At 44.3% G+C, this 54,958-nt stretch overlaps 1 long non-coding RNA gene across 1 annotated transcript; it reads right to left on the bottom strand.

Annotated features, from left to right (window-relative positions):
• Window positions 1-21,272: 21,272 nt before the first annotated feature.
• On the bottom strand, window positions 21,273-39,442 carry LOC140690579 (uncharacterized). Its single transcript, XR_012065888.1, has 2 exons — window positions 39,273-39,442; window positions 21,273-21,547 (listed from the first exon to the last, which is right to left on the bottom strand). It is a non-coding gene; the product is annotated as an uncharacterized lncRNA (long non-coding RNA).
• Between the last annotated feature and the right edge of the window lie 15,516 nt (window positions 39,443-54,958).

The raw sequence follows: 54,958 nt of genomic DNA, 5'->3' as shown, positions 1-54,958 counted from the left end.
GTTTTGATTTCTAGCGGGGTCGCTGTATGTGCCATCTTGTGATGTAAAATTTTATTCAACGAAATAATACCGTGTTAACATCCTCAGCGTTGCTCTGGAGAGCCCTGGTGCTGCTTCAGTCTTTGTGAGCCCTGCACAGAATTATGTACGTTGGGTATGCCATGGAGTTAGCCATCTCCTTACCAATGGATGCTCATTGTCACCAGTTCTTTGTTCTTGAAAATCAGGCCACACTGGGCTTGTGTGAACATGTAAGATAAATTCCTTGCAATTAAATGGTTACTAAGTTCTTTTCTCTAGGTCTTACCTGGCAAAGTCCCTTTATAAAGACTTTGGCTTCCTCACCTTCTTTCTGTCTGTCGCGTTCTCCCCTGGCACTTTATGCCACGATGCTTCCATTTTCTCTCGCTGCCCGGAGCGCCTCAGCTGTAGAAGTGAGGGTGAGACTCGGATCTGGCGTAACACGGAGGAGATGGTGGAGAATGCCTGATTGGTGCTTTATGTTGAAAAAGCTTTTCTCTTTTTTTCTTTTCCTTTTTAAAGTCAGGTTTATGGTGGTGTGTTCACCTACAGTAAAGTTTACCCTTTTTTGAATTTTGGCAAATTTATACCGTCAGGTAACCACGACCACAGTCAAGTAATAGAACATTCCCGTCACCCCAAAGGTGTTCCCTCCTGCCTCTTTGCAGAAGTCCCCTGTCCCCCAGCCCCAGCCCCTTGCAATCATCTCATTTCTATCCCTGCCGTTTCACCTTTTATGTCATATAATGTCACATAAACGGGATCATACAGTATGTGTCCTTTTGTATCTGCCTTTTTAAACAGAAATGCTTTTGAGATTCATCCATGTCCCATGTTAAAGTAGTTGCTTCCTGTTTATTGCCAAGTCATTTTCCGTTTTATGGTTGTACCACAGTTTATCCACTCACCAGTTGATGGATTTGGGGATTGTATCTATTTTTGGCTATTAAAAATAAAGCTGCTATAAACATTCACACATGGATCTTTTTTATAGATGCATGTTTTCATTTGTCTTGGGTAAATACCTTGAAGTGGGACTCCTAGGACATATGGCTGGAGTATGACTAGCTTTTGAAGAAACCGCCAAGCTTTTCCATGGCAGCTGCACCATTTTGCATCCTCACCTGCAACACATTGTTTCAGTTGTTCCACATTCTCACCATCATGAGCTGTTGTCAGCCTTGTTCGCTGCAAGCATGCTAGTCAGTGTGCAGTGGTCTCCCATTGTGGTTTTGATGTTTATTTCCCTAATGACTCGTCGACGCGGAACACCTATTTTTCCCCTGTACGTATTTGCCATGCTTCTAGCCTCTTTATCGAAGTCTCTGTTCAAACCTCTTGCCCGTGTCTTCTTTTGTTGTTATTGTTGTCTTGTTACTGGGTTGAAAGGGTTCTGGGTATACTTGGATACAGTCCTTTTTTGGACATGTATCTTGCAAACATTTCTTCCCAATCTGTGGCTTGTCTTTTTTACTTTCTTAGCAGTGTCCTTTGAAAAGCCAATTTTCATTTTGATGTAATCTAGTTTGTCATTGTTTTTCTTTAATGGTTCATAGTTTTGTGTCCTAAGAAATCTTTGACTAACTTAGGGTACTAGGATTTTCTCCTAGGTTTTCTTCGAAAAGTTTTCAAGTTTCAGCTCTCAGATGTGAGATCCACTTTGGGTTCATTTTTATATAATGTGTAAGACGAGGGTGTTGTTTTTCTTAATGGAAATCATTCAGCACCATTTGTTGAAAAGATTATACATTCCTTATTGAGTTACAATGGCACCTCTGTTGAAATCAGTTGACTTCATTCGTGTAGGTCTATTTTGGGGCTTTATTCTGTTTCATTGATCTATATGTCTGTTCTTAAACCAACATCACACCATCTTGATTACGATAAGAAAGCTTTCCCCCCACTTACTGTGAATATGATAGTTTTTGTTTAAAATTCTTTTTGTGAAAGAGGAGGCCAGTAGAAGCAAAACATTGACCAACCAATTCTACGTGGAACCTACAATTATACCCAGAGCTGCATTATCATTTACGGGAAAAAGTCAGCAATGATAAGCTATCAGAAACATGGGAAGGAAGCCAGCTTTCATGAGGTACCTATACAGTCAGCCCCATCCTCTTGTAAAAGCCTTTGCTAGAGTTTGATTTTAATATTGTCACCCCGAGACACTGTAAAATTTAGTCATTAAGAAAGAATTCTCTTCTTCAACACTGTACGATATACATCAGTAAGAAAATGGGATGAGTTAAAATAAGGATCAAAATTAAGTCTGTAAAAAGCGAATGTCTGATTCATTTCTTCGAAGTCTTTTATTATAGTTTGGTTTAGTATAAAAATTGTCATTAACCTTACTTGGAAAGTAGCCTGAGCATTTGAGAATGATTTCTTAACACGGGAAAACTTCCCTGCATCAGGTCATCCCAGGTGAGCAGACTGTCGATTTATTAATACACATGTGCCAGGCATTAATTTCTAAACGTGATCACTGCCTTCAAGATGCTCAGTGTTCTCTAACGGGAGCAAAATTACCATAGAGGGTAAGATTATGAAGCCGTGCTCCGGACCTCTCAGCCCTCGAAGTGGCACCAACTTCCAGATCAGGTAAATTTGTTTTGTTTCTTTCTGGAAGAAGTGATGCTTGAACAAAGTTCATTCATCGGGGTTGCAGGGAAATGCAGATCCAAATGAACCGTTCTATTCCAAATGTCCTTTCCTTATTATGTACTGAGACCAGGCAATGTAATTACATTGGCTTCATCTCATACACATTTTTAACGCATTTTTCTTCCCCATATATTCTAAGCTATGAATACACCTGGGTAAAGCATGGATTCAAAACAAGACGAGAGATTGTGAATTGTGTGTAAGAAAATTGTAAAGAAATCCCTCTCCTTCGATGTGTGAGTATTTCTGTCTTTTCTACTGTCAGTTTCTTGGTAGTATGTCTGGAGGGTTGACTCTGGACTTGGACTCCTAGATCGAGTGAGCCGACAAGGGGATGAAATTAAATAACTGCACAGACAAAAAGACAGTGCAGTGTTTTGGTCTTAGATTTACCTGAAGATTCTTAGAGCTTTGACTTGGCCTGGACGGGCTAACTACTATGGCCTAGCAATTCTGAGTTTGTATGACGTGGCGCTGGTGTGTTCAGTTTTGTACAGTCTTTGATGCGTTTCCGTTTTTTTTATGAAATCGTGATACAGGCTACAAGTAACATAATAGCTTTAGTGAGAAGATGAGTAATTACTGCCATTCTCCAGATACATATTTTTGTCCCACATCTTTAACCAAGATCATACTTAGCCTGGCTATGACCTTAATTTTTAAGATTTATTAGAAAGCTTTCTGGAAATTTTTAGGATATTGGGAAGCAAGTATTTTCTGGAACTGCTTCTATTTTTTGATACTTTAAGCATTATATCACTTATATGAAAAGGGAAAATAAATGAGCATGCACATTAAAGAAAAAAATATATAGAAGTTTGCATTTTCTAACAGATAGGTTGGGATTTCCAAAATTTCCAACGGCCGGTTAGAGAGCAGCCTTTCTTAAATCTTCCTTTTTCTCATTTGTCCACGGCACACGCGTTGTCTGACTACACGGTTTAATTTAATTCTCTGTGATAAAAGCGGTCTGCAGGGGAGCAAACAGCTGGCTTTGGGGTTTTAGCTGTCATTCAAGAAAAATTCAAATTTCATAATTGCGTTTTAAGTTCCAGATTTCTAACTGTATTTGTGTGTGAGTTTTTAAGCTCTGAAATGTAAAGATAGATATTATATTTATTTACATCTAATAATTTCTTTATTCTCACAACTTTATTCACCCACATACAATTTGCTTTAAAAAAAAAATTCTTTCACTTTGGTAGTGTTTTGAAGCGTCAAGTGTAAGTGGTCTGTTAGTGGCATTTTAATTTTGGCCATTTAAAAAGAAGCTGCATTTCCTGTGTCTGATGTCCTGGGTGTTTTGCTGGGAAACACAAAATAATGTCCACTTTTTCTCTATTTTGACATATCAGATAGCTGCTAAGTAGCGTCAGGTGTTTGCAAAACTAGAGTCTTCCAAATGTACGGTCCAAAGAGTGAAATAACTTTTTTGGAGTATAAATTGGGTGTCAAACAGTTGAAACTTCATAGAGAAAGTGAGTAAAAAGATTTTTTTTTTTTGGTTCAAGTTAGTGTAGTTCAGATGCCAAGAGTTTGGATGTCAAGTGTGCGATTTTACGCCTCACATTCAAACGCATACAGTGGGTTCATTTTCTAATTGTTCATAACAGAGCAATAACCCAACGTGACCAGTCTTTTCTTATTTGAAGTGTACATGGGGAATGAAGATTTCAGAAGTATTCCCTACCTCAAACCTGAAAAACCTGGTGTTAGTCTTGGGTGATTTCCAGTGACCCTGTGACTCCCTTCTTCCTGCCCCCTGTGTAGCTTTGGAACTGGGCAGCCATTTTTGTTTTTGGAAGGGAAAGGAGACAGATATAATGAATGGCTTTTATTGTGCAATATTTCAAACTCTCTTGAATGCATTCGAATGGGATGGAAACTGTTCTGCCCAATGTCATAGCCAAAACAAACAAAACATATTCCCTCAACCTGGATGTGTGTTTCTCTCAAACTGGCAGTAGTTAGAGCTCAGCTCTCAAACAAGAATTTGCTTTGACAATTTTTAGCCCTTGTTTGACTGACTATTAGGATAGGTCACAGCCAAAGCAAATACTGTGGGGAAAAATTAATACGCATATTTACAGCTTGCAGGTGGCATCTATTCTTAAACGTTAGATATTTGTCTTAAATTGCTTTTGTGGTAATGCTTTTAAATGGACTACTTTTTGGCTAATATTTTTAAAATGAACTCTTCGATAATAGTAGCTGCTAATGTAAATAAATTCTACAGCAGTCCCTGAAGAGTGATAAATGCTTGAATTTAAGTATTTAAACATTTAGAAAGGCCACTAAGAATCTGAGAATTCTAGGAATATCAGACCCAGCAAATATGCAATAAAACTCCCTTGATGGTAGCCTTGTGTGGCCCCCAGAGAATCCACTCTAGTGAGTATCAATGACTCCTTTATGAGGATGCCTCCAACACTTTACTGACTCCAGCCGCCCCCACTTAGGTTGTTAAGTATTCCCACCCTTTGGTTCTGTGGGGAGAATTATTCTCCACAATCAGGATAATTCATTTTGTAATGCACCATTGTGCTTCATGACCCTGGCAAAATATATTTTTCATTAGTCACAATCATAACTTTAAATTTACGGTCACCTATGACCAACAGGCTCTTGGTTTGTGCCTTAACCAAGAAATACTGGCCACATAAATTGGGAAGCCAGGCAATCTGCCTCTCAACATGGAAGTGCAGACTTCAAGCCACCTTTTAGGTCCTCCCTTGGAAAACATAACGTTCTAAATTTCACGGGTGCTTTGTTGAACAACATCAGACATCTGGGTGAATGGAAATAAGCCATTGGATCATTTCATTGGCCGTTAACTTTTCATATAATAAACGCTACAGATAAAACACTGCCTGCATCTTGCATTTTAGTTAGAAACATTGCACACTGACGCAAAGATTTCCACTTCCCAAGCTCTGCAAAGTCCGATTGCATTCCTATCAACTGGTGAGCCTGGCATGTTCTGGACGTGTAAATCATTTTAAGGAGCGGGCACTTAGGTTTTGCACTCTGAGTGGATGGTGGGAAGTGGCAAGGCCTGCATGAGCTGGTAAGTGGGTGTTACTGAGGTCCACGGCTCTCAGGCTGTCAAGGGGCAAACGTGAGTGTAAGATTCCAATGGGGAGGGGAGGGGGGCAGAATACAAACTTCTTGGGAAAAAAGCAGGCTCTTATTTTTCAGTCTTAGATGTTGTTTTAAGCTCTTAGTATTTGAACTTAAATGTGGGAGATACATGGGTTTCTTTCATGGGGTAGGGTAGGAATAATTGGATATTCTGGTTTATCCAAATTCTGCTCTTTTTTTTTTTAACCCTGTGAGTGCTGAAGTTTTTTTTTTTACCTAAATACACTTATTTTTATATTTAAAAGTAACATACCTCCCCCAAACAAATTGGAGCCTCTTAATTTCCACTGAGGCTGCCTTTCCCCTCCAATAAAAACAGACAACCCAGCTTTCCTTTAAATAGGTAACCGAGGCCCACCGACTTATACTCATAACCCTTAATCTAGGCTTGGACTAGTTTTTTAGTTTGTTTGTTTTCACAAGCCCCTCTAGGCAAAACGTACAACACACCCTTCTAAGGTACCGTCATGTGTTCTCATATCTCTGGAAGGACTCAGCAAGACATACTATTGTTGCTATCTTGAAAATAAGATGAAAAAGAGGGAAGTGGTTTTCTCTGCTTGACAGCCAGTAGTGCTAAAGCCCGGAAGAGACCGCCCCCCCACCCCCACCCCAGTACTCGGCCTGTTGTTTATTCCACTTGCTTCAGCTGCCCCCTCCATCCTCCCGGTGCCTAAGGAGGTCAGGCCATATGGGTACTCGTTGGCTGTTCTTATAAAAATTTCGTTGGAAGGGCCCTTGAAATCAGTAGCTACACCGAGGTTTTGAAGCCATCCAGAACCCCTCACAAATAATCAAAATTTCTTAAAACTGGGTGTTCAGTGATGGGCATTGATTCATCCTTTCTCTAATTTCTTGGGGGGAAGAGGGGATTGGGGGCAGGAATGAAGCCAGAAGAAAGACTGTTTAAGCTAGAAGTCAGGACAACGTCTACACCGAGATGCCAGCCCTTTGAACAAGCAGCGTTCTCAGCTCAGGCCCAGAGGAGTGTGCCGGGTGTCCTGCAGCCGTCCTGTAAATGTCCGAGTGGACTGATTTCCTGTATTTCTTCTGCAAGAGAGGAAAACAGTTCTCGGCAAATCCCAAACACGTCGGAGGCATGTGTCCTTTGACATTTCACTGCCTTCCCTGCCCTTGCTCTGCCATCTCCACAAGCAAAGAGCTGTTACCACCAGGCCAAAGCTGTAACAATATTAAGATGTTTTCCTCAACCTTGTCCCCAGAAAGATACTCAGTTTCCAGAAGATTGTTCTCCCTGGGGCGTTACATCATGAATTGATTCAGTTCTTGGAGGAAGAAATTGGACAAAATATAATAGATTACCTCCTGGGGAAACATACTTAGGTTGTTAAGTATTCCCACCAGAAAACTAAGAAACTGCTTATATATTACTACTCTGTCCACATTTAACCTTTCACCTTATTGCAGCTGAGCAGGGTGCTTTTTTGCTGTAAAGGTTTTTGTTTTAGTGGGGGTCAGAGAGAACATTTCTCCTTTATTTTTTTAAGGAATACAAGTATTCTTTGTTTTTGCAATTACCCAGACTCCCTCAGCTTCACGAGCCGGGGTCTGCCCCCTAAACCCGGGAACAGGTTAGGATGCAGCCGCCGCAGTAAGGCTGTCCCCATTCGTTGTGCAAGTGTGGCCTCCCGGTGGGCAGTGGGAAGGGGGACAACTGGGGCAGGGGGGTAAAGGGAGCTGCTCCATCTAGTTAATTTTCTGTAAGGGTATTTTGGCCTTTGGGGCATCGTGGCCGGTAGTGAAGAAGGCCACGGTCGTGGACTATTTGGGAGACGTTGTAATAGGAACAAATCGGACTGCATCCTGGATCTGATTCTTTTACTTTAATTTGTATTCTGTTTCTTTTGCTACAAGTTAAGAATGTTGTCTATAGCCTGAAATATGCAGGATAGCACATTCTCAGGGCTCTGACCTTTAAAGGTATAACACTTTTCCATTCACACAGAGATTCAAAACTGCAGAACAGAGAGTAACATTTGTCGTGCTGGAGATTTACAGGAACATCATGACCTGAGCAACATGGACAGCTGCAAGAACAGACTCCAACACCAAGAAGTTTGCAACAACCAACCACACCCCCTCTTCTTTTAGTATAAAAGGAGCCTAGACTCTAACATAGGGAAGATGGTTCTTTGGGACACTAGTCCACCATCTTCTCAGTCTGCTGGCTTTCCAAATAAAGTCGCTATTCATTGCTCCAGCAACTCATCTCTAGATTTATTGGCCTGTTGTGTGGTGAGCAGTACAAGCTTGGACTCGGTAACAAGCATCACCAAGGTCCATCCTGAGGCTGGAGTGGCCTTTGCAAGCAATACCCACCCTGAGGAAAAGGGTCACGTTTCCTCTTTCCCAGGAACCCATTCTCTGAGCAGGAGGTCAGTGGCTGATGAAATTACTGCCATCCAGTAAAGAGTGCAGTAAGAAATGTGGGAGCTTTTTTCTCTTCCAGGCTCTCAAGTTGGAGTAGAGAAGAGCTGGGTGGAACTGGCCATATGTGTTAGCTGGCTGCAGACAGGGAGAACTTGGAATGGCGAGCAGAGTGGATGGAAGGGCTGATGAACGAGAGGGATCGGTAATAAAACAGCACGCCTTTCCTCACCAAATGCCCAGCTGCTGACTGGAAGCTGGTCGGTATCCAGAGCCTAGTTAGCAGATCAGAGGACCGTGTAGTGAGTTGGCAGTCTCTGTTGGCGGGACCACTGACAACTGGACTGGTAGAGCCAATTTCCTTTTCTGAGGCAGAAGCATTCCTACCATGTCAGCAAACCTCAGTTATTATCTTGTCTCATAAATCTCCTGAGTCCAGGCTCCCCAGGGCACTGACATCGATTCCCTTGTTCCTTAACCCAGTAAAAGCCCTCCAGTGGCCTCAGCCATGCCCCCCAGCCGTCAGCCTTAGGGGTTCAGCTCCCCCTCTGAGGTGTGCATCTGAGGAACCGGCAGCAGCCTCTGTCAGACCGTAGCGAGGTAAGAAGCGAGCTGGGGGGAGGTTGGGTGAAAGGTAGCTGGGACGTCTCTACTGGTTTTGCAATTTCTTGTGAATCTATTATTATTTTAAAATAAAAAGTTTAAAAAGTAAAGTGCTCAGAACAATAACAAGTCTCTGTGATTCTCAGCTACCCCACCTATAAAATGGAAGATGCCTACTTCATGGGACTGCCTTGAAAATCAGGTGACACAGATGTGGGCCTCTTGTTCTGCTCAGCCCAGCATCCTTCTGCACTTTCTTGTGACCGAAGCCCATTTCCTTTCTCATGTGCTGTTGCTCTGCAGTGTAGTCCCTGTAGCAGGTGTCTTCCCACGTGCCCCCACTTTATGCGATCTCGTTATCATGCCCGTTATTACAGATAAGGAAGGCTGCTGAGAAGTTAGGAGGTAATGTGACTTGCTCAAGATCATACCGCTAGTCAGTGGCAGAGCTGGAATTAGGAGTCTGCCCTACTGTCTAATGTCCATTTTCCTTTGATGAAGATACCATAACTAAAGAGGCACAGCTTTGGGGGTTGTGGAAAGAAGATAATAAGAGACATGCAGAGAAGATGAGGATTTTCTCTTTGGGAGACTTGCCACTGTTGTCAAAAATGCCCTTGATGGAGAGCTTGTGATTCCAGACACAACAGCCCCTTTGTTCCACTTGGGGCGCGTCTCCCCACTTCTAGTCTCGCTCTCGTGTCCTTAGCCCGTAGCCTCGTCCTGCACGTCTTCCAAGGAAATCAATCCCATTAGCACATAAATTTCAAGCGCTGCACAACCCACCACACTCCTCACCCCTAGTCTGGGTTTTTCTCTATCAAGTTACGGGCACATACGTGGAACCAGTGAGCGGTTGGTTGTGTCAGCCCGTACTGAATGCACCAGCTTTTGCAAACAGTTTCTATCATTCAAAACTGTTAGCTTTGCTTTAGTGTTTTCCTAGCCATGGAAGTCAAATAGATGGATAATTTCATCACCTGAAATTTACCCACCTGTGGTTTCGCAGCGAGGGGTCAGGTGTACGTCTTCGCCAAGGACTGGGAATCTTCCCTTAAACTTCTCACTAGCATCTGGCAGAAGAACAGAGTTTCCATCAGGGGTCTTGTTCATCCTAAATCCAGTTCTGGGGTTATTTCGAGCCAGGCACCTTTCCATCCTGACAGGCAGCTCAACTTCAGGAAGAAATCTATCTGAGCTGTGGTCAGCTGTCGCTGTTTCTGCCTGGAGGTCCAGGAGGTGGACTTGGCAAGGGTACTGTGCTGAGGGGTTGGAGCAGCAAAGCCAAAAGAAATGTTTATTGAGTGATAATTAATTACTGGACAGAGAGTCAAGCATAAATTTAGTTGGCATGCTAGCTTTAAGTTGAGAGGCTGATTAAAATTAAGAGGTCCCTCTAGCAACTTGTTTTAGCTCAAGTTGGTACCAAGAAATTTCAGGGTGAGAATGGGCGCCCCCTTCCAGAGGAGTTAGCCTTGAAATTTGGGGAAACCTACCCCCACTTTACCCAATAGCTTCTGCAAAGGGCATTGGACACTGATCTTTTAAAAAATGTGTATGTCATGATGACCTCATTTTGCTTGTAACATGTTCCTGTGTCATGGACATTGACACCATAAAATACCGACTATAAGCTTTGAGGATATATTATTTTGTACTTGTAGTTTGGAAGACTTTTGATATGCAATTGAATAAAGCAATCATATAAAATCAAAGAATAATGGAGATGAAAGACAAAAAAAGCCAGGGGCGATTTTGCTAAAGGTCTCACTTTGTTTGCAGATGAGGAGACTGACAACCAGGGGATTGGAGTAACTCGCCCGAGGTCACACAGCGTCTAGCGGCAAGGCTCAGACCGGGCCCTCTGGGCAGAGGGCGCTTGCCTCTTCTGCCTCCATGCCCTGCGTATGGGATGTGTGATGTTCCTTCACCTAACCAGCTTCTAACCTTGAAATGACAGCCAACCTGGCTTTCTGTCTGTTGTGTACCAACCACACTAACTAGCTCATTGCTGGACACAGAACGTGTTTAATAAATGCTTGTCGAGGGGCTGAGGGAGCTCATGCGATGCTGTAATATACCTGCATTAGTTGCTATGACCGTTGAGTCTATCGGAAAAGCAGGCCATCTGGGTGCATTCTACCCACCCCTGCCCCCGCGCCCACCCCCGCCCCACGATTACTGAGAGGGTGGGGCTGGAGAAGGCGTCTCAGGCACTCATTCCAGTATTTCTCAAAGTGTGGTCCCCTTTAAACTGGCCAGGGAGTTTATTTAAAATGCAGATGGAAACAATCCCATTTGGAGGTCAGCACATTACCGTGAGGACAGTGTCCCTTTGGACCCACTGCTTCAAGCAGCCGCTGAACCCTGGGATGCACTGAGCCCAAGTTTTTTAAACTCTCTGCTTCTTAATTCTTTTGTAAACTTTGTTTTTTTGTTTGTTTTGTTTTGGGGGGTTTGTTTGAGGGGAGGGAGGCAATTTGGCTTATTATTTATTTATTTTAATGGCGATGCTGGGGTCGAACCCAGGACCTCGTGCACGCTGAGCACGAGCTCTCCCACCGAGCTGACCCTCCCTCCTGCTTAGTTCCTTTGATGCCCGTAGCCAATGGGGCCGCTGTGAGCCCAGAGCACGGAATTTAAAGTCAGGTCTGAGTCTGAAACTCGGTGCCCCAATTACCGTGTTGTTTGTTAAACTTCTTAACCTGACTGAACCTCTCAGTTGCCGCATCTGTAAAATGTGGATAATGATAGTCTTTTTCTCTTACAGTTACTGTGAGAGGGTGTTGAATTATGTGGTGATACTGTGTGTAAAGCTCATGTTTAGTGTCTGGCACGTGATAGGGATTGAATTAGGTAACGTTCTGTTTTACTTTTTATTTTGCCGTAACTCCAGACTTACAGGAAAGTTACACAAATAGGACAAAAACACTTCATTAAGATTTCCCAAATGTTAGCATTGTACTCTAATTACTTTCTCTCAGTAGAGATACAGGTGTATCTGCGTAGATAAATTATATATGTACATGTATATATATATATATATGTATATATATATATATATTTTCTGAACCACATGAGTAAATTCGCAGATATGACGTCTTTACCCTGAAATTCTTCAGTGTGTATTTCCTAAGAACACAGGAGAACTTACTACAGTCGATCCTTCAACAACATAGGTTTGAATTACACAGTCCCACTTAGGTGTGGATTTTTTTCCCCCAATAAATACAAACTATAGCACTGGAAGATCTGCGGCTCGCGAAATCCATGGATATGGAGTGCTGACTCTGGGACTTGAGCTTCTGCGCATTTTGGTGCCGTAGAGGGTCCTGGAACCCATCCCCCAGGAGACCGAGGGAGACTGTGAGTATTAGGGTGTCTTAATGGAAATACTTGAAGTAGCTCCACGGTGTTTCTTTGACTCAAATTCAGATCGTGATCCAACCCACTTTTACTGAGCACGTATGATGTGCCAGGTAGATGCTTTGAACGCTATTCCAATAAATTCTCTCATCAGCATTGTGAAGTAGGTGTTATTGGTTAGTAAACCAGCCAGTTAGTAACTAAGAATCAAGGTGCTTAGTAAATTGTCCAAAGGACCTTAGTTAGTGGTAGAAGTGGGATTTGAACCCAGTCCTCTGGACCCGAAGCCCTGGGTTCCTTCCAGAACAACACTCTTTAACAAAAATGGTGTTCTTTGTTTTAGATTGCTGACTATTTTCTGTCATACAAATGAGAAAAAATAAACAAGAGGCAGCCGTCCTCGGGGCCCCCGGGTCAGGGCATGCTAATCTCCACTCACTGCCTCATACTTCTGAGCTGTAGGGGTTTTGTTGTCACAGCTCGAACTCTGATGCGCTTTCCGGAACTTTCTTTCAAAATGATAGTAATCCTTTCATACACTTTTATCTTCACACACCTTTAGTCAAGTATATTTCTGAAATGGAAATTTATTCCTATTTTGGGTGGTTAGGACCTTGGGAACTGGAGGTGTCATCTTTGGGTTTGCCTTTGGCTCTGGTCAGAGATTCCAGAAGCAAACGAGAGCAGTGGACTTGTTCTCTCGTTGCCCAGCCACGTGGCGCTGACTGGTCCGGCTCAGTCCTCTCACGCCTTAACGCGGACAACCGCAGTGATGGTGCGGCCCACTGGGGTGATACGTCCTTGACAGAGTTCCAGTTCTGAGGAATTCTGGCCAGAGCCTTCAGGAACCAGCATTAATTCTACTCCGAATTAAATCCGGTGCTTTAATCAGCAGTCCTGGCACTCAGTCACATTAAACATTCCGTGGGAAAAGGATCTTAATTCACAGACCATGTTTAAGATAAAGAACTCCAAGCAGCTTTGGAACCACTGGTCAGCCACTGTTTGGCCAAGTTGCAGGAGAGCATCTGGGCACATTCAGGGTCCCTGCTGACAGAGCCTGGAAATGGGGATGCAGTTTTCTCTAGAGATTGAGAACTCAGACTCCCGAGTCAGACCGACCTGGATTCCAATCCCAATTTCAAATTCATTGTCTAACACGATGGCAAAGTCTACCTTTCAAGAGTTTTTTTGTGAGACTTAATATAAATAAAACACCTCAGAAAGACCCCCACCCTTAAAAAATTCTCCAAAATGGTGGCTAATTATAACACTAAACTTGAGCCGGGCAAAATCCAATTTTTTTTTCTGTTTTCCTTTTCTTTCTCTTCTCTGCTCTTTTTTTTTTTTCTCGCTTCCTGTTGTTTCCCTGAGTCTTCCCACATCCTCTTCACGCCTCCTCCCCCTCCCCCACCCAGCTCTATTCTGGATGATCTGAAGGAGGACGTGAATTATGAGAGAACATCCGGTTCTTGGCATTCCACGTAGAAGAAATCAGTGATTTTGAGGACCCTGAAGAGAATCGCTGATTTTTGTCAAGGCTTAATAAAAAGTCAACAATCAAACAAAAGCTTTTTCCCCTCTGAATCATTACATTCTGTTGTTCCTGAACATCTGGGCAGAGGGGAGGTCTGCCTTCACTGGGGCCTCCCCAGAACGCTGCCTCTCGGGCTGTAACTGTGTCCGTGTTTATGCCTCATTTGGAACATACGCCATCATTCCAGGATTCTCTTTCTGGAGCTGCCACTAACTATGTGGGTGAATTATTTTCCAACTTTGAACTTGAGTTTTTGAAATAGAACAAGTCAGGCGAGACTTGCCGTAATTGATGAAAGTCGATGAAAATACCACTCAGGTTTAATGTTTAATCGTGTCCTCTCGTGTCGTTTCCTGGGTATCCATCTCGCCTTGACAGCAGGCTCTTCAAGCAGGGGGACAGTGTCACACTCCATAGGAAAGAGCATAAAGTTTAGAAGGAGAAGCCCTGGGCTCAAGCCCCAGCTCGGGGACCCGCCCGCTCACGCGACCTTCGGTGAGTCGCTGCATCCTGCTTCTCCTGCGTCACGGGGCCAGTGTACCTAAAACACAGGGTTACAGTTAGGACTAAAGAAGAGAATTATTAACAGAGCACTTGGTTCATTTTAAAAGGATGTTCATCGTTGTTAATTGCGCGGCCCCAAAGCTTGCCACTGTGCAACGTTAAGTAAGTTTTTGTCAAATGCCGTCTGTTTTGAGAATAAAGCCAAGGCTTTTGCTATTACCGATTTTAAAATCACTGAAGAAGGCTATTGCTGGTACACAATTAAAACGGATTTCATTCCCAAAGCAAAACTTTAAACACACCAAAAAAAAAAAAAAAAGCTTTCAAAACCAGTACAGGCTTTGAGTAAAGTTATGTAAATAACGTTGATGTTAATACTCTCCAGGTGCCTCAGGATTGATGTAGTAAGAATAAATATCAAAATTAAACCTGAAATGAAATACTAATGCTCTCAGTGGGATTCATTCTATTAGACTGTCTTTGCATAGAACACAGTTCTTCTGAAATCTGCATAGATAAATTTTAAAAGTTATATTCTAATTATAGAAATAATATTGTAGAAGGTATTAAAAGTATATGCACAAAACTAGCTGTATTAGAGTTTTCTAGAGAAACAGAATTAATAGGATATATGTGTACATGTATTATATTATATGTATATATCATACATGTATATATATTATATCTCGGTATAAAGAGATTTATTATAAGGAATTGGTTCAAGCAGATATGGAGACCAAGTCCCAAGTTCTGCAGTTGGCAAGCTGGAGACCCGGGAAAGCCGATGGCATAGTTCCAGTTAGAGTCTGTGTCTGAAGGCAGGAGAAGTCCGATGTCCCACCTTGAAGACAGAGAGGTTCCATTTCACCAGCCTTGTTATCCTGTTCACTTAACCCCTTGTTATCCTCTTCCGGTCTTCAACTGATTGGACAAGGCCCACCCACATTGGGGTGGCCACTCTCCTTTACTCAGTCTGCAAATTGAAATATCAGTCTCATCCGGAAACACCCTCATGGACACACCCAGAATAACATTTGGCCAAATACATGGCCAAGTTGACATATAAAATCAAACATCATATTAGTATCATAGACTATTTGAGAAATGCAGAAAAGAAGAGGGGAAAAAAACCTCTTCAAATTCTGCCACCCAAAGATAACCATTATTAGAGTTTTGACATTTTTTTCCAATCTTTTTTTATATGTATCACAGATCAATTTTTTAATCATCTGTTCTATTTGACTGGAGATTTCATGTTATCTCTTTTCTGATTTACTTAGGAAATTATCTAAAATTCCGTAATTGTCTTGAATATATAAAAGACATGGTTATTATAACCAAGATGAGCATGGCCTACAATCCAATTTCTCACCCCAAAGAGGGAGAAGTTAAGGGGGCAGGGGAGGAGGGTCGGGGGAGATATTAGCAGCTCCTTAAAGACACCAGAGAATTCCACCATCCCTCTCCGGGCTGATGCCCACCTCAGGGAAGCGTCCCCAGATGTCCAGCCCATTGCTTTCCCTCCAGTCCAGCACTGAAGGTGTTAACAGCCCATCTCACCCTCCCTGTGTCCGAAGCTTGAGGTGTGAGTGACTAGGGAAACCCCCAATAAATTAAGGGTGGCAGCCTCTCTGCGGAGGGAGAGGTGGCTTGTTCAGCATTTTAAGCCTTTTAGCTGGTGTCCTTTATCATTGATTGATTTATTGGCTATTTGTGCAGCGGGCAGGGGGATTTGAAATATAACATAAGCGCTTCCTGAAATGTCAGTACTCGAACGTTAGTGGTCTGAACAAGGATGTAATTCATATCTGCAGGTGCTTACTCTAGTATCAAATACTTCAATAACATCATGCCTGTGGAATCCACGGGTCCCAAGTGTCCTATTTGTATTCTGATATGCCCACGTCTTTTCCTATGTGTGTTTTCCTTTCTTAAGGAGCTCTCATTTCCTTCAATAGGATATGTTTTATTTCATCCCCTTCCCTGCATTTACTCATATTAATGTCACCGCATTTACTGGTGATAGCCGAGCCTGGAAAGAGCCCTCATGGCCACGTAAATACTAGCCTGAAATGCAGCGCCTGGCATGCATTATTAGGAAAGAATGGAGTGGAGTCAAGTGGAAGTAACAGTTTCTTTTGGAGTGCTAACCAAACGTTGCCCAGTGAGAGGATGCCGGGGGGGATGCGTCAAGAGAACACGGTGGTCTCTCAGTAGAGCTGGCAGGGTGGGGAGCCAGGAAGGAAAATTGAGGGTTTTGGAGTCTTCGTTTCCAGCTAGGAAGTTCTTGGTTGATGGATGGAGGCAAAGCACAGTCCAAATATCCCTTCAGGTTTGGCGTTTCTTTTATTCCTCTGCCGTCGTGCCATAACTGAATGTTTCCGATTGGCCAAAGCAGAAGACTTCTAAATGCTTAGATGCCCAGGTCTGAGGACTGAACTATGGTGACAAAATACTGTGTATTTTGGGCAAGATTCCGTCTTCCTCGCTTCCTTCTCACTCGCTTTCTGATTCTTCATTTATGTATCTGGGAGATTGGTCCGTGCCGGCAAGCAGTCTTGCTTAGCAGAGGGGAAACATGCTCTGGACCTCCGGTGGGTTTGTTTTGTTTTGTCAGCTCTCTAGCCTCGACTTTTCCATCTGTGCAATGGAGCTAGCAATTTGCCTACTCTATCTTACAGGAAAGCATAGAGAGAAAACATATTTTGGGGAATGTTGCAGGATATAGTATATTATAAGCATGTGAAAAGGAACAGAGGGTTGTGTTTGGAGTGACTGGTTCGGAGCACCAAATGAATTTTCCTGCAGAAGACACTTTGCAGTGTGGGTGCAGGTAATTACTGTAGTCCTCTGTGTTAAGATGGTGATAGCTGGACAGATGTTTTCATTCTAATGGTGTAGGTTCACTCTTCCCTCTACCTGCTAAACTCCTACTTTATCTGCTAGTATAAAAGTATGGTAGGGGTGGCCCTTGTCTCACTGTTAGGAACAGAGGAAGGTCTTGAAGATACAGGGAGACAGACAAGTGTAGCCATTCACAGGCCAGGCTGTTGTAGGTCAAACATAATACATACATTAACTATAATACATGTATATCCTGTTATACTGTGTGTGTGTGCGTGTGCATGTGTGTGTGTGTGTGTATCCTATAATAAGATACAGGCTGCGATCCCTGGGGTTTGCTGTGGGTGGTCAGCTTCCCATCTTAGGCTGCTGGTTTAGAAATATTTCCTTCTTGCATGAACTGCCGGCGTGTCAGTTGGGAAAGAATAAGTACAGATACTATGAAATTGAGCCCTGGGATCTTGGAAACTTAGGGAAAAAATATATTTAAAAGATGAAGTCTTTAAAAAAAAAAAAAAGATACACCTTTTATTTACTAACCAGAAACAGACTCATGGTCATAGAAAACCAAAACCATGGTTACCAGCGGGGAAAGGTGGGAGGAGGGACAGATTAGGAGTTTGGGATTAACAGATACACATGACTATATATAAAATAGATAAACAACAAGGACCTACTGTATAGCACAGGGAACTATATTCAATTTCCTTTAATGAGCCATAATGGAGAAGAAATTAAAAAAAATGTATGTATATATATAACTGAATCACTTTGCTGTATACTTGAAACTAACATTGTCAATTGACTACATTTCAATAAAAAATAAAAATTAAAAAAAAGAAAAAAATACATTGCAAAAGAAAAGAAAAAGGTGGGGTCTTGAAGAACTTTAGGACAAATAATCCTTGGTTGCAGGAAGACCAACTCATGGAACTTTGGTTTTGCAAACTTAAAAGATCCTTTCTTTCTCAGAAAGGATGGTTTCAAATAAATGAGAGTCTCTAAGAAGACTAAGCTGCCCTGCAGAGTAATGTAAAAGGTTGTCTCTGTAGGCAAAGTTGTACCTCCACAGATTACTTTCCTTTTCAGGAAAAATGTCCTCCTCTATGTGGATTTTGATAGCCCTCAGCCAGAAGTGATTGACGGTTCCTTTTTTTAAAAAAGACAACCCAATTTTTGTTTTATTATTTATTATTTGTGGGAGTGGTGGGTAATTAGGTTTCTTTATTTTTTTAATGGAGATACTGGGGATTGAAGCCAGGACCTCATGCATGCTAGGTAAGCACTCTGCTACTGAGCTATACTCTCCCGCTGATTGTTGGTTCTTGTTAAAGCCATTCCTCCATCAGGAGGTCAGGGCCAAGCCCCAGGTAATGCTGATGGAGGGACCCTGAGATGAAACCAGACTGCGTGCTTAAAACTCAGCCCTGCACAATGTGCTGACAGTGGATTACGGGGCTCTGGTGGATGGAAGAGGTTTAGTAAGCTACCTTGACACCAGGGGTCTGAGTTTTCTCTGAGAATGAAAATTCGTGTCGCCAGTCACACAGCAAGGGGACAGATCCAGGGATGGAAAAGGAAGATGGGAGTGGCATTGGGGTGCAAAGGAGACGGGGTGTCGAACTGGTGAGTTTTTATGGACAGGAAGGATGCTAGAGGCTCTTCTAGCTCCAGCACTGGGACAGGACTCAAACGGACTTCGGACCTTGAGGCTTCTGGCTCCAAGGCAAGAGCTGGGAGGTGGGGGAGAGCAAAGACCTCATTAGATTAGGGGGCAATGGAGTCATTGAAAGAGAAAGACTGTTCAGGGGAGATGCTTTCTGTTGACGCAGCTGGTCATTGGGTGTGTTCTGAGAGTGTGTAAGTCTTGCATATCTTCTGTTAGATTTATCCCTAATTATCACTTATCTGTTGTTGCTATTATAAATGGTCTTGCTTTTATTTAATTTTTTGATTGTTCCATGTACACCATAGACACACAATTGATTTTTGTATATGAATTTTTTTTATCCTGAAACCTTCCCAGAATCACTTATTAGTTCCAGTGGATTTCTTGCATTTGCTCTAATAACTGTCTCACTTTGGTCCTTTGGAGGTATCTCCTACGTCTGTTTAGCTTGTTTTCTTTCCTCTAGCATTTTGAATATATGGAAGAATACAGTTACTAAAAAAAAAACTTTTGATTTCTTTTTCTATTATTGTGATCATTTGTGCCATTTCTGGGTCAGTTTCAATTGATTTTTTTTGCCTTCCCATCACGGGCTGTACATTTTGTCTTCTTTGCATGCCTGGCAATTTTTGTTGGCTGCCGGATATTGTGAATTTTACACGATTTGGTGCTGGATATTTTTGTGTCCTAACAGATAGCCTTGAGCTTTGTTCTGGTGTTGCAGCAAAGTGTGTTACAGCTCAGTGTTACATCTCAGTTGTGACAGCAACCTGGATCCGGGCGAGAGAACAAGCAGCGCTCGGAGGGCTGGAGAACTCAGCTTTACGACGCCAGCGGGCCCAGAGGAGTTAACACTCCAAGCTCCGGACCCCGTCTGTAGGTTTACACAGGCTTTTATAGGCTGCCAGTCTACACTTTGCAACATCATATGCAAATAAGGTGTAACAAAAGTTGAGTAATTAGGAATGAGCTTTGTAGAAATGGACCAATCAGGAGTGACAGAAATGGACCAATCAGGAGTGAGCCCCATGCAAATGAAGCACTGCAAATGGACCAGTCAGGAGTGAGCTCAGGGAACCAATAGAATCTTAGGGGCAAGTTTCACTTTCCTACAAGCAAACCTTTTTAGAGGCAAAAAGTGAGATACAGCTGCTGGGCCAGGGAACCGGTTGGTGCTGGCAGGAGAGTAGTGGCCCTGCCTGGGGGTCCTGTGGTCTTTTTCATGGGGTTTCCCACCTCACTGGGATGCAGTTTAACTTGCTTTAAAGTGTTCAGGCCTTTTGGATCTTGCCTTAAATCCTTTTGAGATGAGACCAGAGCAGTGTTTATTCGAAGATGCTTCTTTCTTCAGTAGTGAGGTTCCCTGATGCCCCGTGAACTGTGAGATTGTCCATCTGGCTGTTTGGATCAGGCACCGTTCCCACCCTGTGTGTGCTCTGGGCATTGGTCCCGCTTCTCCTTTTGAGTGGTTCTTTTCCTGGCTTCAGGCAGTTTACTCACACACGTACTGAGTAATATGTCACGGAGCACTCAGTGGAGACCCTCTGCAGCGCTCCCGAGCCCTCTGGCTGTGCAGCCCTCTTTCTCTGCTCTCCTGTACTCTGGCCTGTGACCTAGCTGCCTCAGCCGCCCCAGACTCCCAGCAGCGTGTCCTTAATGCTGGGAGACTGCAGGGCCCTGCCTGGAATTCCCCCTCCCCATGCTGCAGACAGAGAGCTTTCTCCGCACAAAAAGCATGGACAATCCTTGGACTCACCTCATTTGTTCTCCATCACTCAGGGTTCTCTGCCCTTTATTTTCTGATTCCTTACGTCTTGAGAACCATTGCCTCATATATATTGTCGCAGGCATGAGGGTGGATCTGGTACCCATTACTCTGTCTTAGCGAGAAGTGGGAGTGCATGCCCTTTCTTTAAAAACCTACAGCCACACACCTCCAGGGACTTGCTCTTGGTGAAAATTGGTCATCTGTCTACCTGGATACAGTGGGTTTGGGGAGATGTCATCTCCAGCTGAACCATTGCTCCCAGCAAGAACTCTGCAGTCAGAGAGGGGAGGCATGAATTTTGGTGGCTGGCTAGCTAGCTGTCTCGACCACAGGTTTCTTATCCCTCCCTTGCCTCTGAGCCAAGGAAGACACATGAGAGTGAAAGAAGGCTTCACCCAAGGAATACTGGCGTGGCAGTGGTCACGGTGGGATCTGCACTTGTAGCTCCTACAGGCTTCGGCTTCCTAAATCACGTTTCTATTCAGGGGATTCCCAAAGCGATAAAATCAGCTGCCCTCACAAACTCTCCGTTAGAGCCAGGAGGAGTTTTGATGGTGAGAACAATTCTCTCAGTATTCAAAGTGGGATTGCCTGTGTGGTGAAAGGAAATTTTACAGCAAAACGGAGTCCAATTTCTAGGGAGCCTCACTTTGTTTTCTTTGTTCAACTGAAAGCTCAAGGAAGAGAAGGGAATGCAGTGGGAATAATTAGCCGTGATGGGTGGTATAAATCCAAAGAGAAAAATAATTCATCAACTTTAAAGCAACTCATTTAAAACTGCAAGTGCAGTTTATTTGACCTGCATTTGGGAGCAAATATTAATGAAGAAGTAAAGGCAGCTTATGGCTTTTTCAGTTCTTTCATTTCCCACTAGACGTCTTTGATAGAAACTAATTATCAATGCTCTTGATTTAATTTGGAAAAAAAATTGGATGAAGGTTTTTCTGAAGTCCCATGTCAGCGTTCATAACCCAGGAGGACTGAAATTAACCTCTGATCCTTCCTCAGGAACTGCTCCAGCGAGTGGAGTCCAAGGAGTCCCCTTTAGAAAACAAGAAAAAGTATTATTATTATTATGGTGATTATTATTTTTTAAATAAAAATTCCTTGTGGGAATACAGGAAGGCCAGAGGAAATTTTCCCAGTGCTAAAGTTGCTTTTATTAAGCTACTAAGCAGATACCACAAAACTTTCATTAATTGAAACCCAACTAAATTGAACTCATTTTTCTTCCTCCCGCATTTCATTTTCAAGGGAAAAAAAAAAGTGTCAAAGAAAACAAGATGCTGTCATGTCAGGAATTTATCCAAAAGTCAACTTTCTTTTTAAAAACATTTCTATGTTTCTATTTTTAATTTTTTGGGACGTTAATTAGGTTTATTGACTTATTTATTTTTAGAGGCAGTGCTGGGGATTGAACCCGGGACCTCATGCATGCTAAGCATGTGCTCTACCACTTGACCTATACCCTCCCCCTCAAAAAGCAACCTTCAATACCATAATTAGTGTCCCTTACATATGTATCTCAACCACGTACACTTTCTACATTGTCTCTGCAGTATGTTCTTAATAACTGATGTTCTCCAGGAATAGGACTTTAATTCTTTTCTCTCTCTCTCTCTCTCTTTTTTTTTTTTTTTTTGGTAGTATATGATTGGGACTAAGAGTGCAGGCTCTGAGTTTGTATCCCAGTACCATCATTATGCGTTTTGTGATACCACCCGTAGAATGGGGAAATTATTAATACCTACTCCTAGGGTGGTTCAGGCGATTAAGTGAGCTGGCACAAAGCATGAGCTAGAGCTGTGGCTGGCCCGGAGGAGGGGCTCAGTGAGCGTTTGCTATCAGTTACTGGGATTACTAACGACATCCCTAGATGGTACTTCTCCTCCTCTTTCACTGACAGGCTAATTCTGACAGCACTCAAAGGGGAAAATTAAAATGTATGGAGGCATCTGTGACTATGGCTCTCTGTCCCATGGTTTAACTGTCTGTTGGACCTTTCTTTCCATTGACCTTCAGCCCGGAGGGACTCACAGCATCATTCCCAAGTAGTCCGCCGTATACATAAGGTTCCACATCTACTTAAACTCTGCCACTGCCGGACAGTGTGATGGCGCCTACCGAGGACTCACAGGGTCAGTCTTGACTACTGCTGTCTCCTCCCAGTGAGGCCAGAAGCTACTTGTCCAGCAGACTTGGCCTCCCTTGCAAGTGGAATCCATCCAGGCCCTGGATGACTCAGGGCCTGAATGTCCCTTTTCCCATCCACCAGGAGATTGCTGTGACTTAACTCTTTTGGAAGACTCACCCCCTGGTAAATCCATGAGGCCTCCCCTCCCTGTTATTCTTGGTTACCATCCAAGATCCTCTAACTTTCATCTTTTTAGCTCTCTGCTCCCTTGCCCCCAGCCACCTGCCCACTGCTCTCCTTCCCAAACCTTCCTCAGTCACTTAGGAAGCAAGTTTCCTGCATCCACAATCTTTATACTCAGATCCCCTCTATTTCCAAGCTTTATTGGATACCAGGCTGTCTCCTAAGGACCCTGCTTCCCTTGGTAGTGATCTTAAATGCATAATCCTCTTTTCTGACTCCACCTGTGCCTCAAGGTGGAAGAAAAGCCCCGCCATGTTCCAGCTTTGCATCTGGTTATGGCGCTAGCCGTCCTGGCAGATGCCCTTCATTCGGTGAAGACGTGGGGTTCATGTCCTAATTTCCACTCAAAGTCCTGCTTGTCCCGATGACCTTTACCCTATTCCTCATCAGCCACCCTTTCTACAGACACACCATGTACCCTATCACAAGCCATAACCATTCCATCTCTGAAAGGACATTTGTAGACATTCCACTGCTGACCAGGACCTCGTAACTCTACAGCGCCCCCGTGCAGTTGCCCCATCTACGTGGTCCTTACTCATAGGGTCCTGTCAGCATCGTTCTCCTTGAACCTCTCGAAGCCCAGCTGCCCTCGTATCCAGTATCGCTCTGTTTCCTACCCAGCTTAGACTTCATGGTTTGTGGTTTCCACGCCTCTTACCAATTAACTTCCTTTCCCCCATTTCCTTCTTCTGTTATGTCCACTCTGAAAAGATCACTTCCAGTGTCTGAATTCAACTTGCTTCGACCTGGGCTGCTTCATTGCTGCAGCAAATAACGTGATTCTAAAGGTCCCTGCTCTAAACGGATGCTCTTCAGCCTTAGCTAGGCCCCTGACTCTCTGAATTAATGCCATCAAAGCGTTTTATTCTTCTGAATGACCTGCAACCCCCTACGTTTCAGGCTTCCTGCTGTTTCTCTGACCTCACTTGCTTAGTCACGCCTGTCTGGCCACATTGGCATCCTTGCTGAATCCTAAACGTGACGTGTGTCTGTCTGATGGCCAGTGTATGTGTCAACTTGACGAAGCTCCGAGGCGGTAACTCCCAGTTACTCAATCAAACACCAATCTAGGTGTTGGAGGTGTTCTGTAGATGTGATTAAAGCCCATAATCCGCTGACTTTCAGGGATTTTATCTCAGATGCTCTGGGTGGGCCTGATTCAATCAGCCAACAGGCCTTAAGAGCGGAACCAGGGCTTCTGGTGTACCGCAGCTGCAGCGGGTGCCTGAGAGCTCCAGCCTGCCCTTCCTGATGGCCCGGCCCACAGATTTTATACTTACCCAGCCAGCTTCCACAATCACAAGCCAAGGCCCTGGGATAAATCTCTTAATATAGATTTCCTACTGGTTCTGTTTCTCTGGTAGAACCCTGACATGGATTTTCATACCTAAATGTGGAATGCTGCTGTAATAAAGATGTGGAAGTGGCCTTGGAAATGAGCAATGGACAAAGGCTGGAAGAATTTTGAAGGCCCTGTTAGAGAAGGCTCTGTTTGCCTTCTATAGGCTGTCAGTAGAAACATGGACGTTAAAGAAATGGTCCGCCCAGGAAGGCACAGAAGAAAGTGAAGATCCTTCACTAATAAAGCAAGCCTTGACTGTCTCGGAGAACATGTAAATTGTCATAAACAGGCTGATAGCAGAGACAAGGACATTAAAGGTAATACTGGTGAGGACTCAGAAGGAAATGAGAAACCTGTTTTTGGAAACTGGAGAGAAAGGAAGGAATCCTTGTCAGATAGCGGCAGAAAGCTTAGCTGAATGGTGTCCTACAGTTATGTGGAAAAACAGAATTTTTAAACAATTAATGCATGTATTTAGCTGAGCAGATTTCCAAGCAAGATATGAAAGGCACACCCTAGTTTCTTCTTCACATTTTCCTGAACTGTGAGAGAAAAGAGATAAATTGAGGGAAGAGCTGTGAAGCAAAATGAATCCTTGACAATTCAGGAAATTCTCATCCTACCCAGATGCAAACAATGCTCAGACTGGATTCACTGTCGGGGAAGGTGTGCTCTCCAGAGGGTGTGGCTGGACAATCTTCAGGTAATGCCTAGAAAGGATCAAAATAGAAGCGTGTTCAGTTATACAGAGGCCTCTTGGAAGAGATGAGATCTGTGACGCAGCCATCACAACAGAAGCCAGGGATAGAGATGAGATTATTCAGGAAAGAGCTGTGGAGGAATCTTCGATCTAATGGAGTCTAGTGATCACCACAACTTACATAGGAGACTGACAGGCTTTTCAGAATGTCTCACCAGCAGAAACACTGCCAGCGTGAGCTGAAAAAGGGGACAAAATAAAAGAAGGCTGTGGGACTCCTTAAATTCTACAGACAAAAAACAGGCTGATAAAAACTATTCAGCTACAAACACATGCTGCCCTTTATGAGAAGTGAAGGGTGGCTCAGAAGGCAGAACCTTGTGCCCAGAAGAGATGATTCAATATATGTATGTAGTGTGAAATGATCACCACAGTAAGTCTAGTTAACATCCATCACCATACAGAGCAAACTTTTTTTCCCCTGTGATGAGAACTTGTAAAGATCTACTCTCTTAGCAACTTTTAAATATGCAATACATTATCATTAATCATAGTCACCAGCTTGTACATCACATCCTAGGACTTGTTTCTTATAACTGTAAGTTTGCACCTTTTGACCACCTTCACCCATTTCTCCCCCTACCCCCCATCTCTGACAACTACAAATCTGTTCTCTGTATCTATGAGTCTATGAGTTCAGGTTTGTTTTTCTTTAGATTCTATGTGTAAGTGAGGTCATACAATACTTTGTCTTTCTCTGTCTGACTTATTTTACTCAAGTTTCATTCATGTTGCTACAAATGGCAAGACTTCCTTCTTTTTCGTGGCTGAATAATATTTCATTGTAGATGTATACCACATTTTCTTTATCCTTTCATTCACTGATGGACACTGAGATTGTTTCCATATCTTGGCTCTTGTGAATAATGCTGCAGTGGACACAGGAGGCACATATATTTTTGAGTTAGTGTTTGTGTTTGCTTCAGATAAATGCTCAGAAGTGGAATTGCTAGATCATATGGTAGTTCTATACTGAATTTTTGAGGGACCTCCATATTGTTTTCCACAATGGCTACACCAATTTACATTTCTACCAACAATGTAGGAGGGTTCCCTTTTCTCTACACCCTCTCCAGCATTTACCATTTATGGACTTTTTAATGATGACCATTCTGACTGGTGTGAGGTGATACCTCATTGTAGTTTTGATTTGCATTTCTTTGATAAGTAGTGATATAGAGCATTATTTCATGTGCCTATTGGCCAATCAGCTCTCTCTCAACATTGGTGCTACCCTCATAATTTGCTCTACCTTCTCCTTTCTTTTCTGTTCATTCAACTCACATTCTACTTTTCAGCTTAGATATTGTCCCCTTGAAAGCCTTTCCCAACTCAAATCCAGCTTTGTGGTTTCTTAGCACACATCCTCCTCTTCAGAGGTGCTGCTGGAACCTATTGTTGGCTGAGAATCCAGAGAACCAAGGCATGAGTGTCAGTAATTTCTGAGTGAGGAAATTCTCTTGTCCATTAAGAACTGTACTTTCCAGCTTAGATGTATTTCTTCCTTACTTTCTCACCTACTTTGGCATCATGTCTCAGATTCCTGTGGCCTGTACCATATTACCTATGTGCTGTTTTTTAGATGTTCTAATTGAAAAAATCAGAGTCAAAATCTAGATTTTAAAAAAATGTATTTTTCCTGATTTTGTTGTGCTAAAATACACATAACATAAAATTTACTCTTGTAACCATTTTAGTATACAGTTCAGTGTTATTAAGTAATTCACTTTCATGTACAGCCATCACCAGCATCCATCTGCAGAGGTCTTTTCATCTTCTCAGCCTGAAACTTTGTACCCGTTAAACAATCACTTCTCATGACTTCCTACCCCTAGTCCTTGGACATCATCACCATTCTTCTTTCTTTCCTTCCTTCCTCTCTATCCCTCCAATTAGATTCGAAAAGGTCTCTTATTATCACCTGGTTTCACTTCTCATTCACATATTTTAGGTTCCATCTACCACATGCTCTGAGACTAGCCGATTATTAAATATTCTTTATCTTGGTTTGTTTCCTTATCTGTTAAAGGGAGTACCGTCCAGCATGGACATTGTAAGTTTTCAGGAAATGGGGATGATAACAGTAACACTTAAAATAATGATACCTTCCCTGTCTGAAAGCAGCTGAGCCAGATCTTCCTCTTCCAGGTGAAAGATGTGTGGTTTTGGACAGAGAATGGTAGTGTTGCAGACAGAATGCTCATCTGGGAAGGGTGGCCCAGAGGCATGGGAGAGGGTTGGGGAGTCACCTTGAGGCTGTTTAGCTGGAGAGACAGGCACAGGGATGGAGAGAGGCCCAGAAGTGGAATGGCCATGGGCTGACATGGGAAGATGGATGGACTAGTCAGCCTCTTCTACGTTATCACTCCCTCGTTTCTCTGTTCCCTTTCTTATCATAGGATAAGAAGGAGCCAATCAGGTCACTGTGTGGGCTTCAACGACTAAGTAAGCGAAGCCTACTCCACCAAGCTTGGCCACAGTGTCCTGGAATGGTTCCCATCTGTGAAGAGGAAGGCTTGGGAGGGAAACTGACCCGTTTGTCCAGAGTCTGATAACAGGACGGGATTGAAGTCATATTTCAAAGGACCCGAGGGAGCTAGGGTGGGGGCAAGCATTGTTACAAATGACGAGGAGAATTTTGGAGACCCCAGCAGATATTTACCAGCTGTATCTTCAAAGAAGGATTAATCTTGGTCTTCCTCAACTTTCCTCTGCCTGGCCTTGCAAACTTAAAAGAGAGGCCATATATCTTCTCCAGAGTATCTTCTTGGAATAGTAGACAAGGAGAATTAGGGAAAAATAGCCCAAGCTAAAATTAGATATATAGTTATAAAATCATAGACCTAGGGTATAAAGAGTTTTAAAGATTTTCTAGTTAACTACACACTAACTCACACATTCCGACTGTAACATTACAGATAATGCATCTCTTTTTGAGCAGTTCTGGCAACAGGGAATCCAAAACTTCCTACAATAGCCCGGGCCAGTCTTGGATAGTTCTGGTTGTTAGAAATTGTTGTGAGAAACTGCATTTTCTGTACTTTTCACCTAGTAATGCTTGCTTTGTCTGGTAGAGTAACTCCAATCCTTCTTCACATGCTGGAACTAAAACTTGTAGGCACCTATTATGGTCTTTTCAAAGCTCAACATCCAAAGTTTCCAATTTTTGTTTTATTTAGTTGGTTTCAAGCCTCTTAACTCTGCTAGCCGTTCTTCTCCAAGAAAGTTTCCACTTGTTAATATTTCTCCATGTGTTACCCATCATGGTCTAATCAGCACAAGAAGGAGCGAGATCTCCCTTCTCTTATGACGGACTCATTATCTCTGACAGCAGAGCTTAGAATCACATTGGCTTTGGGATTCACAGTCAACTGAACACAAGTCTACTGCTGCCCCTTTGGACAACTGGTTATTAAATGCAACCAACTTCAATTGTCTACCCTATGTCACAGCTCCAAAGTGTTAACGGGCAAAGCAGTCTTGGCTGGGGCTTTTCGATGACATCAGAGGACAAGCAGAGCCTGCTGGACAGAGGACAGTGCGGCTTCGCACAGTAAGCCCGGGACGGTCACTGTGGACTGTAGCCCCATCACAAGGCAGATGGTAAGACTCAGCTTTGCGCGTTCCCCACCAAGAAGGGGACCCAAGAACCGAGGGCTGTAACTGTAGGTTGAAACTTGGAGATTTCTTTCTGCAGAGCCAGACGCCAAGACAAGGGACTGAGGAGTCATTCCAGGGTCAGTCCCAAGAGGAGCCAAGGAATGAGATAAGAGATGTCACGCTGGTTACACTGACCACAAAACAAAACAGACCAAGAGCCTGGAAGGCAAAATGGTTTCTGGTGGTCTATTCAGGGAAAATGGTGGAAGCTGAGTTTTTAATCACTCAGGCAACGTTTTCCTGGCTTCATCCCATCTGCTCTTTCAAGAAGCTAGAGAGGGTGTTTGTCAGTGTGAACTAGGGCAGGTCCCCCCCCCTGGAAATTTATTAAAGTTGGCCCATTGTTTGTCTCAGGCTGAGAAGATCTGGGGCCTGAAATCTGTTATCTGTCCCTCCTAGTTTCCTGTCATCTGCTGATTTGCATCACTGTCCTCATCTAAGTCATGCAAATATTTAGCAGAGCAGGCCAAGGACAAACAGTTCTATGGCACAGTATAAAAACCTCCCTTCAGGTGACAGCCATCTATTAATCACAACTCTGTGAGGATAGCGTCCAAGTGCTTATTAATCTATTTAACAATACCAGCATTTAACTCAAATTTCTCAGTCCTGTTCATGAGGATCTAATGAGAGACCCTGTTGAATGCCCTGCTGAAATGTGATTTATTATGTGCCTTGCAATTCTCTGTGCCAAGAGCAGAATGAAGGTCAGACTGGCACGGTTTATTCTGAGTGAACCCATACCGACTCTTGGTGATCACTGCTTTTGTTTCAAAGTATGTCCATAAAGCATTTCCTTTGAAACCCACGTTCACATTGTTCTAAAGGTTATCATCAATCCTATTGGTCTTCAGTTTATAGAATCATTTTTCTACCCGTTCTTGAAAATTGGGAAAATATTCAATCCGCTCCAGCCCAGTGAGACTTCTCTTATTCTCTGTGGTTGTTCAGAAGTTTTTATAGCATTTCAGCTCTTGTTATTTCTGCAAGACCCTAGTGATGTAACTTGTGCAGATCCAGGGACCTGAACTTGCTGAGAGCAATGAGGTGTGTTAGACCCAGCTTGGGCTTCTCTCTTACAATGTCTGGGCTGGTAGGTTTTCTCTCTTCTAATATGAAGGTCTATCTCCTTGAAATAGGCTAAGAGGAAAAAAAAAAAAAACTGAAGCCAAGTAGTTCTGTTTCTATCGATGATCAATTAATATGAGCTTCCTTATATGATCAGTTAACTTCCTTATTCTTCTTGTATTTTATATTCCCTTTAAAAGTCTTTTTTGTTGTTACCATTGGCACTTATCAGAGCTAAAACCCAGAAAATTGCTCATAACAGTACTTATAAGTGTCTGACACCATGCTGAGTCTTTTTTTTTCATAATGGTTGAATTTACTCCAGAGCCATCCAATCATCGTGAGACCCAGCTCTATGTAGCCCCTGACTTTGGAGGTCTGGAAGATCCTAACCCCTGCACAGAACATGCACAGCTTTTCTACAGCTACTGCCATCATTTGCTTAAGCTAATGTGGGTGGGTCTTAGTTCTTTGTAATAACCAGGAAGCCTAACCAGAACCATTCATCCATCCAATGAGACTCCGGAGAGCACTGCGTACCAGGGACCCCTGAAACAGTCCAAGAGGAGGATCCTTCCCTTCTCCTTGTTTTGGCATTTCTCCTTTTAACAGTTCCACGATTCAGGATTTGATTGCCCTTAATCTCTTCATTACTTTAGTATTACTTGACTCCCATTTTACATAATTTGGTTTATCCTGTCCAGGACACCTATGTCCTTTCATGAGTGCCTCATGTTCTATATCTGAGCTGCCCTGTGTGGTCGCCACTAGTTACATGTGGCTATCTAAATTTAAATAATTAAAATAAAGTAAAATTTAAGATCTAGTTCCCTAGTCACACTCCTGACATTTTCAGTGCTCAACAACCACGTGACTAGTGGCTTCCGTATCAGACAGTGCAGATGTACAGCATTTCCATGAGCACGAAGTTCTCTTGGACAGCGTTGGTCTAGTTATTCCTCAGGCCCTTTGACGTTCTTCCCAAGCACCAAGGCTGGATGGGTTGGGCACAAGCAGAGTTGGCAGTGTTGCTGCCTGTCCCTGTCCGGAGGGTTTTATGGCTGTGGACTCCTGAAGCTGTCACATTTAAGGTAGTCCCGGGGCTTGGTTTAGGCACTCCCACTGAGGTAAGTGATGACAATGCACATCAGTTTCTTTGTTCCCTAAGGAACCACAGTTTGCAAATGAATGTGAGCAAATACTTCCCAGATCCCATTGACAGTCATTGCAATGGTCACGCCTAACATAATGCTGGCACTTGCAGACACTCAAAATGCTTGCTTGCATGAGGAGATGAGTGGAGAGTGGGCTCTCTAGACCCTGCAACGCTTTCGCGAAAAGCCAAAGAAAAGTACCATGGGGGAAGGAAGGAAGGAAGAAAAAGAAAGGAAAGAAAGAGAAAGGAAGGAAGGAAGGAAGAAAAAGAAAATAAAGAAAGAAAGAGAAAGGAAGGAAGAAGAAAAAAAAGGAAAGAAAGAGAAAGGAAGGAAGGAAGGTTCCACTCACCTACGGATTTCTCACCTAGGGATTTCTCTCCTCTCCATCTTTATTTCTCTGCTCCTGGGTCAGACTCTTAGGGGTGGGCTGGAATGCAGGTTCCAGAGGAAGGAAGTAGGGAGAGAAGGAAGTTTTAAAAAAAAGCATTGCAGAAGAGGGAGAGAGTCACAGCCTTTAATAACGTGGAAGGACTGCAGGGTCCATTTAGCTTAACTCCTCATGTCACCGATGAAATATGGACATTTCATTTGGCATTTAATACAAATCTGCTGAAAAAAATGAAGCAATTGAGATCGAAAGACATAGGTTAAGCGACTTGTCTAGGGTTACAAAGCTAGTGAGTGTCGGAGCAGGGGCTAGAAGCCAGCCCACCTATCCTGTGATTCCCCCCTCCCCCCAACACCGCGGGCTCTACCCACCCCCTCCCTCGCCCCAGGGTGGCTGAGGAGGGAGGGAGAAGAAAGGGGGAGGGGAGGGAGGAGTGGGAGGCAAGCTGGGGAGAAGGAGAGAAAGTAAATTTGTGTGTCCGCTGTCAGCCTCCCTTGTGACTTCCTTTAAGCAGGAGAAAGTTTCACAGCCGCTTCACCTTCTCCGTGTGAACTCGGAGGTCTCCCCATCCCCACGGAGATTCCTAACTGGCAGGGACCACAGCTAGCGGTGACCCCGGGAGAGGTACCGCTTGACTAACTTAACTCCAACAGGTTGCACTCAGTTCAGTAATCGCTTGTCCCTCATCAGCGTGGTCCAGATCCAGACTGATTTCCGAAGCGGCTCTGCGTTCCTGAGATTTCACTGACCCTAGAGCGCAAAAAACACACTGAAACAGACTTCGTCGAGGATTTAAAACAGAGCACTCGAGGGACTTTATCACAACACCTCCCCTCATCGATCCAAGATAATGAAGACCTAGAGCAGGTTTCTGAAAATGTTTCACAGTCCCTTTACTTCTGGGCTCTAGAAAACTCTCCAGGTCAAGAACTGTGGCATCTGGGTATGGAGCTGGAGGTCACAGAGATCTGGTTTCACATGCAAGCTGCCCCACGGTTTGTTAGCAGACGAAGGGGACTTATTTTCTCAGATCCCATTTAGATGATAGGAACACGCCATGGGAGCACCTGAGCACTGTGATGGCAGCCCCCATTATTCCGTGGGACCAAGCTGCCTGGGAGACGCCACGTGATCAGCACCAATTGATCACACGCTCCTTACCTGCGTGGCTCAGGGTGAGAAGACCTGGCTTGTGGTCCCAGCACCCTTGCTTTGCAGCAGTACGACCTTGAGGCCAGTTCCTTGATTTCTTTCTATCCGAGTTTCCTTTTCTGTGTCATAGGGTTTCTCACTGTGTCCTCACAGACGTGAGGATAAATTGAGGTCATGCACGTCGCCGGCGCAGCACAGAGCCTGGCACTTGATCAACATTCGCCCTCATTGTGATTTCCTAATGTCGCATGATTTCTTTGTGTACATTGTGTGGTCCTTGGGGGCACCAAGAAGTGGCTTGAAAATTCCCGGCTCAGAAACATCTGCCAAGTGGCAGCATTCACACCACACTTGCCGTCAACGTCCTCGCTCCTCCTCCGCAGCTTCAGCCGGGCCAAGCGAGGTGAGCGTCGGGTTTTATGGGTCTGACGAAGATGTTTGAAATATTGTAGGAGACTGTCGGAGAATACTTAGACCCACTCCGAAAGAGGGCCGGTCTTAATTTTCATCTTTCCTGCAAGTCAGGAAGATATATACTCTCCAAATAATGGCAGTTTCCTCGTCCTGAAGTTATGGCAGCTTGGTGATACAATAAACAGCACCCTGTCATAAGGACCACATAAAACATGGTCTGACATTTCTTTAAAAGTAAAAAGAAACACGGCTGCAGCAGATGACCCCTCCTCCGAGGGCACAGCTGCTTTGTGTGGTTAGAGGGACCCGTGGTTTCGTACTTAGGGGCTACGATATACGGCTGGCTTTTCACAAAGTGTTTTCATGAGACATTACAGTACGTTCTGAAGGCCAACTCCACTGCATTCACGTTAGGTACGGGGACTTTTTTTTTTTTTTCCCCTCTTGATGTTTTCCAAATGATACTGTACTGAATACCTGCGATTAGAAACGTCTTTAATATATGAAGTGTAAGCAGGACTGAGGTATCTTCTGTTTCCTGGGAGATGGAAATTATGGGCCTTTTGTGGGGTCAGTGGGTCAGCATCTTCGAGGACTCAGCATTTTATAAGAAGTCACTCAAAACACAGTCCTTCTGTGGGTGGGGATTGAGAGCCTCTGTGCAAATTTTAAAACAGTTGCTTTGTTAGACATAGGAGGTGATTTCCATTTTCCTGCAAAATGTTCCTCCTGTAAAATGTTATTTGTGCAAATGCATTAAAATGGTGATGAAGAAGTAAAATAAGGGGTTTAAATTTTCTGACTGTACGTGTGTTAATGTTGGTGAGACTGGATGTTTTCTTTTCTTGCTTGTTTTCCGAATTTTCTTTTAACATGTTTTATTTACTCCATCATGAAATGGAAAAGAAAGGTTATATCTTCATTTAACTTTTGACTGAGTTACCCCTAGGCATAGATGGTTACTGCAAACATTCCTATTAAAGCACTGGACACCGCCCCCAACTCCCCAATCTGTATCCTCTAAATTAGAATAATAAGTCCTTTGAGAGGGGAGTTTGGCAGCCTCTCTGCAGGATGGGGGGAGTGTACGCCAATCACTGATGGCCGTCATGCCAACAGAAAAATGTGCTCCCGTTGCTTCTACCCCAAACCCCGCGCCGACCTGCCAACATCGGGGCATTGAGCGCAGGTCTCAGTATGGTGGGAGATTTGTTCTGATTTATCTCTGCTCTCTCACCTTGCCCTCTGTGTGACCAAACCTAGACATATGCAAAAATGGCTGGCTTGGTTTAGAAGGTACAAACCAAGACCCCGAAACAGTTGACTTATTGGTAATTAGACCACACTGGTATTGAACCCATGACCTCAGCCTCATTAGAGGTGCGTTCGGGCCAACTGAGTTGACCAGAAACAGATTCAAAACAGTGAGTGATAGAGGTCTCTGGTGCAGGGTCAAAGGCCTGTTTACACTACCCAGTATCGTAAGTGGATTCTTACTCTACCATATTTAAGGAGCAGCAGCTGAGGAAAGCAGCCACGGGGATGGGTCCCTGTTCTCTGCTTCGTATACTTGGACTGCACAGCATGGCTGTTCTGGCCAACTTCCACCTTCCTTGAAATGGGTCTCCATGTAATTCAAGGGTTAATAAAGAGAGAGAAAAGCGTTTTAACAGGGCTTTTTTCTCCCCCCTCTTTCAGTTGCTAATGGCCAATAGTAACAACAAAAAAAACTGCTAGCAGTAAAGCCCTTTACTTTAGGAATGATTTCCTCCAAATGACACTCTTTGATTTAAAAATCTTCATGGCTAATCATAATTTTCACTCTTTGCTTTTCCAGGAAATCAAAAATCAGATGACTAGTCTTCACTTTGTGCAAAAAAGGAATCCTGATGGTAGAGCAGGTTACATGGGGAAAAACCAGACGCAAGAATGATACGACACTCCTTGCTAAATCAACGAAATGGAAATGAACCAGACTCAAAATGACAGAATTTTATGTAAGACTGGCATCTCAACTCAGCGGGAAGAAAATGGATTACCTAGTAATGGCTAGCCATTTAATAAAGGTCGACTTCTGCTTTAGACCACACCCAAAGTAAAGATTTCAACATGAAAACAAAACTTTATAGTTCTAAAAGGTAAGGAAGTAATTAAAAATAATAATCTTGGAAGGTCTTTCTAAACAATGCATGAAAATATAAAAACCATAAAGAAAAATATGGAATAACTTGACTCTATAAAAGTTTATCATGGTGGGGAGGGTATAGCTCAGTGGTAGAGCATATGCTTAGTGTGCACGAGGTCCTGGGTTCAACCCCCGGTACCTCCATTAAAAAAAAATGTTATCATGAAAACTTAGGTATATAAAATACTAAATAATACTGAAAAGCAAAATAGGAGACAATATTTTTGGTACCTATGCAAGAGTTAATCACAAAATATTTATGGTGCTTATAAAAAATTTAATAATAAAGTATTTACAAATCAACAAGAAAAATAGTTAATAGAAAAGAGATTTAAAAAATGATCATCATGTTACATAAGAAGAAATGCAAAGGACCAGTAAGCCCATGAAAAATGTATTTAACCTCCCTGGGAAATGTCAAGAGCTGTGCATTTTGTAAACAACTGAAAGTTAATTTTTCTTGCAAAAAATCAGCAAAGATAAGAATAAAAATGCTGGCAGTGTTGCAGTGAAATTAGTACTTTTTTTTTTATATCACTTGTGGTCATGTAAATTGCTACAACTTATTTAGAGAGATATTTGGCAGAACAGAAGAAAAGCCTGAAAAGTTGACTTGTGCTATGATCCAGAAATTCTACTTGTAGGACAACCCGAAGGAAATAATCATGATTTTGTGCAAAGCTTTTGCTATTAGAATGTTGATCAAAGCATTTCTATGATAACTAGAAATTGGAAACAGCTTGTCTCTAACAAGAGGGGATTGTTAAAGCTATCATGGTGTGTGGTGTATGATAGAACTTCATGTGACCTTAACATGTTGTAGAAAAAAAATTACATTTCATGTCATGGAACAGTATTCACTACTATTTTGTTAAGAAAAAAGTAGCTTTCACATGGTAATATTATAAATTATATGTTATATATGCATAGAAAAAGATGGTGGAATAATATATATCATACATACCAAAATGTTAAAATACTTTTCTCTAGGTATGGGAATTATGGATGATTTTAAAATGTCCCTTTTTATTAGATTGTGTTTCTTTCAGAGTAAACATGCGTGACTCGGAGAACAAAAGATAAAGCCGTATATTTTGTTTCAAATATCACAGCTAGCAGAGTTTTATCCTGGACACGAAGTGGGATAATACATAAGAAAGTCCCTAACACAGGATTAGAGAGATGAGGTGGCCTAGGTACCTGAGATCTGCATTTGAGTCTAAAAAGTTACCGTTTAGTCTAGGAACCTGCAAGCGTTCACTGTTAAAGATCGGCTTACCTAGTTGGTGGATTGTATGGGTCCCAACCTGCTCTGTTTTGTTTTGTAACTTGACTTTAGATTTGGATGGTTTGTACATCTCTCCCTAAGATGTCAGGCAAGGAACAGAGAGAAAAAAGAAATTCCCGCCTGTTCTTTTAAGATGATTTTGATCACATTCATTTTCTTCACTCTCCTGGGAAGCACACGGTTCTCTGTGAGCATCTTGGGTTCGCATCTGGGGCCATGGGAAATAAAGAGAAAAGAATCGGGATGGAAAAGAGTGCTCTGTAGGAAGGGTCCCTATAAGACTTGGAGTATAACACACTGCTTCTGTGGGATCATTGTGACAGAGCTTGACACTGAGGGGTGTGATTGTGTGTGTTTGTGTGCTCACAGGGTGTAATGCTAGTGGGTGGTAGTCCCTGTAGGTGAGCATTAGGAATTAGAAGAGAATTTTTCTTATGTCTGTGCCTTAGAGCGTTGGTGCATTGCTGGCATATGAAGGACACTGAAAGAGAGGGTAGTAAAAACAGTATGGAGGTGGAGATCATACTGTGACCATCAGGGCTTTTTTGTGCCTTATAAAATCCACGCCCCACCCCCCACCCCCAACCAAGTCATAATTTGGGGGAACTTGTTGAGGGGGTTGGATATTCCATTAGAGCAAGCAGGATGGAAAAACTCAGCAAAATATGGATTGCTACTATGAATGTAACTTCCCTTTAAAACCCAGAGCTTAATTGCCCTGGGACTATGTGTGTTACATAGACAAGTGTTCGTTTCTATGATTAATTCAGCTGGCTAGAGCTTGGTACTAATGAGACCAAAGCTAAGGCTGTTGGCTCTGTCCCCACAGGAGCTGTTAGCAGCTCATGGCTCCAAAACTGAGGTGACACCCTTCACCCTTGCACATAGTGGGATTGGGTGAGAGAGTATGACGTCTGACTCGACTTCTAGTGCATTTCCAACACTCCCACCTTCCCCTCTAACACAATGTCTCTGCTCTCAGTGCGCTCACAGCTGGAAGTTTGTAACATGACAATGTAATCAATGACTTTGTCTCCAGAGCCACATTGTACTTACAAAGCAGAGGCTGCTTGCACTAGAGGCAGCATAGGTTGCCCTGTTACTCCTTCCAGTGCGTACACGGTGCTCCCCCAATCGACTTTGACTGACGGACAAGTACAGCTTGAAAGAATCCATGCCCAGGATACCCAGTTGCCCAAGAGTTCAACTAGGATCTTGCAAGAAACAAGCCTCCGATCTTTCCCCACTTTCTAAGAAGTAGTTGGCAATCTGTAGCATGTACATTTGGAAAGGAATCAAATTGGACATTTTGCCCGTGTCCCCAGATTCTCTGCCTTGAAGAGTCTCATCAGTTTAGACCAAAGCCTTTGTGCTCTGTTCTCTGGGACTTGTTTTAATGACCCCCACCTCCTCTCAATCTCTGTATTTATCAGGATTGTTTCAGTTGCAAGGAACTGAAATTCAACTCAGACCAGCTCTTTTTACAGATTCACGTACTTCGGAAGGGTACTAGGTTTGCTCACAGATTGTAAAGAGCCATAGGGATCAGAGGCTTAGAAATTGGAACTGCCTGGGCATATATATGTAGAAAACTCTAATTTGAAAAGATACAGGTGTCCCAGTGTTCACAGCAGAGCTGTTTATAATAGCTAAGACATGGGAGCAACCTAAATGTCCACCAACAGATAAATGGATAAAAAAGATGTGGTATATATACACAATGGAATACTACTCAGCCACAAAAAAGAACAAAATAATGCCATTTGCAGCAAAATAGATGAACCTAGAGACTATCATATTAAGTGAAGTAAGTAGACAGAGAAAGACAAATATCATAGGATATCACTTATATGTGGAATCTAAAAAAATGACACAAATGAACTTATTTACAAAACAGAACAGACTCATAGACATAAAAAACTCAGTTACCAAAAGAGACAGAGTGGGGAAGGGACAAATTGGGAGTTTGGGATTTGCAGACACACACTACTCTATACAAAATAGATAAACAACAAGGTCTTACTTTATAGCATAGGGAACTATATTCAATTTCTTATAATAACCTATAATGAAAAAGAATATGAAAAAGAATATACATATACATAACTGAATCACTCTGCTGTACACTTGAAACTAACACAACATTGTAAGTCAACTATACTTCAATTTAAAAAAAAGAAAAAAAAATTGGAACCAGAACACAGTCCAGCCAGAGACCTCTCCCTGTCTTCCTTCCCCCTCTCCGTGTGTTGGTGTCATCCTGCTGAAAGCTTCTCTCCACGTGGCAGGCACACTCTCCTGGCTTAGCAAACAGAGGGCAACTACCTTCTCCCGAATCTTTATGATAAGCTAAGAGAAGGGCTCTCCTGTGTCTCTCACATCGAACTCTGCAGGGTGAAAGTCCTAAGACTGGCCAGGTCTAGGTCATGCACCGTGTGTGCGTGCGTGCGTGCGTGCGTGCGTGCGTGCGTGTGTGTGTATCTGTGTGTCTGTGTGCGTGCACGTGCGCGTGCGTCTGTGTGTCTGTGCGGGGCGGGGGCGGGGGCGGCAGGAGGCGGGGCGGCCGAGGCGCAGGTGAGCGCAGGCGCCGCGGGCCGTCGGACACGCTGCTGTGCGACTGCGCCGCCGGCCGGGACGGCGGTGCCGCGGGAGCGAGGCCCTGAGCCTCGGCTTCATCACCAGCAGCAGCAGCTGCGAGACCCGCGGGCTTACGCCGCGAAGCCAGGCGCCTGGGGCCCGCGGGCCAGACGGCGCCGGCGCCGGGCCGGCCGCGAGGTCCTGGGCGCGGCCTGGTGCACCGCGCCCTACCTGCGCCCTCGCGCCCGGGCCGCGCCGGCCCCCGAGGCCGGGAGCGGCGCCCGCGTGGCCGCGAGGCCTGAGAAGCTGCGGGGCCACGGCCTGGGCGCCCGGCTGCGCGCGCGCACCCTCGTGGTGGACTCGGCCTGGGCCCGCAGCTCCGGGAAGCTCACCCACCGAGGCCGTGCGCTGCCTGCCAGCTGGTGGGCACCAGCCTGGATGCCGACGTGCACACCACGGTGGACAGCCGGCTCCTGGTCCAGAACCGCCGCCTCCTCACGGGTACCGGCTGTCTGGTCCTGGCCCTGGAAACTGCGGCTCAGCGCCAGGCCGACCTCCTAGGGAAGCCCAGCCGCTTCATCTTGGACTGCGTGTCCTGGGAGGATGGCATCAGCCTGGAACGCACCGGTCATAGTAGGTGATCCCCTGGACACAGACATCCTCCTGGGCGTCACATGTGTTCTGAACCACCCTGACTCTTACCAGGGTCTCCACTCTAGCGGATGAGTTTTTGTTTTTTTTTTAAAGAGGAATGGGAAATGTGCAAAGATTAATAGTTACTGAAGTTCTCCTTAACCTTCCCTAAAGTTTAATTGGTCTGCTTACAGCCCAACAAAACAGTGGAGTCTTCTGCACCAACCCAGAGTGATCCAAATGCAAATCAGAGGAGAAAAGAAGTCTTTCTCTTTCTCTCTTTCTTTCTTTTCTTTCTTCCTTCCTTTCTCTCTTCCTTCCTTCCTTCCTTCCTTTCTCTCTTCCTTCCTTCCTTCCTTCCTTTCTTTCTTTCTTTCCCTTTCTTTCTTTCTTTCTTTCTTTCTTTCTTTCTTTCTTTCTTTCTTTCTTTCTCCTTGATGATACTGAATTTATAGATTAATTGGGGAAAAAAAGTCTCTTTCTGATCATTTGGAATCTAATTTTTATATTGTCATCAGGAATATCATATTTAGGTTCTTCGACGAATAAGAAAACTGATTCACCCATAAGTGAATTGCCCAAGACAGATTGTCCAATTGGTAACCGGACAAACCCCCTCAAACCTCCTACACCCAGTTTACTGCTTTTTTTTTTTTTTCTGTATTAGCCCACCTTCAACAGAGTATGGTTTTAATGGTGGGAATTTCAAGCAGTGGATGAAGGTCAGCCTTGATGGTCTGTAAACCCCATTGCTAAGGCAGCCTTCTCATGCCTCTAGGTCAGTGGGCATATGTGCTTTTAGGGGTTAATGGAATAGGTGGGGCCAGTCGGCTGCAGACCTGAGACTCAAAGAATAGATCCAGACCTCCTTGTCGAGGTCATGTGGGCTTTCCGGGGCCCATGTCACAGCATCCGGGTGAAAGGAAAGGAAAGGAGAGAGAAGACGTCAGTCCCAAAGTGGGGTTCCACTTCCACTGAAGTTGTAGGAAACCATAAGAGAACATTGCTTCTGACTTAACAAAGAGAAAAAGCTGGGGGAGCTCTAAAATCTTAACTTTTTCTGAGCCCATCAGAGAGCTGAGGTCATAAGGCAATCTCACCTGAATTCTAGGGTCAGGGGTGAGGGGCAGTGGTGAGGCCCTTCTAGGAGATGGGGACACAGAAACTGCCGTGATTTTTGCAGAGCATGGGAAGAAGAGGTAACAGCCATAAGCAACTGATGTTTTAGCAAATTCTTAGAGGCCAAGTGTGGGCTGACATTACTTGTTAATTACTTGGCCATTGGACAACAATGTGTTGAACACTGAGCAGAGGAGGGATCTTCCCAAAGTGGTCAGCCTTGTTTTGACTCTCTTCTAGAGTACTAAAAGGTGGATGTATTGGTTATCTATTACTGCATAACAAATTATCCCTTTAAGCAGCTTAAAACATCAAACATTTATTAGCTTGAGATTTCTGTGGGTCAAGAGTCCTGGTGTAGCTTCCAGATCTGGAAGGTTGCAGTGAAGGTGTCATTTGTGACTCTGGTCATCCCAAGACTCTCCTGGGGAATGGTCTGCATCGAAGCTCTCCAGCATGGCTGTTGGCAGGGCTCAGGTCCCCATTGACTGCTGGCCACAGGCACAAGTTCCTTGTCACGTGGACTCTCCATAGGGCGGCTCACAACACGGTATTTCACTTCCCTCAGAGCCAGTGGGCAAACGAGAGAGCCAGAGGGGCTGCCACAGGCTTTTTGTCACCTCATCTCAGAAGTGACATCCCATCATTTCTGCTGTATTCTGTTCATTAGGAGTAAGTCTCTAGGTCCATTAAAACTCAGGGGAAGGAAATTACACAAGGACATGAATCCCAGGCAGCAGGGATCATTGGTGGCCATCTTAGTGGCTGCCTACCACACAGGGGACGACTGTATTTGGGGGCCCAAGGCTAACTCTTAGACCCTTAGGGTAGGAGGTGGTAAGTAGGAGTGAAGGGTGTTATGTGCCAAGTTTTGCAAGTCCTGGAGCCTTGACAGGGAAGTTGGAGCTGGCAGCAAACAGGGTTGGCGACTTGGTTCAGTTAAGGTGGAAGGACACCAAATCCTAAAAATGGCTGAAGAAGAAAGGAAACAAAACACACGTGCCACGTTTTTGTTAAGTCATTGAATTCTCAGAACAAACCCCTGCAAAAGGTATTAGCCCCATTTTACAGATGGAGAAATTAAGGTGCAGAGAGGTTAACTGCCTTTGTTGTGATTTCTCAGGTCTTGTGGTGATGGTTGCACAACTCTAAATATACTAAACAATGATTGAATTGTATTCTTAAAATAGGTACATTCTATGATATGTAAATTATATTTCAATAAACTTTTTTTTTTTAAGGCCACACAGGTAGTATGCTGTAGAATGGGAAATTCCAGACTTAATTGTTTTGGACTCTGGTTAGTTAGGTAGGGCTGCGGTAACAAAGTACTGCAGACTGATTGGCTTAAACCATAGGTATTTATTTTCTCGCAGTTCCCGAGGTTAGAAGTCTGAGATCAAGGTCTCGGCCAGGTTGGTTTCTCTTGAGGTCTCTCTCCTTGGCTTGCAGACGGCCACCTTCCCCTGTGTCTTCACATAATCTCTGCTCTGTCTGCGCACATCCCTGGTGTCTGTGTGTCTTGTGAGATCCTCTCTTCTTAGAAGGACACGCTGGATTAAGACCCACCTTAAGGACTTCATTTTAATCTGATCATCTCTTTAGAGACATCATTTCCAAGTACCGCCACAGCCGAAGCTGCTGGGGGTTATGACTTCACCACGTGAATTTGGGGGCATACATCAGCCCAGACCAGACTCCAAAGCCTGTGTTCTTTTGTGTACACGTTTTCAGGCCATAGAAGTCTACTATTGTAACAAATATTACTGTATTTGTTACTGAAATCTGCCAATAAACATTATCCTGGCTTTATTAGTATAATATTTGTTTAGTTTGGGTAGAATGGGAAAAATTTTAATTTAAATAGATTAATACTTGCAAATGTAACAGTTTTAAATGAGCTCATACTACCATCTCTAGATACTCTTCAAACAAATTGATTCAAAGCCCGAAAGATCCTTAAAAAAAAAAAAAGTTAAGTTGAATGACTACCAATATTTAACATCTGTTAATGTCATTTATCACAAAGAGATAAGTTAAATGAAAAGCACCCAAAATGTAAAATAAATGCTAAGACTATTTGTAATGTGCTGTTATCCCCACGTGTCTTGTCATCTCTTTACTGGCTGCTGTGCAGCTGACCACATGCTGGGAGAGCACGTTCTTCCAGCAGCCACGCGTGAGCTTGGCCTGACATGGTCAGCCAGCCAGGGCATCCAAAAGGAGCATGCATGCAGTCTTACGTGGGCAGACATGCGGAGGCCTGAGTTTTTAAAAAGTCCAGACACACAAGTTAACTTATTAGTGTCCTGCTGTGTTACAGTTTGACCTGTGAGGCATTTGATAGTGCATTTTAATTTTTTTTTGAAGGTAAAAGTAATTTTTAAAGATACTGGACTCAGACATTTGTGGGACCCCCAGTGCAATCTAGCATTCAGGTATGCGGTTTGAAACTACCTGAAATATATTCTGAGGCTCTCATGCCTCTGGGAGGACCTGTCTGGCACAGACACAGTGGGCAGCTGGCTTGGGTTTAGAAAGACAGGCCCCTTGGCCCCTGGGCTTATACCAGCTGCGTCGGTGCATAAGCCGGAGAATGGGATCCCCACTGAGGGAGAAGCCAGGTATGTGCTTGAAACAAAAATCCCAACCCAATTCAAACTAAACACTTCATTCCGGGTTAACGAACTGATGGCTTTAAAGAGTGACTTGAGAATCCCTATTATCTGCCCCGCAGATCAGCCACAAACCTTAGCATTCCTCAGGAAGAATCAAATGTCACTTAAAACTGCCTTTTTGTCTGCTTCCTCCCTCAATTAAGGAAACCTTTGTAGGACTGAGACCAAACGAGTCCATAAAAGGGCTTATTTACCATTTGGCGCTCAGCTGAAGCCAGTCTCTCGCTTTCTCCCAGGTTCTCATTGATTCTCCCTCCACGCTCCTCTCTCCCATCTTTTAAACCAATTCAGGAAACTGCAGATTTGGTTCAAGTGCCACAAAAGCTGATTTTTTTTTTTTTTAATATTGAGGTTTTCAGTCAACAAGGAGAGGCTGGCCAAGACCCATTTATCTCAGAGATAAACAAAGGCAGCTCATGAGGGAGGTGGGAGGACTGGGGGAAGGAGAGGGACATCCTGGAAGCTTTATTAATTCTTTAGAGGAGATAACATGATTGTGTGCAGGCTGAAGTTTCTGCACTGCATCAGCTCAGCAGAGTCCAGCCCCATCACAGTGCTCCTGTCCACTGGGTGGCAACAGAGAGCCGTCTATGCCTTTGTCCCTGCTCCTGGCGGGACTTCACGTCCAAGCTGCTGCAGTTCAGAGCCCCTCTCTTTGTTGAATGGAACCTTACCAAGAGTTTCTGCTGAAGAGATGTCTGATGCTCGGCTGTTTGGTCCCCACCTTCTCAGCCTTTGCCTTCTCCCGGGTCTTCAAGTGCAACTGCATTTTTTCTTACGGAGAATGTAGACCCGGGTACTGACTGCCATTGCCTCGGCAGGGAGCTGCCACGTGCAGTGAGATAGGAGGGTTTGCTGCTCTTTGAAAGTTTTTTGTCGTTGGTGGTGGTTTGTTTCAAATTGAGACGAACTAACTAGCCAGTCTCGCTGGGTATGAAATTCTTTGCCACCTACTTGCAAACAACAGTTTGACCCCGGTCCCCTGGCCTTGGGAGAGTCATTGCCTCCTGGCTCGGTTTGACCACTGAGAGGGCAGTTTGAAGTTTGGCGGGAGGTGCGAGAGGAGCCTGAGGAAGGATGGTCCTGCGGCTTCCTGCTGACGGGAGAGTGACAACGCCGAGGCCGGCAGGGGTGGGTGCTCTCCCGGGACTTAACTGATGGTGTTGTTCTGACTACAAAAGAGGATTGCCAAGGAGCTGCTGGAGCAAGGTGGGGACACAGAGGAATCCGCAGCTTCTGGCTGTAGCCACGTTGCGAGTTTGAAATAGTCTAAAAGCTCTCTGGCTGTGAGGGCCTTGGGTGAGCGGAGGTGCCCCTGGCTCACCTGTCACTTTGGGCAAGGAGAGAAGGGAAAAGAGGATTAAGGACGGAAAAGAAGACAGGAACGAGAGGGAGAGAGACTGAGTGGAGGAGTGATGGCACGTTCTCACGATGCAGGTCACCTTTCATGACCACCCCAGCCGGAACCCCCTTGTGCCTTGGGGTCTGTGGCCACTCAGCCAGCTCTCTGTCCAGGTTGTGTGTTGGGCACCCCTGTGTCCCAGCCAGATTCTGGGAAGTCAGGGTGGCCACAGGCTGACTGATGGATGCACAGCTTGAGAGAATCCCCCGGGCCAGGGCTCAGAGTATGCGCCCAGAGTGTGCTGCCGGGCAGAGTCTGTGTAGCCGAGAGCTTGAGCAGGTCTGTGCAGCTTCCAAAGGGTCTGGGCCAGCAGGAGAGGCAGCGTGGCTGAAGGCACGTCTGGAGGACAGAGAAAAGGGGAAAGAAGATTTTGGTGGAGGCTACCTGCAGGTGCCAGCCAGATTCAAACTGAAAATAATCTCATCCTGAATCTTATAACACTGCTTGGTTTTTATATAGCCTTGTATAATATACAAAAGAGGAGAGTTTTTGTCTCAGAGCACATTGGAAAGACGAGAGAGGAAACTTCTCTTGAGAGATGACAAAATTTGGTTCTGCTCTTGGATCAAATAAGAAACCATTTTTTGTATATTTCAAAGCCAGTGCATTTATCGAGTCTGAAGCATTTTAGATTTCCTGACAGTTTCAGCTGCGGAAACACCTTCATTTCATGCCTGGCAACACCGAGGTCAGAGTATGTGTGTGCCCTGTGTTCCTCAGACTAATTGATACTTGTGGCTTGATCATTGAATTATTTTTGTTTGCTTAAAGCCTCGGGAAAAATGATACTAAATGTGTATACAAGACAGCATGCCTCAGAGCACGCTCAGACCCATCCCTGCTTTGCTCCACGTAGCAGTTGTGAGGTAGGGAGGGCACCCGGGTCCTGATGCACCCGGGGCAGCTGCTTTGGCTCAGAAAGAATCAAGTGACTTACCTATGGTCTCCTGTGAGGTGCTTAAAAGCATGGGGTGAAAGTCAGTTTTCTGGTCTCCCAGTCAAATGTTTGTTTTACTCTTTAGCTTGACAGTTATTTTTCATTTCATGTATTTTGTAAGATATTATATTTATGTTTATAAGATGTTTTAGTAATATAGCTCTATTTTTGTTTTCTTTGTTAGTGTCATAGTTATCCTCAACTTTCTTTATTCTGTAAAGTGACACCAGAAAATATGACATCAGGCAGAGTCTCAGGATGTTCCTTCCCATCCCTGGCCGTGTGTGTGACAGGGGACAGTTAGGGAGTGGGATGGCTTTAGGGCAGGAGGTTGGCAAAGGGAAAACGGTAGAATGACTCCGTCGCCCCAGCCCTGGGGCCAGCCGCCTAACGTCCCCGGTCCTGGCCAGTGTGACCTTGCTCCTCTCCTTCCACAATGACAAGTGTTCATTTATCTTAGATACAGCTTCTGTGCATCTTACAGTGACTTACAACTCGGAGAACTTCGTCTCAAGCAAAAGAATCTGATTCCTCAGAGTCAGAGGTTTTAACCTGGTGATTAGAAGCAGGAACCTCCCCCCCCTTTTTTTTAAGGTGAACACATGTGAGGTATTATTATCCTGAAAGATTCTGTGAGTACGTCTTGATAATTCTCAGTGTAATGAGTTTGGGAAATCTCTGAAGCCGGAGGACTACACTGGCAGGCAGTAAAACGGGTTTAAAACTCTTCCTCGAGCTAGCCACTTTTTGGTTGCTCTCCTTTTTCTAAATCACCCAGACACCCAATGGGATTTGGAACTGGCCCTGATGGAACCTCTCACAGTAAGACTTCATTACGCTGTCCCTCATTTAATCTTCTCCTGTTAGAGATCCCTAACTTTGGGTCCCTTGGCAAATGCCCTAAAGAAGTTTCATTTCAATATCTCTTTGTATTTGTATAACCTCTGTATCTAAGGAGCTTAAAAACACTTACAGCCCGTGCTTCATTACTTAATTTAACCCAAAAGAAAGTCAACCCATTTCATATTAACAAATTTAAGCTCTCCCTTTGAGGTGGATAATGAGAATAGTACTTTGTATGACATATTTCTCTTCCAAGAAGTTCAGAGTGATTTAAGCAACTGAACTGCTGGAGAAAACAAAGAACAGATAAGGCAAGCGCCTGGTGTTAGGTAGCCCAGTAAAACTGGAGCAGAATGGAGCTTGGAGCTAGAACATCTGATGCTCCTGTCCCTCTTCCATTAACACTGGTTGCAAGTGTGGTGACAGTACATTTTCAGAAAGTGGAAGGGGACTTTCTCTTGTTATTCTTTGTCACAAATCTTGGGCTGTTTCTTTTCTTTTTTTTTTTTCCTCCTTAACTAAAAGGAAGAATTTCTCACTCCTGCCTCTGCTTCTGGATGTGGGGTTGAATTCTTTATCTTTATGTGCTGGCTAAAGTCTCCTAAGATGCTGGCAGAGGCAGGGCAGAACGTGATATATGGTGAAGTCCCCATTAACCCAGTACACGGGGGAGTGAGTGAGGTGTTTTAGTTCTTTGAATCAAGTCGTTAAATGAATGTTACGTTGTAAGCCCTCCCTTTTTCAATGTTGTGTTACACGTCTTTCTCAAATAAATGAATGTTACATTGTAAGCCCTTCCCTTTTCAATGTGTGTTACACGCCTTTCTCAAGTCTGGAGCCTCTGGTTGAGTCTCTCAGGGATGATTCAGGTTCTCAGAGTTCTCTGTCCATATGGTGGCTCTTCGCTGTCAGACCTGCTGATCTGTCAAACCTGAGAAAGAGGAACGACCGGGCTCTGGTCTCCGTGTGGACCCCTGGGCTGTAGTTGCAAAAACCCTGGAGAACTGCTGGAAATAGGAGCTGAGGGCTCAACTGTCCAGAGACTCCAGGCTTCTTAGAGCAAATATTCTCTAGCAGGGACCTCTGGGCTGCTGGGCTGCTTACCTGTCCCTCGACCCCTCTTCTCTTCCCCTGAACCCAGTTCAAGACTTGGCTGGGTGACTCCTCATTCCACAAGGGTTCAGCGTGGGGACTGCGTCCGGGAGTGCTGTGAGCTCCGTGCGCTACGGGGCTGGGGTGTCTGTGCTTCCTGCATCCGCCTTCGTCCTCCTCCTGAGAAAGCTCAGAATGCACTTTGGGAAAGGCAGAGCTTTGCATTGTCCTTTATTTCTTCATATTGTTTTCTTTTTTAAAATTGAAATAGTATTTGACACATAACATGTAAGTTGAGGGCACACAGCATGTTGATTTGACACATTTATATGTTGCAGTATGATTCCCATTGTAGTGTTAGCTCACACCTCTGTCACACCACATAATTATCATTTCTATTTTTTTGTGCTGGGAGGAATTAAGACCTAATCTCTTAGCAAGTTGGATGTTTCTGTCCATATTGTTATTTTTTGAATCTGATTTTGATCTCAAAGTCTGTGCCCTGGAGCTGCACCATTCTTTTATTTGTCATCGAAGCTGGGGGAAAATAATACATTTTTCAGTCTCCTATAAAGAACACTCCAGTGCCTACTAAGAGAAATCCGTCTTCCCTTCAACAGCGTGGGCTGGTACCTCAAACACAGCCCTGCCGAGAACGCCCCGGGAGAAGCACTGGCCCCTCCCGTGCTCCTAGGGTGGGTTTTCTCACCCCCGAAGAAGTCTGATTTAAGCTAAAGGGATATAGAAGCTGAGGGCTCAACTGTCCAGAGACTCCAGGCTTCTTAGAGCAAATATTCTCTAGCAGAGACCTCTGGGCTGCTTGGCGTAGATACGGCAACCTGAACTTGGCCCCCGTCTCAGAGCGCATATGGTGTTCCACGCCAGGATCACACACAGCAATATACCATACTGTGCACGAGGAAAATATTTATGGGATAATATGAGCAAAGCATGTTTGTGCTCTGTGCGTAATTGGCAGTCAAATATGTAGATGCGCTGATTCCTTATTTTCCCCTTTAAGGAGCCGTGGCCCGATGCCCTTTCAGGCATGCCTAGGAGCACAGTCTGCAACTCTGGGGCAAGGGGTGAGCCTAGGGGAACAGGACACTGTTAACTGGCTTAGGACTAACGCTTGTAAAGGGCACGGGACTCCCATGTGTGGTCGGGCTGAACAATGAACACAGTTTTTTTTTTTTCCTTTTAAAATGTATTATATATATATATTTTTATAGAGAGAGTGTGTTTCAACCCTGTGAAACAGGCTTTATGTATACCCTGGCAGGCACCACGAAGAATGTTAAAGTGCTACAGCCATCGTTTTGGCAAATATGACAGAAATCCAGGGGAAGTTGTCTAATTCAGATAAACTTCTCTGTTTGCACCGTCAAATCTCATTGTTCAGGGATTTTGAGCCAAACAATTCAGAAAGTATATTTTCAGCTATCAATTGCATTGGATACTATGTGATCATCCCAACATTACTGCAGAGTTATGGAGTAATTATTGTGCCTTTGTTTGTAAAGAGCCCGTAGAACAGAACAACAACAAAAAAATCTCCAAAAACAAATTCCAAAGATTAATTTTTAAAAATTCTGTTTTTAGTAACTGTTGTACAAATATATTAGCAAAGGGGCAGATTTTTTTCAATAAAGGAAATCTGAGCGCTCAAGGATCATTTGTACAACTGTTGTGTAAGTTTTTAAATAAAATTGAAAACCAAGGTTGTATTTCTTTCCGTGGAAGGAATCTCTTGCAGTTTTCCTGCGTGCCTGCTATTGTTAACGCAGTGGGTAGATTTTCCCTCACATTCTTTTTGCATTATTGTAACAGACAAGTCTAAGACACTGTCTAATGTTAATGCTACACACTGCTGCCAATTATAATCAGAGCTAGTCAAAATAAACAAATTAAACAAATAAACATGTCAAAACAGCTCTGAGTTAGCGAAAATAAGCCAAGGCTGAACTCTCCCAGTGTTTCGGCATAAATGATGGGCTGCGGGTTGTAAAACGCTCCATAACATTTTTTCACCTTTGCGAGGGGAAGGTGGGTCAGTTTAGAATTACAGTGCCGCTCGACTTGGAGAAAGGGGTCTGCGACTGAAGCCAAATCAAACCCAAATGTTGCTGGCTTCACTGAGGGTAGTAATGACCTGCCGCATGCTCTAAATGCTTTAAAAAAGAAAGAAGGAAAGAAAGGAAAAGCGGTTGATTCTCTGCTGACGTGACGCCAGAGCCCCTAAATCACCGGAGAGGCTGAACACAACGCAGGTGGAAATGTACCAAAGGCGGATGTGCGTTTCAATGTGAAACACACTGTCACTGTGACACGTTCCAATCAGCACGTTTAAAATACCAGGCAATTAAGTTAGAAAGCTCTGTCGGCTTTAAGAAGGAATATAAAAGATGACTTTGCTGCCCCGGTAGGCTGTCTTGGCCGGAGCTTGTAATCATGCGAGGGGTACAAGTGGTAGAAGTTGTGTGTGAGTCTCGGGGTGTGTGTGTGTAATCATGCGAGGGGTACAAGTGGTAGAAGTTGTGTGTGAGTCTCGGGGTGTGTGTGTGTGTGTGTGTGTGTGTGTGTGTGTGTGTGTGTGTGTGGAGTGTGGTATGTTAACCTGTAAAAATATGGAGAGAGGTTAGGGGAGAAGGCTGTCACTCTGGCAGGTGGTTCTCGTAAAAAAGGTGATCTCTTGAAATTGCAGAAATTTAAAAATATCTGCACCCACTCCTGGGAAGCTTGCCACAGAGCAGGTGATTCGTGCAACCCCCCTCAGTGTTCTTCATTTGACAAATCCCAAGCCAGCCCCAGCCCCACACCAGGCGCAGGGCAGCAGAGGAGAGCAGGGCTCAGCTTGTGCCTCTGAGGAATCTCCCTGGGTCCCCACTGGGCGGTGGGGATGCCCCGTGTCAGAGGGAGCGGGTGATGGGCAGTAAGGCAGAGCAGGAGGGACCAGGCTCTGACATCCCTTACTGTTCCAGTTTCACCTTTCACTTGTTAGGGAACGGATTTAGGTGAGGTTATACTCCAAGGAGAGGGGCTTTGCAAGGGAGTGAGAGGAGTGACATTCTCCACCTCCAGAAGACGGAGCACTGATTACTTCTCTCGGCTCCCATGGCTTTTATTTGCAATGTGCGCTGCGTTTGGAAGGAAAGGGGCCGGGGGGGTGGAAATCATTGCGCCTTTGAAATGTTGTTTTCTGAGGACAGCATATAGAATCTTGGTTATTAACAGCCTCACACAAGACAGTTATTTTTGGAGTGGCCTCTTAGGAGGCAACCTCTTGGAAGTGAACTCATTTATTTTGCGTCTCACTGTCCTGCCATTTCCTGCGGAGAGAGGGGAAAAGTGAAACCACATGTTTTGAGGAGCGAACGGAGGAAATCCCTCCGAAGACAAATGACGACTCCTCTCCCCTGGCAATTAGTCAAACCTGGGCTTCAGGCCAGCCCAGGTGTTCCCAACTGTGTATAAATTTGCCAAAGAACAATGAAAATAGCAGCTGATTGTGCTGACAGATTCTTCTGGTAATTTCCTGTTGTTTGGCATCTTCAGGTTACTTTCCCACAATTACGGCTGCTGATGAAGTCTGGGGCCCTTCGACGTCCTTTTCTGACTCTCCCCTTGCCCCTTTCTGTTGTCCCCCCCCACCAGCAAGCAGCCTCTTACCCCCAACCTCAAAGAAACCAAACAATCAAAATCTGAAACCAAGTGAAAAAATATTTCCAGAGTTGTGGATATTTTTTCCCCCCGCTTTCCCAGATGTTCAGATTTAATCCCCTTGCAAAATACATATTTTAATGAGTCTGAATTTAAAAGAGGGGGGAAAAATGATTTGCACCTGCATCATATAGAGTTTCTTGGCAATTGTGAGCTGGAGGATTCTGGCTCCTTCTGATTCTCCAGCGTGCACATTGGAAGGTTCCCTTGCATGGTCCAGGAATACCTAACCTCAACGAAGCTGGGTCAGCTGGCGCCGCTGCTGAGAGAGATTGGACTCCGACTGAGCAGTGACCAAAACGGGCAGCGCCAAACAAGACTGGGTGTCATTTTGATGTCCCCCTGCCTAAAAATGTGCCTCTGCTTGGCTACTGCTCCCTGGTCCCACTTGTCAGTTGGAGAAAATGAAACTACTATTATGTGTGGGTGGAAGTTCTGTTTGCACCCAGAGCACTTGGGGGTGAAATGAAAATCAGGAGAATTGCACAATTTTCTCAAATCTCTGCATTATCCAATCTGTCAGGAAGCTATGCATATTTTCTGGGTTAGAGCAACGATGTAACAGACTTTTTTTTTTTTTTTTGGAGGGGCTGGGGAACTGGAGCTATTGTTGAGAAGCTGCCAAGAAGCTGGTTTCTTTCTCCTCACTTCCCCCTCTCCTGGCCCCTCGAACCCCCAGAGGAGAGAGCAAACGTGAACACTGCAATGTGGGTTTGCAGAAGAGTTGCTCGGGATATATCAGACTAGAGCGTAACGTATTGAATTCTTCTAAACAGGGCTTCATGTCCCCTATTAATCAGGACTTCTCGTCAGGAGAGCTGCAAACCAAATAAAAAATCCCAGGATAATCCACAGCCTTTGAGAAGAGGGGTAAATCTCAGAGCCTGTCTCATCTGAAAAATGTTTTTGAGATGGGCTTTGAAATAACTGCCAGTCTGCTCTGTTCTGCATATACTTTTGCTGGAAAGACTGCATTTCCTTTGGTTTTTCAGGCAAGAGCCATGGAAAAAACTCATTGAACATACACATAGTTCAAGTCCGAAGGCAACAGGAATACATTTCTTTAGATTCCTGGGCCTGTTAAAAATAATAACAAAGCATCCAGGTGGAGGTAGGGTTGAAGGATGTCAAAAATGACCTGGGACCTGGAAGGTGCTGGTTACTTGTGACCCCTTGATAACTCCTCTGCCTCCATTCACATGTTCTATTGCCTTATGTTTACGGGTGTCGGTAAAGGGCACAAATCTTATGTTTCCAGAAAAGCACCTTTGATTCATGTTATTTTTTTTTGTTCCCTCCATCAAGAAAGCCATTCATATACTTATTTTTTAATTCATGAATCTATTTATTTATTAGTGTACTTAGTTGAACATCCTCCATATGTTGGATATGGTTCAAAGTATTTCCCCAAGACTGTTGACTGTCATTTCATTTCCTCTCTCCCTTTTCAAAATCCTACTCAGCCATAAGGTCCACGTTAAATAGTGCCTCCTCCGTGCAGTCTTCCTTGCTTTGCATTATGGTTCTTGTTCATCTTCACGTCTCTAATGATCCACCGCACCCATTCATTCATTCAAACGTACTGAATGGACACTGAAAATGTGCGTTGTGCTGGGGGCAGGGAATGCCGTGTTGATTCAGACAGTCATGGTTCCTGGTTTCATTGGTCTTAAGGTAGAATGGTGGCAACAGCCAGTTAAACCAATACTGACAACGTGGCTTACTAAATCCGGGGAGGTAGGCGGGTAGGAGGAACCTACCTACCGTGGGAACAAGAGGAGAGGCCCCGATGAGTAGTGACGTTTCAGTGAAGCCTTGAAGGTGAACGGCAGTCAGCGAGGCGGGGGCTGTGCGTTTACGTCCCAGGCAGGGGGAGCAGGATGAGCAGAGAGGCATGCTGGGAAAGGAACGAAGGACCACGGAGTGATGTCTGACCCCCGAATGTTTTGGGAACAGTGCACGCTCTCGGGCTCTTGTGGAGGACCAGGGAGGAAGAAGACTGGTGAGAAACGCGACCCCAGAGGTAAGCTGAGGCCCACTCCTGAACGGCCTTTGAAACCGTGGGAGGAATACAGATGCCGTCCAGGGGTGGAGCTGCTGAAATGCTTTAAACAGGAAGTGACACGATTAGATTGGTGTTTTGGAAAGATGTCTCTGCCCGGAGTGTGGTGAATGGACCACGGGGGAGGCGGAGAAAGCAAAGGTTGCCTAATTAGATGGAAGTCATACCGGTTGCTCTTTCATCAGCCTTCACTCTTTGGCCTGACTGCAAGCATCCCGATTCCAGGAACCATATTTTTTTTGCGTCTCTGCACAATTAACAGTAGATGCTCAGTGAATACTCATGGTGTTTGATTCTGTTTTTACACTGCTTGCTTTCAGCTTGCCATTTCAATGCCTTCCAGCCGTGCACTAGCCCTTCAGCGAGTAACACCCAGAGGGAGAATTTCTCTGGGTGAATCTCATGAAAACAGTATCTAAACCTCAGTTTACCAAGACAGAAACCCATCCTCTGCCCTCCTGCTTTCTTAACTCCCAAGAGAGAAGAGTTGGGATTTCATTTGCCATGGGCAATTCCCAACATTAAAAGGTGAAGTATTTTTGCCAAGAGGCTGTTGTAATTGGTAAATTCCAGTTGAAGGAAAGTGGGGGTTCTTGAGTCCGGCAGGGAGATGTTTGAAAGGCCACGGAGGTGTAGATGGGTGGTTAATTCCCCAGGACTTCCCTGGAAAAGTGGTTCCCCTCCACCATCCACCAGGCACATTGCTTAGTGTCCACCAGGGACTCTGACCCCATTGCACTGGGTGTTTATGACCAACACTTGCCAGTGATTATATTAACAGTCAAATGATTATAACTCTGAATGCAGTTGTGTGTATGTGTGTGTTTGTGTGTGTGCGCGCGTGCATCAGGGGGAGGTTGGATGGGAAGAAAGAGTATTCTTGAAGCAAGTGTATGTCTCTTTTAAATGGTGTCCCGCAGTGCAGATTGGAAGTGTTGGTGAGGTACTTACTGAAGGACACAGAGCCAAGGAGTGGAGAAACTGGACGGAATGTTTTGCAGGTGAAGATGTTGAGGCCCAGAAAGGATGTTTGCTTTGGGCCTCACAGTTAGAGTCAGCAGAGTTGGAGGTCTCTCGGCTCCCAATTCAGTGGTCGCGCCCAGGTGCCCAGGGGCTGCTCCTCTGTGCATTTATTACCTTCGCACAGGGCTCATCTGAAGCTGAGGCCCAGCTTTTTATACTCCTCCAGACATTCCATCTCGCCCCCACTTCCTTGCTGTCTCCTCGGGCACCCGAGGCTGCTCGTTTCCACGGGGAGTTGCAGGTGATGCCCACGCTCTGTGGCTGCCCGTCTGGCAGTCACTTGACCAGGAGCCCAGACCCAGGAGCTGAGATTTCAGTTGAGGGAAGTTGGGACATTTGTCCCTGTCACTAATCCTCATAGCTTGTGGGCTCACTTCCCTGTCTCTTCCTCTGCTCTCTGTAGCTCCTTGGGTCAGCCTGTGTTAACTTCTGTCTGTCTTCACAAACAGTTGGCTGTGATCCCGTCTTCATTAATTAATTTGCCACCTTCGTGTTTTTCCATGGCCATATACAACTATATTTTCTTTAGATCAACTGTTTTTTTTTAACATTTTTTATTGATTTATAATCATT

Source organism: Vicugna pacos, chromosome 31, assembly GCF_048564905.1.
Source record: "Vicugna pacos chromosome 31, VicPac4, whole genome shotgun sequence".
In the NCBI taxonomy this organism is placed as follows: Eukaryota; Metazoa; Chordata; class Mammalia; order Artiodactyla; family Camelidae; genus Vicugna; species Vicugna pacos.
Note: the sequence above shows the minus strand (reverse complement) of the source record. Positions and strands in the feature narration are given on the sequence as shown.